At 34.7% G+C, this 72,089-nt stretch overlaps 2 protein-coding genes, 1 long non-coding RNA gene and 1 other non-coding gene across 13 annotated transcripts; 1 reads left to right on the top strand and 3 right to left on the bottom strand.

Annotated features, from left to right (window-relative positions):
- Positions 1-41,266: 41,266 nt before the first annotated feature.
- LOC140007721 (uncharacterized) lies at positions 41,267-48,641 on the bottom strand. Of its 9 annotated transcripts, XR_011815087.1 has the most exons (8): positions 46,953-48,641; positions 46,200-46,644; positions 44,887-45,418; positions 44,714-44,731; positions 44,557-44,574; positions 44,186-44,261; positions 42,616-42,716; positions 41,267-42,195 (listed from the first exon to the last, which is right to left on the bottom strand). It is a non-coding gene; the product is annotated as an uncharacterized lncRNA (long non-coding RNA). The 9 variants fall into 9 exon arrangements; XR_011815083.1 differs by lacking the exon at positions 41,267-42,195 and having other exon boundaries at positions 42,212-42,716; XR_011815089.1 differs by lacking the exons at positions 41,267-42,195; positions 42,616-42,716 and adding an exon at positions 42,897-43,231.
- Positions 48,642-49,848: 1,207 nt separating this feature from the next.
- Positions 49,849-49,951, bottom strand: LOC140007913 (small nucleolar RNA snoR103). The gene has a single exon (XR_011815358.1). It is a non-coding gene; the product is annotated as a small nucleolar RNA snoR103 (small nucleolar RNA).
- Positions 49,952-51,513: 1,562 nt separating this feature from the next.
- On the bottom strand, positions 51,514-58,163 carry LOC113687292 (uncharacterized). 2 transcript variants are annotated; one of them, XM_072050828.1, is made up of 5 exons: positions 57,749-57,817; positions 56,997-57,060; positions 56,578-56,689; positions 54,723-54,830; positions 51,514-54,013 (listed from the first exon to the last, which is right to left on the bottom strand). In XM_072050828.1, the coding sequence occupies exons 3-5, from the start codon at positions 56,629-56,631 to the stop codon at positions 51,752-51,754; spliced, it is 2,424 nt and encodes an 807-aa protein (XP_071906929.1). In that variant the 5' UTR covers positions 56,632-56,689; positions 56,997-57,060; positions 57,749-57,817; the 3' UTR covers positions 51,514-51,751. The 2 variants fall into 2 exon arrangements, with proteins under 2 accessions (XP_071906929.1, XP_071906928.1); XM_072050827.1 differs by lacking the exon at positions 56,997-57,060 and having other exon boundaries at positions 57,749-58,163.
- A 914-nt stretch (positions 58,164-59,077) lies between these two features.
- On the top strand, positions 59,078-59,826 carry LOC113689328 (3'-N-debenzoyl-2'-deoxytaxol N-benzoyltransferase-like). Its single transcript, XM_072050004.1, has 2 exons — positions 59,078-59,217; positions 59,313-59,826. Exons 1-2 carry the CDS (start codon positions 59,078-59,080, stop codon positions 59,824-59,826), a joined length of 654 nt encoding a protein of 217 aa, XP_071906105.1.
- Positions 59,827-72,089: the final 12,263 nt, after the last annotated feature.

Below are 72,089 nucleotides of genomic sequence, written 5' to 3'. Positions count from 1 at the left end.
TGGTGGAGAAAGGTTGCCATAGCTCTTGGTGGTTGCTGGGTAAGAAAATCAAGAAGTTTTAAGGGGCAAAAATGCATCAAAAGTGCAGCAGCAACCTATGCAAAAAAAATTGCAGCAGGTTGCTACAGTAGTCGAGAACCATTGCTGCCCGCAACCACCTGGGAGCTACTGTTGGGAGCCGCTGCCACTGGTGGTCAGTGAAGAACCCAATAGTGGTGGCTGGAGCGTTGGTGTTTTGTGGTGGTTGCCGGTGTTGCTAGAAAATGATTGCAAGAGTAGTTTAGGAAATTAATGTTTTTGAAAATTCAAAGTTTTGAACTTTTGGCAATTTTTGAATTTGATTCCAATTTTAATTGTTAAAATATGTTATGGAATTTAATATTTAATGTTTTATTAGGTTGGGAATTAATTCAAAATTGATTTGATTAATTGGAATTATTTCCCCAATTATTTTCTTAATTTAGTTAGGAATAATGATGACCTAATAAGAGTATTTTTCACCAAAAATTCGAACCATGTATTTAGTCTCCAAATTTGTTTGGGAGCTTGACAAATTAAATCCAAACAATCCATGAATGAATGATTACTATATTTACATGCTTTCTTTAAAGTTGTTTAAATTGCAAGAATGCATGGTGGATGGTTTTGGATATAAACCCAATTTGATTATGGGTTTATGATTGAATGGTTGTATTTATTTTAAATAGGGCTTGCGTACCCTGCCTCTCTTAATTTCTAGTTATAATTTCTTTTCTCATATAAGTCTCCCTAATGTAACTTGGGGTTTCTTCTATACTATTTGTAATATATATTACATAGAAAATAGATGACAAGAAATTGTATAATTTGCATAGATATTGTAACTTGAAGATGAAGAAAAGGAGCCATGCAACAAAGAGGGAATTTTCTCGTGGTTTTCGATTAAACCCTAATCAACTACTAATTTCCCCTGCCATTAGGGAAATTAGTTTAGAAGTATCCACAACCATCCACACTTTAATTTCATGCTTATATATATATATATATATATATATATTTGAAATGGTTATATGCATGTCTATTAATGAGACCAACAAGCAAATTTTTCAAAACTTTAATTACAAAATATTTTGGAGAAGGAGACAAATCCCTCAAATGCAATATTAAATCAATAATAAAAGTTGCCTTCCATCATTATAGTATAAAACTAGAGTAGTTATTAAGTACTAGCTTGTTGGGATTACCCAAGGCAACCTTACTTACTACATGTTTTTACTATGAGAAATATTCTCAAGAATGATGGGTACGATTTAAATAAAATTATGGTTTGTTGGGATTCACTCAAGATCATTAATTTTAGAGGCAATGGTTGGGTTAATACATAAAGATGTAAAATCAAGAGTTGATACCTGACATATCTAGAAATTACAAATAATTTGTAATTGGTAAATTACCTACCATTCAAAATTAATTTTGATTTGTTGGGATTCACCCAAGGTCGAAAAAAATTGAGATGGGATTCTAGCCACTATGGATTTTAAGAAAATCCTGAGTCAATTTAAGAGGGTAATTGATTCGAAAAAAATAGTGGAAATAAAATCATAATTTCGAACTTTTTATGATTTTATTAAACAAAATTTTTCTCTCTAACAAACTCTATTTCTGTTGTAGAATGAGTAACAATTTGAGCCTTCGTACCATTCTCACTGATTGCAAATTTAACGACACAAACTTTCTCGATTGGCATCGCAATGTCCTACTTATTCTCACTCATGAAAAAATTGAATATGTGCTTGATGGGCCCATGCCCCAGGAACCTGAACCAAATGCTCCTGCTGCTGCTCGAAATGCTTACAAGAAACATAAGGATGACAATAGGGAAGCTTCATATATCATGGTAGCCTCCATGACTCCTCAGCTTCAACAGCAGCACATGAACATGGGGGCATATGATATTGTACAACACCTGAGAGAGTTGTTTGAACAACAATCAAGGACAGTGAGATATGATACCTCCAAAGAATTGTTTAGGTGCAAGATGGCAGATGGAGCACCTGTTGCTCCACATGTCTTAAAAATAATTGGCTAATTGAAAAATTGGCCGAATTAGGCTTTAAGATGGACCAGGAACTGAATGTTGATTTAATGCTCCAATCTTTGCCAGATTCTTTCTCATAGTTTGTTATAAACTATCAGATGAATAATTTGCAATACACTTTGCCTCAATTGTTGAATGTGCTAAAAACTGCTGAGAAAGAAATAAAGAAAGGGAAGGGTCCCACTAATGTGCTTGTTGTTTCCACCTCTAAGAAGAGGAAGAAGCAAGGAAAAGGGTTTAAGAAGCCCATAAACAAGCCTGTCAAGAAGCCCAAGAAGGCCAAGACAGACTAGTCTAAAGCAACCTACTTCCATTGTGGACAAAATGGACATTGGAAGAGGAATTGCAAGGCATATCTGGAGAGCCTAAAGCAGAAGAAGCTTGCTGAAGCTTCATCACCTGGTACATATATGATTGAGATTAATGTATCTACTTCCGAATCAGACTATTGGGTATTAGATACCGGATATGATTCTCATATTTACATATCTTTGTAGGGTCTAAAGGACAATAGACAATTGGAGAAAGGTGAAGTCACTCTACGTGTTAGCAATGGAGCAAAAGTTGCTGCTCTAGCTGTAGGGACTTATTATATTGCTTTACCCAGTGGATTGATTTTAGAATTATCAAATTGTTATTATGTTCTAGCACTCACTACGCACATCATTTCTATTTCCTGTTTGGATTTAAATGGGTTTAGGATAACCCAGGAGAATAAATGTTGTTCTTTCTTTAAAAATGATGTGTTTTATGGTTCTAGAAATTGGAATAATGGTTTATATATTCTAAATCTGGATAACCAAATTCTCAATGTGAATAAAAAGAGAATAAGATTAGATAAACTAAACAAAACCTACCACTGGCACTGTAGATATGATCATGTAAATGAGAAATGCAATTCTGTGTCACACAAAAGTGGATACTTGGACTCATTTGATTATGAATCATATGATATATGTGAAGCTTGTTTACTTGAAAAAATGACAAAAATGCCCTTTACTGGAAAAGGAGAACGGGCTAGTGATTTACTTGGGCTAGTACATACTGATGTATGTGGTCCAATGTCAATTACAGTTAGAGTTGGATTTTCATACTTCATTACCTTCACAGATGATCATTCTAGATATGGTTATGTGTATTTAATGAAATACAAATCTGAATCTTTTGAAAAGTTTAAACAATTCAGAAATGAAGTAGAGAAACAAACAAGTAAAAGTATTATGACACTACGATCTAATCGTGGTGGAGAATACTTAAGTGATGAGTTTCGAGTTTATTTGAAGGATAATGGAATAGTTCCACAATGGACTCCTCTAGGTACACCACAACTAAATGGTGTGTCTGAAAGGAGAAACCAAACCCTATTAGATATGGTACGGTCCATGATGAGCCACTCGAGTGCCCCAAAATTGTTTTGGGGATATGCATTGGATACTGCCTCCCATACTCTTAATCGAGTACCCACCAAGGTTGTTGACTCAACTCCATATTAAGGGAAGACACCAAATCTATCGTATATGAAGGTTTGGGGCTGCCTAACTTATGTGAAGAGGGCAGAATCGGATAAGGTTGATGCTAGATTTGATAAGTGTTTGTTTGTAAGGTATCCATGAGAGTCTATAGGATACTATTTCTACAACCCAATTGAGCAAAAGATGTTTGTCTCAAAACATGCTATTTTTCTAGAAAGAGAGTTTATTCTAGAAAGAGATAGTGGGAGTAGAATAGATCTTAAAGAAATTCAAGATCATCAAACAAACATTGAGCAATCTGTTGAAGAACAACTTCACCCACATAATGATGGTGCGCATACAGAAGCTATGGATATACAAGGGCCTCGTAGGTCAATAAGGGTATGCTCAGCTCCCAAGAGATATGAATTTCTTATGACCCAAAACAATGATATACTAGTTATTCAAGATGACGAACCTACTACCTACCAAGAAGTGTTGGATAGTCTAGACTCCTCCGAATGGTTGGAAGCCATGAATTCCGAAATGAATTCCATGTATGACAACAGGATATAGACCTTGGTTGATTCACCTGAAGGGATAAAACCTGTAGGGTGTAAATGGGTCTTCAAAAAGAAGACAGACATGGAAGGAAATGTGATTACTTATAAAGCTAGACTGGTAGCCAAAGGCTACAAGCAGAAAGAGGGAATTGATTATGATGAAACCTTCTCACCAGTAGCAATGCTTAAGTCCATTCAGTTATTACTTGCAATAGCAGCATATCATGACTATGAGATTTGGCAGATGGATGTAAAGACTGCATTTCTTAATGGAAATTTGCAAGAAGATGTGTACATGACGCAACCTGAAGGTTTTACATCTTCAAATCCTAGTCAAATATGTAAGCTGCAGAGGTCCATTTATGGACTTAAGCAAGCATCTAGGAGTTGGAACATCCGATTTGATGAGACAATCAAAGAGTTTGGGTTTTTCAAGAATCCGGATGAGCCTTGTGTATACAAGAAGGTTAGTGGGAGTTCAATCATTTTCCTTATAATATATGTGGATGACATATTAATAATGGGAAACGATATACCAATGTTACAATCGGTAAAGGGTTGGTTGTCAAAGTGCTTTTCCATGAAAGATTTAGGAGAAGCAACCTATATATTAGGCATTAAGATCTATAGAGATAGATCTAAAAGGCTGCTTGGTCTTTTACAATCTATATACATAGATAAAGTGCTAAAGAGGTTTAGTATGGATTAGTCCAAGAAGGGATTTGTACCTATGACTCATGATATAAGCCTTTCTAAGAGCATGTGTCCTAAGACACAAGTTAAGACTAATAAAATGAGTACTATTCCATATGCTTCGACAATTGGATCAATTATATATGCTATGTTGTGCACAAAACCTGATGTCTCCTATGCTTTGAATGTTACGAGTAGATACTAGGCTAATCCAGATGAGGGTCACTAGACAGCCGTTAAGAACATTTTTAAGTACTTGAGAAGGACTAAAGATTTGTTCTAGTATATGGAAAATGTGAGTTGGAACTTAAGGGCTATACTGATGCGAGTTTTCAGTCGGATAAAGATGACTACAAGTCGCAATCAGGTTTCATTTTTACTCTTAATGGAGGTGCTGTATGTTGGAAAAGTTCCAAACAGGACACCACAACGGATTCTACAACAGAGGCTGAATACATTGCAGCCTCGGAAGCAGCTAAGGAAGCCGTTTGGATTAAAAAGTTCATGACAGAACTTGGTGTGGTTCGAACCATTATTGATCCAGTTACTCTGTACTATGATAACAATGGAACTATTGCTCAAGCAAAGGAACCTGGGTCTCATCAGCGATCCAAATATGTACTTAGAAGATTTCATTTAATTAGAGAAATCATTGCCAGAAATGACATAAAGATAGAAAGAGTCCCCACAGAGGATAACATAGCTGATCCTCTCACTAAAGTTCTTTCTCAAAAGAAACATAAAAGTCATGTATTATCATTTGGACTGAATGTCGTGAATGAAGTGTTTTAGTGCAAGTGAGAGATTGTTGGAATGTATGCCTTAAAACAATGATTTTGTTTAATACATTCCTTATTATGTTTTGTATTTTAATAACTTTTTCTTTATCTGTTAAATGCTAGATATAACTGATAAAGTCCTTAGAATACTTACTAATGTGATGGTGGTCACAAGTATTGATGACTATGAGATATTAATCACATTTATAGTAATATTCTTAAATTTTCATAGTCATAGTACTAATGAGATAGGACATCATTAGTACGGAAGATTAGTACATAATTAGTTTCTACTTAATATAAGTAGTAGTTGTTCTCATCAACCATGGTATATAGATACCTAGATTAATGTGTAGATGATTTGTAAAGTACAAATACATTGGAATGATCCGCTTAGAGATCCCATTAGGATATCTATCTAGTGCCAATAGTTGTATCTTTTGTGATAAGTTATGTAAATGATCCTACAACTTGAGATCAATATAGCATCTTGAGTGTGAATCACTACATTTTGACTTTATTGCTTGTTACTCATTGAGAGTGACTTAGAGAACAGAGATTGGGTGTAGTGTGAAGCACGGAAGATAATGAGTGATCAAGATAGGATTCACCACTCTGATAGTAGGAGTGGATATCCGGATGGCCACTAGTGGGAAATTAACCCTAAAAGGTCGAGTACATTAGATTAATTGAAGAATATTTTCAAGTTAATCTAATCTAGAGTTAATTCTGGAAAGTAATAAATTTAACTAGCCATTAAGGAATTGGCACTTATTCCTTATTCCTTGACTAATTGGATATCGGTGGTGAAAAGATAATAATTACGTGGTAACTTCTCATGAAAAGGTTAGATCAAAATTCTCTTGACTAATTCCGGGTACTTGGGTGGTCATGATGTGTTGTTAGACACTGTTCATGATTTATAATTATGAATTAATTAATTGTTGTAATTAATGATAAAATAAAGTTGTCTATTTTATCTAATTCCTTTTGGGAATTATAAGTCATAATTATTGCCAATGTATTTGGAACCTATTGGATCACACGCATTAGAGTTTTGATTCTGGATTCAAATTATGTGTCTGAGTGAAGACTTGGAAATAAAGTATAAGATACTTTTGGGATTTAATTCCAAAGAAAAAAATTCCAAACCTATTTGAGCAGATAGGAGAAAATAGTTATCTCCTATCTATGAGAAAGCTGAAGGATAGAGCTTGTTATTGGATAAAAAACCTATCTCTTCCTTTTTTCTTTCTACGAATCCTATCTCTATTAGAACAATGAAAAAACCTATGACTCTCTCAAGGGAAAAATAGGGTTTTGGCATATATAGAGAGTGGAGGAAAAAATGGTGTGTGAGACATACATAGAGAGAAAAATATAGAAAAGGAAAAGTGAAAAGAAAGGCTGGCAACTTTTATCACTTTCACACATAAATCGTAGAGACGATCTAGATATCACTCTCGCGTGGATTTCGGTAGAGGCAGAACATCTGGACTGTTCAAGGGGTTGTTCGTCTTCTCCAATTCGGCAGAGGAATGTCATACGGATTAAGGTAATCCATTTTTCCCTCTCTTCTTGAACCATACGCAAAATCTAGGGTGATCCTTGAGTGGGTTTTTGGGAAAAATTTTTAATTTCCCCTGCCTTTCTGCCCCAAAAACCTATCAGGTACAATATGGAATTGATTGTTAAGTTATAGTGTTTGGTTGTAACTTTTGTATTATTTTCATAATTAATCTTCTCACAATACATTAGAGGGTAAAATACATAAAACTCCATTAATTAAATAACCTCTTCCCCTCCTAAAAGAGCCCACTATAGTTTGAATTAGTATGGAATTTGAATGGAAGACATGTGAATTAATGGCAGATTTAAAATGTCAATGTTACTCTTTTTAATTTTTAATTTTATTTTATTTCTTCTTTTTGGAACGAAAAATGTTGTAGGTCTATCAAAATTTTAGTTAGCGAAAATGAGATTTCTAAAATGAATTTGTGGATCGACAAAAACTTTATGGGTCAAAGTGATATTTATCAAAATTTTCTTTTTTTGCAAACAATTATCCCTAGCAGAATCGGTGCAGGCCACACCATTGGCGGCAGCCCTAAAAGCACGTTGGAGACTTAGGACCAAATATTACGACCACCAAATCAAGAAAACATGCCCCTTTTGTGTTGCAACCTGTTATACTGTTTGAGCATCTCAAAACATTAAATTTGGTGTTCTATGTGTCTTAGCCCTTGGTAACATTAAATTTGATGCTCAAAAGAAACTTCGAATTTGACCTTCTATGCATCCTTGGCTGTTAGTAACATTAAACTTGACGTTACAAGTTCAACAGTGCTGAGTAAATTAAAAGATGGTTGACAAAGTATAAGCCAAATCTCCAATCGTATAGGAAATGAAAAACCTTCAAAAATGGGCTGAAGCCAATAGAGAATTCTTGAAGAAGCGAAAAGCAAATGGTACAAAAGGCCTTCAAGCCGTAGAAAAATATTGGTAATGATTATGGGTCGAATAATAGTAGCCCTCTTTTGTGGTGTTTATTTATTTTGTGGCTAAGGCACAAATTTCATTTGTTGAGCTGCATAATAGGTAAAGAAATACATGAAAAAGATCAAGAGGTTGTATTTTCTTTTCAATTAGTAGTCAAGTATCCAGTCATAGTTGAAAATCATTTTGTTTTCTGTTTTAAGTACCAAATTAAATATTATAGGTGCCCTAGCTATTCTTTTCTTCCAAAAACAGAATTCCGAATATTTTTTTCTCTCTTAACTTTTCCATAATTATTTCTAGTTCGTAAATGATAAACAATGCAACTGTTTTTCCTGAACATGAGACCAATTGTTCCTTTTCTGTTGAGAAATGCACTTCCTCTCTTCTTTTTTTTTTTTCTTTTTTCTTTTTGGGTGGAGGAGATTAGAGAAATTTAGCTATGGCGCGGCTGTTGTTGGGTTGGTGCTATTCCTATTGCACTATCTTTTTCTGGGAACTCTCTAGCCAAAAAATTTTACAACCATAATAAAAATGGTGGTTTTAAAGTAATTAATACTTATACCTAGCTCATCTGCTACTATTAATTCTTCTTGAATTACTTTTACTTTTTGTGATGTACATTGAATGCTTGTCTTAAAGTCCGAGGGGGTGATCTAAATTAGGTTATAATAACAATTTTATACATAAGTAGCAAAGAACACGCAAATTAGCAGGCAACAGCCATAACAATAGATAGGATCTTATAAAAACATAAAAACACAATCTACAACTATTTTAAATAATTAGTTTCTCCCCCCCCCCTCATTTCCCACCCCAAATCAATCCATTTAAATAATTTCATCTTTTTGCTTTCATATTTCCCCTTCAAAATCCCATATAAGCAAACAAACATCATGATTGCTCGTATTACAGAAAATTTAAAATCTATGGATCATTACATCTTTAAGCACATTATAAAATTTGTTAGGATCCATGCGCAGAAGACACGATTATTGACATATCAAAGGCACAATAATTTAATGACAAACAAGTCACAAATATGAAAAATAAATGATACAAAATATTTAATGTGGTTCGACTTCATCACTGAGCGTACGTCTACAGAGAGAAATCCGTTTTTTATTATGAGAGAAAAATCCTATACAAGATTGTTGAGTTGTCTTTTGCTTAATTATATCAGGGCATTTTTATCATTTCGTTCATTTTCGTTAAATTTAATGAATTCCGCTACCTTTACAATTTAGTTCAAAACATGAGTTCTTGTATTGTACGTTTTGAAATCATAGGAAACTTTTTTATATATTAAATTTATCATGGGACTTTTTTGTTTTTTACCTAAAAGAGAGAGAGAGAGAGAGAGAGAAAGAGATTGCATTTTTCGCATGTTCTCCCGTGATAAAGGAATTGCTGACGCATTTTTGCTGAATCAGCGTGGTGACGTCCTTGTCTTGATCACTTCAGCTAATCTTTAATCATTTCTTTCACTTTAAAAAATATTTCTATTATGGTCTGACAGAACATTCACTGTATCTCCGTTGTCGCCCGATGAGCCAATGATTCTACAATTTCAGATCGACGTCATGCAACAATTCGGAAACTCTAGCTCCATGGTTGCCTCATTGTGCGATATGATAAGCGAAGAATAATCTTCTTTGCTTTACGGGTAAATTACACATTACCCAACCCTCATGGTATAGTTGATTTTTATATAATTCTCTTGTGGTTTTAAAAATTACACATAACATTCTCATAGTTGGATTGAAGTACTAAAGTGACGGAAATAATCATTCGTAACGAAACTTATGAAAATATCAAAATTATCGTAATTTAAAAACTAAAATGATTGAAATAATCAAAATATATAAATATAATATGTATGACACTTTGATCTTATATGATTTTATATTTTACCATATAATCTCATTTGGTTTAAAATCAAAGTCATACTTGACTGAGATGACAGAAACGCATTCTTGAGGGGCTTATTTTCTAAACTCTATGATGAATTTTCGGCTTATGGTAAATAGTTAAACTTCGTGATACTTGTTTAGTCAAGGAAAGGTTTATGGTGGGTACCTTATAGCCCATTCTCCGTACTAGTCTGCAACTGTGTTATGCACGTATTTGGCAGTGTCTCATTTACTATTTCACTATTCAATTCGTTGCAATAAAATCTACTGAGCCAATACTTGATGGCTGAGAATCCCATATTCTATGATGTCAATGGGTTTATGCATTTCATGCATTATTGGATGTTTTGCAAGTCACACGTATTTGTATCATTCTGTTCAACTAGACATCCATTACTTCCTAAAAAGCAAGTTGTAAGTTTATAAGACCGAGCGAAACAAGAAATTGGTCTTTCTTTGGTGACATAGCATAGAATTGTCTAAAAACTAAAAGTTGTGGACAGCTTCTTTTTCTTCTTCTTCATTTTTTTTTTCTTTCTTGGTGGGAAACTTTTCTTCTTCAATAATTTTATTTTTGCAATAACAATCTGATGAATAGTTTACTCCCAATGATGCAAAGAGCAAACTTAATTCTCGCCGTGCCTAATAAGCAAAAGTTATATATGTTTTAAAGACTCAGTCCCATATGATGTCAGTAATCACCCGCGAAAGTTTAATGCTGCTTATATACATCATGTGGAACGGCTGCCACATAAAATAAATCCTTATTATCTCTCCCCGACTCTTTCTCCTATCTTTTTTCTCCTGTATCTCATAATTTACTATTTTTCCACAACTGTCATCTACACAACTATCTAATACATCTCGAATCCTCATTATTATAGAAATAGATTCTCTCTCTTTTCTTGTTTTCCTTTTTTTTATGAGTATTATTGAATTGAAATTGCCAAATGACAAGTTACTATATCGGATTTGTTGTCAAACTAAATAAAGGTGCAAAAGATGGCGGTGATATAGAGTACATACAAGAAAATAAAAGTGATAGTTAAAAAGGGAGCATGGATTGAGAAAGGTTACATTATTATACCAATTGTGTAAAAAAGAATTTTGGGATAAAAACTGCAATCCGATTTACCTAGAGACATGGGATGTGGTCTCTAGTGTTGCTTTTGGTTGCTCCGTATTAGTATTCTTAGTGGGTTAGATAATTTTAGCATCAGCAAGGTTATAGCCATTTGGATTGAATTTGGACAGCAATGGTAGGCTGTGAAATTTGTGAGAATATGGGGATTGAACTGAAGTGGTTTGTTGAATTCATTAAGGTAGTGATTATATCGCTTACAATAGTTGTAGCGTGGAAGAAATTTATTAGTGAGTTTTCCCCCTTCTAGGTAACAAAGGGGCATTTTAGGATTTTTGAAAACAAATTTAGTTTATTGGGTCTATATTGTTACTGAAATGCTAATTATAAGAGAGATAAGTATAATTTTTTAAACCAGAGGAGAGCTTCCTGCAATAGTCAAAAGCCTCAAAGGAGGTTTCTAAAATTATTCCAAAATGAAGGCTTCCGATGAAGACATGTTGGCAATATTTTATCCAATCCGTTTATTAGTGCACTGAAATGGTGAATAAACGAACCAAACTACCCATTTATATTTTCTGTTCATACGGCCTAAAAACCAATGTAGTAGGTACAATGATTTTTGTGCACCTAAGTCCATTGACGCTTTTACACATTCAATATTAATAATAGAGGAGACATTAGCGGTAGCTTGGCCTGTTACTACTACTACTACTAGTATCCTTGCAAATAAAGAGGTAACCCATATTGCTAGTTATAATGATGGACTCATTAGCAACAAAATATCTTGTTGGTCCTCAATATATTATTATGTTTATATACTTTTACTAGTTAATATTTTTCTTTTTTTGGCCCTCTAACTTCTAACAGCACATATTTCTTACCCTCTGTTTGTCTGGGCTGTTAAGGCCAACAAAAAATGCATCACACTCACTCCATATGTAAAAACCGAAGGTATGATAAGTTAAAATAGGAAAAGAGACAGTCCTTAGAAAAAGGGCTTTTATTCGATGCAAATATGACCAAATAAATCAAAATAAGGAATTCAGTGGAATAAAATATTAGAGAATTTAACACAAAATGGGCCTTGAAGTGACATGGAAATAATCACAAGAGTGAAAAGTTATGTTGTGAAAATTTAGATAATTTCGTACCAAATTCCTTGCTGCTTTGAACTTTCTTATTCCAATGAATATTTGATATATGATTCCAAAGATATTATAAAGGATTGTAAAATGGTGGTAAAACTATCTTCTTCCTTTTTTTTTAAATCTACTCACATCTAGCAAGATTCATAGAAAATCAAGCATAAATTTGGAATCTACACAAAAACATAAAGTCTAGGTGTATAATTTCATTTCATCTAAATCTTGTCGTTCTTGTATAGTTGTCAATCATTATAGTCAATGGCATTGACCGCTAGGTCTAACCGTTAAAATTGATGGAAAAATTAAAAGTGCGTGGTTTTAGAAGTTGGATGCAATTAGTAGTTAAGATTGCTAAAAATGTTCAAACTTAATATTTCAAGGACCAACCAACTTTTTTGCTGGCTACCATTTCTTCTTCTTAATCTATTGTGCATCGAAAAGCCATAGCTTCAAAAGGATTCCCGGTTTTGAAAAATCGGCAAGCAAGTACTGTGACTTAGCTGCTTAATGAAAATATCGTTCTCGTCAATCATAGTTTTGACAGAAATTGGCAAAATTTTAGGTCTTTAACAAGTGCAAAAGAATCTGAAATAGTAATTGTGTTTTGTTTTTTCTCTTCTGCTGTTTTGCAGCAATTTTGTAAGAATTTTAGTGTATGAATTGTATTTTAGTGTGCAGGAGAGAGAAAGGCAATTTCTGTAAGGTCAGAGGTCATGGGGCCCATTTTCCGACAAGTTCCCGAGGAAGAAGTAGAGCAGCAACAACAGGATCCACACGCCAGCCCTTCTGCATATCTTCTGCAGAAGAAAAAGCCCCTCATTTATTCCCGTACCTTGTGGCTGATGCTATTTTTGCTGACAACGACTAAAGTTGGCGGAACGAATACAAGTATACGAGAGAGGGGCTTAAGTCCCTCCTTGGACTGTAGGTGAGAGTTTAAATCTCATTTATAGCGAAAAAAAATTTAAAAGTTATGTCATAATATTTTCTTGATCTAGTTGGATCTGTATATTCACTAGCCCTCTATCACAGCCTTCTTAGGCTCTCCCTCCCCCCTAGATTAGGATAGAGTAAGTTATACAAATGTATCATTGTTGACAAAAAAAAAATACAAGTATATATAAACCACTGGGCTAATGGCTCAGTGGCCACCAGGGAGGGATTTAAGTCCCTTCTTGGGCTATAGGTGAGGGTTCAAACCTCACCTGCAGCTAGCGAAAAAAATCTAAGAGTTGTGCCATAGTACTCCCTTGATCTAGTTGGGTCTGTATACCCACTAGTCTCCTACCACAGCCTCCTTAGGTAGGCCTGTCAACGGGTCGGGTCTAGACCCGGATTCGGACCGGATCCGTGAAATTATTGCGGGTATGGGTAGGGATTTAATTCCGTTTTCCGGATCCGGATCCGGATCCGTTTTGTCAAACAAAAAAACGGGTCGAATACAGAATATAATATTCCGACCCGTATTAGACCCAGATCCGGATATAAATGAATTAATAATTTAAAATATATATATTTATCAATATAATTTGATTAGGGTGATGTATTTGAGTAAAATCAATTTGATTTCTTTTCTTATTTGGTTTTTTTCTTTGCATTAGTTAGAAATTAGTTTACAAATATATTTTTTTCTCATTTTTATTAGAAATTATAAATTTTGCTAAATTTGTGCGGGTAGACCCGACCCGAATCCGGGGCCCGTCGGATCCGGAACATAGAATAAAAGACCCGTCGGGTAAACGGGTCGGATCCGGTTCCGATATAGTAATTCTAGAAAGGAAGTGACAATAAAGCTTCTAGAGAAAAGTTAGCCAATCGGTGCCTAACTTCAATTGAATGTGTGCCTCAAATGACAAAATGTTACCCTCCACTATGCCCAATTTCACGGTGAAACCGGACTAGAGTTTCACTGTTACATTCAGCTCTTTGAGCATTTAGATACGTTAGACTAGTTAAATTCTACATTAGGTTAATTGTTCGATCTAGTAGGAGAACCTAATCATCCGTTTTATCTTTCCCATAATTATATCCGAGTTTTTGAAGAAGAAAAGGAATCTTTTTAGAAAATGTTCGAAGCTTAAGACCAACTCGTTTGATTCAGTGGGCGAAAACAACTCAGTCCTTGTCTTTTTTATTACTTTTTGCTGGTGATTAGTAATGTTTCTATGAAATGATTGATTATGATGTTTTAAGTTCATTTCTATTTGAGAAAATAAATTTTTCTTTTTTTCATAGTTGTACTTCTTCTCTTTTTTTTTCTGTACTTTTTGTTTTGTTTTTAAATTTAGGAATAATTGAATTTCGTTTGTGTGTGTATGTGTGAATATATATATATATATATATATATATATATATTAATTCCTGTATATAATTTTTGCGGGTGAAATGTTTTCTAAACTTTTATATGAATTGTGTTCTCTCTTCTCCTTTATACAATTTCCTGACTTTGTCCACAACTTCATACAATTTTAAGATTTTTTTTTGTAGTATCTTTATATATACTTTCCTAATATTATTATTTTTAAATAAAAAATAGATATTATTATTCTGAAATAAAGTAACAGAGAATTGGTGACCTGGCTGGTCGAACACCGGGAAAATTGAGGACCAAGAACTGGCAACTCCGCTGGCTTTATTAGCGGTCCAGTTTTAAAAGCACTAGTGATTAGCGGAGATTTTAGTTTTGGCCTAACTCTTGATGGGTTGCTTCCGCCCAAATGGGTGGGTGGTTTTTTTCTTTTTTTTTTTTTCACTAAAGGGTATTTTCACCTTTCGATCAGACTAATCTTTTAAAATTTGTGTAAAGTCCTGCCCTAAGAATACACAACGAAATAATACAGGGGAGTCAATCACGTGACCTGCTGGTAACTACTAACCTCCGGAACCAGTTAGACTACCGGCGGTGGGCAAATGGATGGGTGATTTGAAATTATGAAAATATCCAATGAGTTATTTAACAGCACCAAGAATTTGATTATATAACTCAAAAGCAATTCTATACACCCCAAAAATTTTCATCATTTTAAACCTTTTCATTAATGATATCTGTAATTTTATGAACAAGTAACTTCAATTTATTTGCACAGGTAAAAGTAAAACCATAGCTTTCCTCAAAAAAAAAAAAGAAAAAAAAAAAGGAAACTTGCCGTACATGTTTGACATACTCCCAGGTTCGTCATTCCGCTCACATGATCCTAACATCATTATAATATATATTTTTTTTTTCTAAAAAACCCAAAAAAATAGAACTCTTTTAGTATTCTTAGCAGCTAAGAATAAAAAGGACTGAGAGTCAGTGAGATGGCAACACAAGATGTCAACGTGGGCTCCCACAATTCACGTTGGGGAGCCGACCCTAAGGTCCTATGGATACTTCTTGTGTAAATATGATACCTTAAACTTGATTAATTTGTTTACAATTCTATAAAAAAAAAAAAAAAAGCACTTTAATTTTGAGGATGAAGCCTAGTCTGCATAACCATTAGTACACTTTGAGGCATTTGTTACTAGCAAATAGAATTAATCGGATCAAAGTCATTGAAGCAAGCAAAAGATAGAGTTAAAGTAAAATACTTACCATTAAAGATGCTGCTACTATCAGATTCATCTTAACAAGATCACTCGTCTTAATTTACTTATGGTCGGCTAATGTATGAGTTTTACGTGAAAACAAAATGCACAATTATTCAAAATGTGATCAATTTTAATATATACTTCGTTACTTGAAAGTAAATGAAATATGCCACCACGTACGACTTAATCATTCATTATGCTTGTCTTTTTTTTTTTTTTGTGAAACTACCCTTTTGAATTTTTTGTATAAATAAGAAAATTTTATTAATAAAACTATTGGAAATCATCCAGCACAATTTTCTTATCAAGATTAAAGAGCGAGAATTGCTACAATTGGCGGATTTTGCATAGTTATTTTATTTTTCTTATGCCCATAATGCACAATTTTCAATTTTTGAGATTTTGGGTTGTAATTTCTTTTGTTTTTTGTTTGTCTTTCTTAATAGGGGAGTAACAATTCAGACATAATGCTTACAATTAAAACTTAGACCATAGTACTCAAAAGTACAAAAATAAACTTCCTAACTACACATGAGCAAAAATGCACTATTGTATGTGTAAGTGAGTATCATTATTATTCCTAATAAGGTTATTTGGTATGATAGTTATTAAAGCTTTTAACGATTACGGAAAGGGGTTGGTTCATTGTCGATACAAAAAATTTTAACAATAAATAAAAAAAATTTGCCTAATGGAAAACAATAAAGGGCGATTATCGAGGGTGTTTAATGGGCAAACTATTTGTATCAAGCCACTAATACAAAACAAAAAGTATTTCACCGATAAGGTATTTACGTTTCTTTTTCTTTTTCAATATAAGACTTTACTTCAATAGAGTACTTACATAATTTCTTGTGGCTATATTTGATTAGAGATTTTTCATTTTGTGCAACAAACACATTAAAATTTGCAAGCCAGTCCATTGTCCACTTTGATCAAATATCCATGAATTTTTACCTGCTTTAATTACTTATGATTTTTTTAAGCAAAAATAAAAAAAAATTAGTAGTTACCATTGGACTCAAATAAGGACCAAGAAAATTCAAAATGTGATCGGTCAAAGAAAAGGATAGGTAGAAAAAGTTGAGAATCTAGAAGGGAGCTTTGATAATTTTCTGATTTACAGAAATGTGAAGAATTGAAGAACCAGATATATAATAATTTGGGCCGGATTTGGTATGAGAATCTAGAAGGGACATTTTGAGTTCTAAGTAGATGAGAACTCAATGCAACCATTTAGACTAGGAACCACCTCATGATTTCAACACTGCCAATGGTAGCAGGAAATCGCCCCTGGCTTCTGAATGTCACTTGCAAATCCTAACTGATGTATGATCTCTTAATAGAAAAATTCCTGTATAATTCGTGGATATTTGGTTACAGTCAATAAAATTTATTCCGCTTTTTTGATTGTGAATATAGTATAATGATAAATCAACACATTCATGAGATGAGATGAACCTTAAAAAATAAAAATTTAAATTTAAATTTAAATACAAAAGATTAGATGAATTTTGGGATTTCAAATGGTATATGAGGAAAATAGGATACACGTAATCAAAGAGTTCCTGTGCCTTGAGAACGTCTTTGGCTTACAATGAGAAAGAGAAGGTCTTGGGCTACAGCCAGTCAAATTTATTCGGCTTCTTTGCATGAAAATATAGGATAATGACAAATGAACACATTCATGGGATGAGAAGAACCTTAAAAAAAAAAAAAAAGGGGATGAATGCATTGGTTTTATTGTTTTTGATTTTTTGGAGGCGAGGGCCGTGGAAGAAGGTGACGGAGCGAGAAGATTCGAGTGGCTAGCAGAATTTTGGAGCTAGAGATGCCAAAATTAGAGTTAGACGAGATGGTTAGTCAAAAAACTCGTCCAAAAAGTTGCTCATAAAGCAACTTTTGCAGAGAACAGTGCAATTAATCATTAATCTTCGCCGGCTTGATGTTTTTCCAGTACTCTAATGAGCTGATATCTGGAGCATGATTGGTGGAAAGATAATGCACTATCACTTAAAATTTGCTGTTTTGCCTCCATTTTTTATCGGAAGACTTCAATGCTGCATTTTGTATACTTAGTTTACGAGTTTTGCGATATTCTTCAATCCATCTCAATGCCCTTTTGCATGTCCTCATTTAGGAGTTAATTTGATGCTTATTTAGTGCGCTTTACTAGATTAGACTTCAGGATCTTCAATCCACCATTGTTTTGCTAATATTGTATGCGTTTTTTTTTTTTTTTTTTGGTTTATTTCTAATCTAAGCTAATATAAGTAAGATTTGGGCATCCTCATGCTTAAGCGCATCAGCGCGAGGCTAGAAAAAACTAATGAGGTTGAAGAATGGGATACATATAATCAACGACTTATCATGCTTTGATTTGACTAATACTAGTCAACCTAATGCTAAATGCTAATGCTAATACTAATACGGATAAAATGTTGCCGCAACCTTTGATTCAGGGAACAAAAACTCTATTGACTGTAGCATCAAAGTTAAAAGTTTTCTAAATCGCACCAAACCCATTTTTTGATCTTTTTTTTGTCCGCTATAAAACCCCATTCCGCCCTACCCGAACCCCAAGTGAGCAAAAAGGGAAGCCTTCTTCGTTCTTATCTTACCTAGAAAACTTCCTTTTCTCTTTGTCAATTGAGAGCTTCCAAATGGCAACTGCTGCAAACACAAATTGCTGTACCATTAATCTGCGCATAAACTTCAATACTCTCAGATGCTACCATTTTCCAGAATTGCCTAACTTGGTCTCATCCCAGCAGGTTATTTTTGCCTTCATTATGACAACTTTGCTCAGCTTCCTCCAGATCATGTATCACCACCAACCCGAATCACCTTTCGAAACCCATCAAAAAACGATGCTGTTGGCCATCGGAAGTTTGCTCATGTATTGTTTATTATATGATATCAAACTGAGACTGAAAGTCCGTGAAAATCATCATACGGCGGACTACCTTTTCCATATTTGCATGGCATTCTTTGGTGCCCTATCCGTGGCCTGCTTACTATCAATCCTCTTCCCTGGGTGGCTCTGCACCCTCCTCCTGTTCATTACTCTAGCCATTTTGTACACACTCAGTTACTTGCCTGGATTCCTGATTCAAACCACCTGGAACTGGTGGCAAGCAGTTACCACTCTACTTCGCCGTGAGCAGCAGCAAAGAGCAGTTACCACTCTACTTCGCCGTCAGCAGCAGCAAAGAACATCACCAGGATCTACAAGGTTTGTTTCAGTTCAACTGCCGCGGATCGCAGAAGATGATATTATAGACCAATTCAATCTGCTTCCTGTTTGATCATCTGGTTATATAGACAATCAAGTAAGAATCCTGACTCTCCTATATGTATGGAAATTTAGTAGTTAGAACAATATTCTGGTCATATACCCCATTTGGTCATTTATGTGATTTTGTCATTTATGTATACTTTTTTTTTTTTTTGGGTTTCAACGTACATTTTTCAGGAGACAAGGCCCTAAAAATATCCAGTCCAAGGATTAGTTTGTAGGGGTTTCAAGCCCGCATTTGGTTGCTTGTGAATAGACTAGGCCCTAAAAATATCCAAAAAACGAAAATTTTAGATTTAAAATATGCTAGAAATGTAAAACACAATAAAAATAGATTTTATATGTACAGAAACTGGAAACAAGAAGCATCAAAAAGTCAACCGTTCCCGCACAATTCTTGATCAATTTATTAATTTCTATTGTTCTATAATATCTAATATTATTATTGTTTTTAAAATTTCCGTTTCTCATCTTTAAACAGGTCGAAGAAGATGTGGGAAGAGATGGGGCATCAAAAATGGAAAGATTTCACGAGAAGTAGAAACGTGTGGAACAAAAATTATCAAAAGAGGGTCGGTGAGATAGTAGAGGAAGTCAAAAACTCAAAGGCCAAGTTGTACTAAGCTAGTTGAAATCTGAGTCTCCTATATAGGAATTTAGTAGTTAGTAGAACAATATTCTGGCCATATATACCATTTGGTCCAGTCCAATACGGTTGTATCGTTTATGCGTACTTGTATTGTTTTAATGTACACTTTTTGGGGAGACTGCGAAAGGTTGGTTTGGTAGTAAAGTTTTAGTTCTGAAAATATGCAGAGTGTTACCAGGTCGATGTTTAGCCTCCTTGGTGAAGAAGAGTGGATCCAATTGTAGGTGTTGGATCATGCACGGTGTTCTTTTTTTCTTTTTTTTTCGGAACAGTAGTACTCTTGCATTGATCAATAAAAATATTTACATATCGAGCAAAGACCCGAAAAGCTATACACAACGTGTTCAAGGACACGGAGGAACAAGGAATTCCTCATCCAACAAAATGCCTTGGTCATAAGAACTAACACTGTTACAATCTATGATATCATCATCATTGTCTAAACAAAATGCACGGTGTTCCAATAGTTGTGTTTTTAAAATTTCCGTTTCTCATGTTTAAACAGGTGAAGAAGATGGGAAATAGAACGTATGAAATTGTACTAAGCTACTTGAAATTTGAGAATTGATGCATAACTTTTCTTTTTTCTTTTATTATTATTATTTTTTTGCAATAACAATCTGAAGAATTAATAATAGATAATAGAGATGCATAGAACAAAATTAATTCTCGCCATGTCTAGTAAGCAGAAATTACACACTCATTCCATCCCATTGTTACAATTGTTTTTTTTTATTCAAATATTCCACACTTATCTCAGAGGATAACTGTGGCGGTGCGGGGAGTCAACTAGGGCTGCAAACGAGCCGAGTCGAGTCGAGTTTTGAACTAATCGAGGCGAGTCTCGACTAAATTTTACCAAACTCGAACTCGAGCTCGAGCTCGACGAGCCGGCAATTTTTGAGCTCGAGCTCGAAAAAAATAAAAAATAAATATTTTATTTTTAAAAAAATAAATAAAATAATATTTTTTTCTAAATAAATAATAAAATATTAAGAATATATACCTAATTTTACTATGAAAATAAAAAATAAAAAAAAAATATATATAATATACGTAATTTATTATTAAATAAAAATAAAAATAAAAAAATATATATATACTCAAGCTCGCGAGCATATATGTAATTTTATTATTAAATAAAAATATATATATATACTCAAACTCGCGAGCCGGCTCGCGAGCTAACGAATTTAATATTCTTAGCTCGAGTTCGAGTTCGAGTCGGTTCGAGCTCGACTCGAATTTGACTCGAGTCGCTCGCGAGCAGCTCGATTCGTTTGCAGCCTAGAGTCAACACAAAATTTAAATTTAATGGCGACTGTGACACAACAAAAAAAATACTTCCAAGTTACAACAACATTTAGAAGCATAATGTGAAACGAGAAAGAGGTCGAAAATTCGCCACGTCACCCATGCACATTAGGTACAGACTACAGATTAAACTGGCTGAAAATCGAGGGGAGTGGCAATTCGACTTTCCAAGGTAGGGTTTCTTTGCGTTGTCAAGCCCAAAGTCTATGAACATGAACAACTTAATCCCAATCCCGCCCCTCAAAACCCTCCCCCCAAAATCTCTTTTTCTTTTTTCCGTCTTGTTCTGTTAATTTCTGGTTCGTTTCTTTTGTAAATTTGAGTTTTGTTCAAAAGTTATGAAGCTTTATTCTCCTGTTAAAAAAATAAGAAGGCCTTAGTTAGGATTTGAGAGAGAGAGGGGGGAAGAAGAGACGGAGAACAAGGGTAGCTGCTGCGATAGCTTTGGCAGAGATCCGATCCGATCGACCACCACTTTCATAGGAACAAAAGCTGCTGCCGACGATCTTTTTCCTTTTAACAGAAGAGGGCGATGGCTATACTTGGGAGATTTACCAGTTGTAGAAAGTGAAGCTGCTTGACTGCAATATCCTTGTTCATATGGTATTTGCTTCTTGTCATCACTTGGATTGCTAAAAGGAGTATCATCCTTCATGGTTCTGTTCAAAGACTTTGCACATGATAAAATTAAAAAATTTATTCTTCAAACAAATTTTTTGCAAAATAGATATTTTAATTTTCGCGATAGATCCATTTCCACTGTTACCTCCACTGCATAGAGGTTTTGATGAAAGGATTTCTATCTCTCTGTTGTTAGGAAAGACAATAAATAACTATTATGCACAAAATTTTACATATCCTAGGAAGGAATTGTTCACAGTCTCTCCTTTTGTGCTTTAAAGTGTTGTACGTTGTTTGATTTCACCTGTTTTTGCTTTGACAAGTTGTTGCATTTTGTGGTCAGCAAAAGCCTTATCCTTATCCTTGTTTCATCCGTTCCATCCCACGCTTTGCTTTCAATAGTTGTAATTTGATGCATGTGCTTGTTTTGTGCTTAGTGTGGTTGTACTTATTATGAATTTTCTCTTTTGCCCTTGAAGATGCTTTAATTATGGTTTGTTTTTAGAAAACTTTGGTTTTTTGGTCATTTATTGGTAGGTTTCAATCAAATGCATTATTAATGGAATTTAGTTTTTCTCAAGTATTTGTATGAAATCACTTTTTTTTAATGGGATTTGGTTACGTTGAGAGGTAGAGTTTTTGTCAAGATGGTTTTGGTATAAGGACAACTTCATGCAAAGGTTTACTAAAAGAAGAAAAATTGTTATCTTATATTAATCACTGGAGCGGTGTTCTTATGTTTTTTCGTTTATGCTAAATAAAACATAGGCTGTACATAATATTAGGTCCTCCGCCTCGATGATAAGAAAATATTGGGTGAAGACACTTGAGCCATATATATTCCTAGCTGACTTTTACTCCATATCTTTTGCAAGCCATATTCCATATCTTCATTCTGATTCTATATTCTATATGGAATATACAAGTTGCATTAAAGATTCAAAACCTACTTTCGGCTAAAATTGAAAAAATGAAAGAAATAAATGGATTTAGAACATTTATTTCGACTATTATGGAGCTTTTCTATTTTTCTAATAACCACTGTTCACATTGGTCGTGCTTTTGATGCACGTAGAAGAGATGTTTGAAGTGTTTTTGAGTTATCTCGTATGCTGTAGTTAAGTATGAGCACTTCCTTCGAACTCATTTTTGTTAAGCAACTCTTGATTCTTCCTTAATCGTGAGGATCTTCATAATTAACTCTACTACATACATTCGAGCTTTAGAAGAAAAATATTTGTTTCTTTTTTAAGCTAAGCTGATAAAATTGTGCATCATTCATCGAATAGTTTGCTTCTTGCAGGGCATTATTTCCTTTTGCTGGCAAATAGAATTTCTTCTATGACATTAAACCCATCTATTCCTAAGGTCATTATCTATGTTTTCTTGGGTTTTAAATTAATCTCATTTTATCCATGGGTCCTAAGAATTGGTGCAGAAACGATCTCAACATATTAGTTTCTCGATTTATTTGCAGCAACCAAAGAATGTTCAAAGTTTCCAACAAATTATCAAGTACTGTTTTGTAATAATATAGTGTGTGTGTGTATATATTAGGATAAATCAAATCAGAATTCTTACCAAAGAATAGATTTAATCAATCAATCTCACAACCTCAAAATGGTTCCTTTCGAGGTCTCACTTTAGGCACCACATGATAGATTTTCTTTTTTCTATTGATTTCTAGGACACCATCTTGAAATTTTGTTTTCTATCAATTAAGATTCCTCACTTCTAAAAGCGTAAAATTAATGCAACCATAGACAATTATTAAATGGAGAAGACAAGAATTGGTAATGCATCTGTGAGTCTGTTTCTTTATAACGATATATATATATATTTATATATATATATATATATATTGCAACAATTACGCTTCAGAAGTGCATGTACAAATAGGGGCTGAATTTCATAATGTGCAACTGCACTAACCCGTCGTCCATGTCCATAGGATACATAGGATAGTGCCTGTCTACTCTACTTTTAAGGAGGGTTAATTTGTTCTTTACGATCAAAATTCTTCTTCTGTGCTATAATTAGAAGTACAATTAAAGGTCCACCTTAGACCATTTTGATGCTAGTATCAGCCAGATTAGGGTGGAGGGGACTTTGTGGGCATGATTTACTTAGTAGTGTATAGAAGAGTATTAGGGCTGTGGTAGAATACTGCCACTACTTGGTCGTTAATCCATTGGAAGAATTAGATCAAAGTGCAAATTTCAATACTTTCTGTGCCGTTGGATGAGTGGGATGACGCAGCAGATGACGTTATAGGGCTGACCTCATTTTAGTAGTAGTAGTAACTAGTAAGCCACGTACAGGCTGCTGCGTTATCATCAGCAATCATCATGTCATGTGTCAACATGACATTTTGTTCATTATTTTTGGTTGTCCAAGTCAATCCCAAGTTGTAGTACATCAGTAAACTATTCTGCTTCGCCTCTGTTACATTTTCACCATACCAAATCAATACTTAAATAAACTAATGGTACATTAATTTATGGAGTCTTAAGTGCTAGGAATTCATATTGTAATTCACATTTTCAACAAAAAGAAAAACGGGTTACCCTTAGATTCAGTGTCCATAAAAGATCCAATTTTTGTTGATTTTGAGCTGATTAATTAATTTGTACGAGATACTCCCCATGAATTACCTTTTTTTTTTTTTTGGTTAAGATTTTAGGAGGAAGACCTAAGTTTGCAGTCGAAATAAAAAAAGAAATAATAACTCAATAAATTGTTGAAATTATGGCACCATGAAGGAACAACTACTGGTCATCTAACGCATACAAAAGCAAGAAGGGATGGCGAAACTCCTCTATCCAAGAAATTTGATCAACTTTGCCTTTAAAACCAAACCTACTGCAGTACCACGTTTTGGTGCTGCTACTACTAGGAATATGCAGATGATTTTAGAATATGAGGTGGTCAATGTGGCACTTCAAATTCTAGAGAAACGATTGGACCATGCCTTGTGATGCATCTTGATGTGAAGATAAGTGAAATTGGACATTTTTAGTTGCGTGGCTGGTTACGCAGGGTTTGTACATCTGAATTTCTTTAGTAGTGCTCATTGTCTTGGGACTTTGTTCCAATCATGAGATCTGAGCCTTTAGCACCATTCTTATTGTTCATAATATTCTTTAGTATTATGAATTAATTCAATGCTTTTGAGTGCAGCTCTTAAATAACTTAACCAAGTGATTTATTTCTTTAGACAATATATAGTTGCTTAAATAATTCTCAGCCCAGACTATTAGTTTTTGAAGAGGCAACGTGTATTGACAGTATTATCATGTTCATACACTTTGACTAATTATTATTTTTTGTATTTTTGGCCCTCTAACTTTTAAAAGCTCATATTGCCTAGCCTCTGTTTGCTGTTTGCTTGTGAGGTTAAGGCCAACAAAAATTGGATCACACTCAATCCATATGTAAAAATTGAAGATATAGGAAGTTAACAAAGGAAAAGAGATAATCCTAAGAAAAGGGCTTTTATTCAATGCAAATATGACCAAATAAATCACAACACAAGCAATTCAATGGAATAAAGTATTAGAGAGTTTAACACAAAACGGGCCTTGCCTTGAAGTAACGTGGAAATACTCACAAGAGTGCAAACTTATGTTGTGAAAATTTAGACAATCTCATACCAAATTCTTTGTGGCTTTGAACTTCTTTCTTTTTCCAATGAATGTTTTGACATATGATTCGAAATATTTTGTAAAGGATTGCAAAACGGTGGTAAAGCTATCTCTTTTATCTCTTTTTTTTTTTTTCCTTTTTAGATCTACTCAAATCTAGCAAGATTCACAGAAAATCGAACATAGATTTGAAATCCACACGAAAACAAAGTCTAGAGGTGCAAATTCATGCATGCAAATCTTGTCGCAGTACTATATAGTTGTCAATACTTGGTCAATGACGTTGATCGGTAGATGATAATTGTACCACCGATGACTGGATCTGCCGGAGGAAGAAGATGATCAATACTTGGTCATTTTGAAATAAGTTTTATTAGGTCTAACGGTTGAAATTGACGAAAAAAAGTTGAAGGTATTTTCTTTCTAACGGTTGAGATTGCTGTTTGCTTTTGGAAGTTGAAAGACTAAAGTATACAATTAACAGTTAAGACTGCTGACTGAGCAGTTATTATGGATATTCAATGCCCAAAGTCGTCAGTACCTCGGCAGTCATTATGGAGATTCTATGCCGCAAGTCACCAGTCAACAACAGTTAAAAGATTGCTAAAAATGTACAAACTAAATATTTTTTTCTGGCTACTGTTTTCTTCTTCCTGAGCTATTTTAATTGTTTTGTGAACGTGCATTGAAAAGTCATAGCTTCAGAAGAATTCCCGGTCAAAAAAATCAGTAAGTACCGTGACTTGGCTGCTTAACGAAAATATTGGCTTTGTTTGGCAGACAAATTTTTTGCTAAGTTTATCTGCTATAAGTTTTTAAAAAATTTAGCTAGAATAACTTCAAAAAATTTCTCACAAGTTTTAAACTATACACTTCAAAAATAATCAAAAAATTTTTTTAAAAACTTCTACAGTAAGTTACAGTAAAATTTTAGATAAATACCAAAAAAACTCACTTACCAAACGGGGCAAGAATGCAAATCAATCATGCAACCCAAATGTACTAGCCAACCAAATAATGACATGTAGCCACTAAATAGAGAAAACAAAATACTAATGCTTGGTTTATATTTTTCTACAGTTCAGTTGAATACTGTTCAAATTCCACATTGGACTAATTGTTCTAGAAGGAGAATCTAATCATCCTTTTTATCTCTCCCATAATTATCTCTAATTTTAGAGGATGAAAAGGAATTTTTGTTAGAAAATGTTTGAAGCATAAGACCAACTCGATCATTGGTTCAGTGGGCGAATGCAACTCAGTCCTTTGTCTTCTTATTATTTTTAGCGGTGATTATAGGAGATTTTAGCTTTGACCTAACTCTTGATGGGTTGCTTCCGGCGTCTTTTAATTATGAAAATTATCCAATGAGTTCTTATCCAACATCTTTGGTGCATTCGGATGAGTTTTTATTTGCAAATTTGTTTCTCCGTAGACAAATTTATCATATTTTTGAGGAACCTTGGCCGACAAGGTTGACATTCCCGACTCAACTTGCCATCCTCTGATGATGCTCGTGTCCCGTCACTCCCCTTACATCATCATTTGATAAAACTCTAACCTCAATAATCTATATACTCTTTTGACCATCAAGCTAGCTGAAGTTTGTGACTGACAATTTTAAAACTTTCTTCTGGAAGCTGTTGATGGCCAATTATAGGTTGCTGTTTTCTATTTCAGATTATCATTGGCTTCGTATGAATTTGTATATTCATAGAAGCGTAAAAGGTTTTTTTGAGAAAAAATGACCATTCAAACTAAACATTTCGCTGAATTCTCGGATTGGTGCCTTTATATCAATAGTTGTAGAACATTAGTGTGAAGTGAAACCCAACATGGTTCCACTTTTACCTTTGTTTCCGTGTGAAATTTCAAAATGCAGCAGTGGCTCGGATACTAGAAGTGGGAACAAGTGGCGGACCCACAATTAAGTTCTAACCCAAAAGTTAGGCGTGCAGGACACGGCTTGGTGGGGTTGCAATTCAATCAAGCAGCTTGACTCGCACTCGCAAATAACTCGATTAATATTGAGTTGAGTTTGAGCTATTCAATTGAGGTTTCGAGTTAAGTTCAAATATATATATTATATATTCGAAAGTTCTTCGAGTTCTATCCATTACTCGGTGTAATATTTAATTATTATATTATAAATAATAAAATTACTTTTTTTAGCTTGATTATATGCAATATTTACGATCCTAACCGTTTGTCGTTCAAGCTCGATATCAAGTTCACCAAGTTCTCGAACTCTATCAAGTCGAGTTCGAGCCTTCCTAATATTACGTTGAGTCGAATTCGTGCTTTGTTCAAACAACTCGCTCGAGTTTAAATTCAAATTCGAGTAGTACCACTAGGTATAGAGTTCGATCTCGAGTACGGTAATACTCGAGTTTGACTCGACTCGATAATACCTTCACGACTTGGTATCTGCTATTTTGATGATGTAATTAGCAAGTGACAGTTGATTTAAATGTCATTTATTGGTCACCAGTCCTCACAACTTTCATTCTTAAAACAGAAAATTTAAACTTGTCTCTTGAGGTGTAAAATAAAAAAATCAAAACAAACCACCTTGCATTGAATAAAAAAACTTCCACTTTGGGACTATCTTTTTTTAATATGTTAGGGTGATGCGATTTTTGGTTAGCCTTGGCTGTTCAAACAAACGGAATGATAAAAAAAAATGCTTTTAAAAGTTGGAGGATTACAAATACACAAATAATAGTTGTTAAAAATACGTAAACATAATAGTTTGAGGGTCAACAAGATATTTTGCTTTGATTAACGCATCATTACTAGTCAATATAGGTTTACCTCTTTTATTTATGGATGTAATAAAATGCAAGGAGATTGGTAACCAGTAAGTGGTAACACGCCAGGCCACCGCTAGTGTTTCCGCTAATATCATATCACATCATCGTATCTGATCTATCTAAGCCATCTATATTTGCAATCAAAGAAGCCGAATGAATTCGATTGATTGTAGCCAAAGACCTACTCAAGGCACGAGAACTCGTTGATTATATGTATCCTATTTCCTTCCTTGTATGCCATATGAAATTTCAAGGTTCCTCCTTATCCACTTAGCTATCACCAATAAGAAGCCAGAAAGTTTGGATTGCTATTTTTTGGAGTTTTTGTGAAAAAAATGTACTATAGCGATTTGATATATATGAGATAAAAAAATGATTGTAAAATATGTTTGTAAAAAAAAATAAAAATTTTTTAGAGAAAATAACTTTCCAAACAAGGTTGATCTCGCATTCTAGAATGAAGTAGGTAGGATTACAGTCCCCATGAAAATATCAAAGGTTTCTATGTTATAATCAACAAGTAAAATAGGATTTTTTTTGTACTATAATAAGATATCCATAATCAACGAGTTATCATGCCTATAATCAACGAGTAAAATAGGATAAACGAGTTATCATGCCTTCGAGATTTTGACTAATGGGGCATCATTACTGGGCAGCTTGTTATACCCTGAAATGGGATAGATATTATTATTATCTACTTAGGGTCAACAACGAACCTTTGTTCTCCCGGGCATCCGACGTCATAAACAAAATCAGATAGGGTAATCTTGGCTTTGGCAGCACAACTAAAAAAGAAAAAAAAAAAGTGAATCGTGTTATAAAGTCTCGTGCTGATAACGTGTTATAAAACTAATGAAATAACAAGATGTGGGATAAAACAAAATAGAGAGAAGCCAATAAAGTATAGAACTATTATTTCTTCTATTCACTCAAAAACGATCGACAATGCACCTCTATTTATAGATATACTGAGGGGTTACAAATTAATTGTATAGGGAGATCAAACCGTCATTCATATTCTTTTATCTTTGGACGGATTCAATAGAAATAAATAAACTTAATAAACATAGAAGAGTGTAATGGACATTCACTCCCATTTAATTGTTTCAAAACACAATCAACAATGTAAGGAACGGTGATCAATTATTCGCTTGACCATTTTTGTCGAGAAGAATCTGTTTCCGGGTATTTGATTTTTGTCATGACTTGGACCGCGAACATCCTTTATGATTCTGTTCAAAGACCTCACACATGATAGCATAAAAAAAAATTATTCTTCAAACAAATTTTGGCAAAATAGAGATTTTAATTTTCTCAATAGATCCATTTCCACTGTCACCTCCATTGCATCGAGATTTTGATGAAAGGACTTCAATTTCTCTGCTGTTAGGAAAGACAATAAATAACTATGTAAAACTATGCATAAAACTTTACATATCCTAGGAAGGAGTTGTTCACACCTTTTCGGTCTCTCCTTTTGTGCTTTAAAGTGTTGTACGCTGTTTGATTTCACCTCTTTTTGCTTTGACGGGTTGTTGCCTTTTGTGGTCAGCAAAACCCTTATCCTTATCCTTGTTTCATCCGTTCCATTCCATGCTTTGCTTTGAACAGTTGTACTTTGATGCATGTGCTTCTTTTGTGCTTAGGGTGGTTGTTGTACTTAATATGATTTTACTCTTTTGCCCTTGAAAATGCTTTATTTATGGTTTGTTTTTAGAAAACTTTGTTTTTTGGTCATCTCTTGGTAGGTTTAATCAAATACAGTATAAATGGAATTTTTTTTTTTGGTCAAGTATTTGTAAGAGATCACTTTTTGAATGGAATTTGGTTATGTCCGAAGGTAGAGTCTATGTCAAGATGGACAGTTTGTGCTAAGACAAAAAAGTTTGAGTTCCAAGCTCTGGGGTGTTTCTTATTATAATAAGAATTTTTTTTTTTTTTTTTAGTGAGTTCATCTTTGCTGCTTTTGGTATAAGGACAACTAAATGCACCATTTTACTAAGAGAAGAAAAATTGTTATCTTATATTAATCACTCGAGATGTGTTCTTATGTTTTCTCATTTATGGTAAATAATCGAGAAGGCAACTACGACTGTTTGCATATAAGGTTTGCATGTTTCAAATACGACCGTTTGGGATTCATTGAACTTGGACTCTAGCTTCTCTGTTTTGCTTCAAAAACTGATTTTTTTTTCCCCAGCAACGATACATTTGTATAACCTACTCTATCCTAATCTATGGGAAAGGAGGAGCCTAAGGAAACTATGGTAGGGGTTAGTGGATATATAGACCCAACTAGATCAAGAAAATGTTATGACACAATTTTTAGTTTTTTTTCGCTGCAGATGAGGTTTGAACCCTCACCTACAACCCAAGATTAAGTCCCTCCCTGGTGACCAATGGTTTGCTTCAAAAACTGTTTGATGCGGTCTTTTTCAAGTTTCTCTTGCCTTGGACTCTTGGAGTAAGACTAGGTGCTACTTTGTTCTATTTCTTCTAGATGCGATTTTTTGTTGGCCTTTGACAGTCCAAACAGACGGAAGGATAAGAAAACATATGCTTTTAAAAATTGAAGGATTAAAAATATACAAATAATAGTTGTTGAAAGTATACACACAAATTAATTTGTGGGCCAACAAAATATTTTGCCTTGATTAGCCCATCATTGCTAGTCAATATACCTCTCTAAATTTATTTAGAGTAAATCTCATATATACTAACTGTGTATATATTATTACCGTTGGATCCATGATATAAATGCAAAAATTGAATTTTAAAATCAAATTTTACATAATTATCATTCATTCAACGCTGGTAGTATATATACTATCAATATATAAAGGATTAATCCCTTTATTTATGGATGCAATATATTGCAAGGGCAGTGGTAACTAGTAAGTAGTAACATGCCAGGCCACCGCTAGTGTTTGCTTTATTAATATCATATATCACATCATCATATCTGATCTATCTACTCTATCTAGAAGAGCAAAAAGCTGAAATAACAGGTGTGAAACTGGGAATAATGGAGAATAATATTATCACTTGATGCACACGTTCAAGGCTAACTTTTGTCTGGAGCCTTTTTTCCCCTTTTTATTTTAAGGTCCATCCCATCTCATGAATGTGTTCATTTTTCATTATAGGGTTTGTTTGGATTGCTGTTTATTTGTCAAAATATATTTGCTTGCATCATCATTACAATTTCCAACACACATTTTTATCTTCCCTATTAACTTTTTATCTCACATACATCACATCACAAAAAGTGCTACAGTAAAAATATCTCTAATAATTCACAATCCAAACAAACCAATATACTAATGTTTGCAAGCAATGAAGCGGAATAAATTTGATTGATTGTAGCCAAATACCTTCGCTTTATCGTTGTATTTTGTATTTACCACATCTAGTTAACCCAAAGAAACAAAAAATTGATAGTTAGTTGAGTGCCATTGCTTCCGTCCATCACCTTTCTATCTCAACTAGTCAAATTAATGACCAATTTTTGGTTAATTTGTTGCGTCTGCCAGGATTAATCCAAGTATTGTACAGCAATTTTTTTTTAATTAAAAGACTAGACATGAGGCGATTTTCTGCTACCAATGGCCGTGATGAAATCATGAGGTGGTTCCAAGTCAAACTGATTGCATTGGCTCGAGTTCTCTGCCACTTGCAACTCAGAAAAAATCCCTTCTAGAGATTCTCATACCAAATCCAACCCAAATTATTATATGGGTAAATTACATATAACAACCCTGTGATTTTATATATTGTCACATGACCTTCTTAACATTTCAAAATAAAGTGAAAATTTGACGGAAAATAGCTTATAGAGCGTTGTCAATTGAAATATCAGTAGTGTCCCTATTAAAATGTTAAATTAATCGATGGCTTAACTACCTTGTATAAAAGTATAGGGAGATTACATGAATAAATGTAAAAATCATAGAAGAATAAAAGTGAATATTTATACAAATTATAAGGAGGTTACATGAAAATTAAAATTTTATCACACACTTGTTTGAGCGCGTTTGGTATAGACGCTGTAACTGATTATGCATTCCGCTTATTTTTCACTTTACGTAAAACTATAGGAATGTTATGTGGCTATTTTGAAATCTTAGGGGATCATCCAACAGTATGTAAAAGTACAGCGGGTTATAAGTAATTTACACTTATTATATCCTGTTCTCCGAAGTTAGAACTCAAAACAATCCCTTCTAGATTCTCATACCAAATCCAGCCCAATTTATTGTATCTGGTTCTCTGATTTCTTCAATTTTTCGCATTTCCGTGAACCAGAAAATTACGAAAACTTGTATTGGTGTCGGAGCTTTTGTACTAAATTCGTCATCTAATAAGCTGTTGTCTTGTACGTATCATTGGTGTTTTGTGACTAAAATGGAACCAGTGAGGTAAGCCGTCCAGTTTTAAAAACACCGGTGATCAGAGGAGATTCTGGCATTAGCCTGGCTCTTGATGGGTTGCTTCCGCCCAAACGGGTTGGTGAGTTGAAATTATGAAACTATCCAATGAATTCTCTAACAGCACCAAGAATTTGATTATATAGCTCAAAAGCAAGTCTATACGCCAGAAAATTTTAGTCATTTTTCACCTCTTCAGTAATGATATCTACAATTTTATGAACAAGTAACTTAAATTTATTTGCACAGGTAAAAGTAAAACCATAGCTTTCCTTAAAAAAAAAAAAAAACATAGCAAGGAAACTTGCCGTACATGTTTGACATGTTCAACCACCAGTGCTCCTATGTTCGTCATTCCGCTTACATCATGCTAACATCATTATAATATATTTTTTTAATAAAAACCCAAAAAATAGGACTCTTTTATTGCTAGTTTGGGAGGAAGGAAACGAAAAGAAAAGAAAATTTTTGAAAGGATAATAAACTTTTTTCCAATGTTTGGAAGCAAAAATATTGAGAAGGAAAAGAAAAAATTTGGAAAGATTTCACTCCCCTCCATGTTTTTGAAAACTTTTCGCCCAAAGTTGGGCAGGAAAGGAAGGAACACATCTAAGTTTTAAGTAAATTTTCATATATGACAATATTACCCTTAAAATCCTGATTCAAAAAATTTTAATTTCCAATGAGTCCCTCTATTACAAAACCCTCATCAAAAGACATTAATCTTTCGATAAGAAAACACATAAAAAGCTGGTAATTTTTATTTGACAAAGAAAACACTTAAAGAGATGGTAGTTTATGCCTCCCAGTATTCTATAGTTTTCATTAGATCGCAGCAAACGACCGAATTTTCATCAACTTTCACATTTGTTTATAGAACAGAATGGGCACATATATAAAGTAACTTATTTGACAATCTTTTCTTTTTGTTTTTCTTCAACTCTCAAATAAAAGAAAATCACTTACCTTCTTTTTTTTTTCTTAAAACTGCCAAACAACTTTGACAGAAACTTGGATCCTTTCCCATCATCTCTTTTCTTTTCTAACTTACCCTTTCTTTTCTATTCTAAACTCCCAAACTAGCTATTAGTATGCTTAGTTGCTAAGAATAAAAAGGACTGAGCGTCACTGAGATGGCAACACAACAGAAGATGTCAACGTGGGCTCCCACAATTCACGTGGGGAACCCGAAAGTCGTAGGTATAAAAATTGTGCCGGCGATGCTTCGGTCCTTTGGAAGCTTCTTGTGCAAATATGATACCTTAAACTTGATTAATTTGTTTACAATTCTATAAAAAGCACTTTAATTTGAGGATGAAGCCTAGTCTGCATAACAATCAGAATACTTTGTGGCATTTAATACTAGCAAATAGAATTTTTTTTTTTTGTCTTTCTTAATAGGAGTGTAACAATTCAGACATAATGCTTACAATTAAAACTTAGACCATAGTACTCAAAAGTACCAAAATAAACTAGAGTTTCCTAACTACGCATGAGCAAAAAAGCACTATTATATGTGTAAGTGAGTATATTATTCTTAATAAGGTTATTGGGTATGATAGTTATTAAAGCTTTTAACAATTAGGGAGAAAGGTTGGTTCATTGTCTATACAATTAATCAACAAATCTGGCAATTAGATGTATGCACAAATGCTCGTAAAGTTATAATTAGTTTATCTCATATTTTTTAAAAATATTTTTTGGAACTTTACAATGAAATTTTTATATGTTTTTCAGATCTTCAGTATCCATTTTTTATATCTATTCTTTAATATCTGTATATATTTGATGATGTAACTTCTGTCATTAGTGCAAATTTTAATGAAATTATGATGTTTTATCAAAAAAAATTAATGATATGTGTGAGACAACAGCTTATTAGATAACGAATTAATACAAAAGTTCTTACTCTAATACAAGTATTGGTAATTTTCTGATTTACAGAAATGCGAAGAATTGAAGAAATCTGGAGAACCAGATATATAATAATTTGGGCTGGATTTGGTATGAGAATCTAGAAGGGACCCTTTTGAGTTCTAAGTGTATGAGAACTCAAGACAATGCATCCATTTAGACCCGGAACCACCTCATGATTTCAACACAGCCATTGGTAGCAGGAAAGCGTCCCTAGCTGCTGAATGTCGCTTGCAAATCCTAACTGATGTATAATCTCTTGATAAAAAAAAAAAATTTCCTGTATAATTCGTGGATATTTGGCTACAATCAAGAAAATTTAATGATGAATGCATTGGTTTTGTTTTTTTTTTTTTTTGGAGGGGTGGGGGAAGAAGGTGGCGGAGCGAGATGACTCGAGTGGCTAGCAGAATTCTAGACTTAGAGATGTCAAAATTAGAGTTAGACGAGATATATGGTTGGTCAAAAAACTCTAATGAGAACAGTGCAATCTCATTAGAGTATTTCCAATACTCTAATGAGATGATGTCTGGAGCATGATTGGTAGAAAGATATTGCACTGTTACCACTATCAAGTAAAATTTGCTGTATTTCCTACAGCACAGTTTTTATAGGAAGACTTTAATGCTACATTGTGTAAAAACTTGGCGTTGGATTTCTGTGTTACTGCAAAATATTCAACTATGTTGGATCAAGTATTGTCGTATTATATTTACTTAACACCATGGTCCCACTGATTTTGTAGGCCTTGAAATGTATGCTTTTGGTGTAATCCGTTGTCTAAGATTTTTTAAAATTAGGTTTATATATATATATATATATAGTTTTTAAATTTTAAGTGGGGTCATTTGAGCAGAATTGGAGCTCATTCCACACAAGAGTAACGCAACGGATCTTCTGTCTCATATCCTGTGGCACTCCCTATCCTTCTTTTTATTATATTGCTATTTCTCCTACATAAACATCATGTTTTAGTTCTTTTTTGTTTTCTTAAGATCCAATAACTATTAACTGAGCAAAAAATAAATACAGCAGTTTCAAAAAAGCAATATATAATAGAAAATTAAAAAATATAGCAGAAAATTCATAAAAAATCTCATTGTTTATGCATTTTGATTTTTTGAGTTTGTTAAATTTTGTGTATTACTCAATTAATAGTTATTGGATTTTAAGAAAATAAAAAAGAACTAAAATATGATATTTATGTAGAAGAAATAACAACATAATAAAAAATGGGACAGGAAGTGGCAGTGGGACGCCCTTTTGAACGCAAAAGTAATTGTACTGAACCCCATCTAGAAGCTCGATCATTTGTGGTCCACCAAAATCCACAAGCGTACCATTTTCATTTTTTCTAATCTTTTTGCTTCACAATAAAACCCGAAGTGAGCCAAAACCAAAAGGGCGTTCTTCTTTCTTTCTATCTTTGTTTAGCTGCAGAGTTTCCTTTTCTCTAAGTGACTTGAGTGCTAGCAAATGGCGCTGGCTGCAGACACAAACTTCCTCCAGCAGGTTATTAGTTTCCACGATTGCACCATTTGGTCTCTCAGATGCTATTATTTTCCAGAATCGCCTGACTTGGTCTCTTCCCAGCAGGTTATTTTTGCCTTCATCATCGCAACTTTGCTCAACTTCCTCCAGATCATGTTTCACAAAAAACCTGACTCGCCTTTCGAAACCCATCCGAAAACAACCTTGTTGGCCATCGGAAGTTTGCTCATGTATTGTTTATCATATGATGTCAAGCTGAGACTGAGAGTCTCTGAAAATCATCACACGGCCAACTACTTTTTCCGTATTACCATGGCATTCTTTAGTGCCCTATCCGTGGCCTGCTTATTATCAATCCTGTTCCCTGAGTGGCTCAGCTTCCTGCTGTTTACCCTAGCCGTTTTATACACACTCAGTTACTTGCCTGGATTCCTAATTGGAACGATCTGGAACTGGTGGCAAGCAGTTACTCCTCTACTTCGCCGTCAGCAGCAACCAGGAAATCTGCTCCCTGTTTGATCATCTGGTTAAATAGACAACCAAGTAAGAATCTTGACTCTCCTATGTGTATAGGAATTTAGCAGTTACAATAATATTCTGGCCATATTTGCTGCTACATTTTACCATATTTGGAGAAAAACTATGAGTCAGTTTCAAGGAAAGCTACTGTCACAGGAGACTGTTTGCAATCTGATCTTGCAAGACTTGAGGAGTTTCATTGCTAGGTGGAAGAATGTTGCTGATCGAGCCTCAAAGCAACAGAGATCTTTGTGCTGAACTTGATCTGCGAGGGGCCCTTTCGTCTGCATAGTAGTCTATTGACTTGTGTATATATATATTATCCTGTTTTAGCCAAAGTTATATTTCTCTGTAATTTTATTAATTTCTATTTTTCTATTATATTATCTAATATTTGTGTTTTTATAATTTCCGTTTTGTTAAAATAAGTGCAACATTGACTTTATCTTGATCATTTATGATGAGATGTGATTGTTGAATTCACTTCATTGACAAAAGAATGTTTGCATGAACGTGGACAATTTTGACCGGTAATCCTTGCATTCATTCAGTTCAATAGATATGCATTAATTCATAATAAACAAGTAGTTAGTTGTGACTAAGATAGGATTGAAAAAAAAAACTAGAAATTGTGGATATATAGCTTTTCTTTTTTGTTTTATTTTTATTTTTGCAATAACTATCTGAAGAATAAAAACTCTCAGAGATTCATAGAACAAAATTAACCCAATCCCATATGATATTAATAATCACATACGACAAAAACTTCAATACTTCCAACTTGGCGAAAACCCAAGAAATTATATGCCAGCACAGGTTAGCTTGTTATTTTTTTTTTTTTTTTTTTTTTTTTACAATTTGCACATGGCAAAACATGACTATTTTTAGTAGAAATTTTAAAAAATCCGTCAAGTGTATCAAATGTATTTAAATATTTTAATATCAAATTTATTTTCGTTCAAAATTTGAATATCAAAATTTACACGAGGGCAAAAAATTTTCAGCATCCCGTGATTCCCCTTGCATCATGCAGCATGATGCAGCTCGATAAAAAGTCTATTTTCTTGGCCAGCCAAATTCCTTGGTGGGCGGCATCGGGTTGGGTGCGCCAACTTTATTGCTTTCCACGCTCACTCCCCAAGTTCTACCCGCTGTCCCCCGGCAACCCGCACGCACGTTTTCAATCATTAGCAAATGATAGAAAAAATTAAAAATGATTATGACTAATTATCGTATAAAAAAAAGATTATGACCAACTTACCGATCTTGACTATCTTGTTTGGAAAACTATTTTTTTATACAAAGTTTTGACGTTGTTCTTCGTGAAAATATATTTTAATTTTTTTTGTTCCACATATATGAAATTACTATAATATATATTTCTATAAAAATTTCAGAAAATAGTGATTCGAATGGCCTGACGTGGCCATAAAGCCCACCAAGCAAATCACATCCTTGACCAATTGGTTATGATGAGAAAGAGTAGTTGATTTGTGTTTGGTGTTATCGCATTTATTTTAAAATAATTTATTTATATTTATAAACACAGTCACAATAAATTCACTCTCTGTATTTAGGTTTTTTTATTCAAATTAATTACACTTTTCTCCAAAGACAAATATTTGAAACTCCTCTTAACGAGTATTCAATGAATCCTGATACTCAAACTGATTATTTGTACGAACGTGCCATTTTCCAATTTTAATACCGCACGCCATAACAAGTCCCAGGTGGGCGGAGTTTGAGGTAGATAATTTCCATTCTGCACAATCTTCAATCCTCTCAGTTGCTATTATTTTCTTCTCTAATATTTTCAGCTTTACTATGTAAAAAAATAGTGAGAAAATTAAGTATAGACCACAAAATTTATGAGAAGAATTTTGAGTAGTAATGGTTTGTGAAAATCCTAGTTGCAACGCTAAATGAAACGCATATTAAATCAAAAGCCATTACCCAAAATTGTAGGGTCAATGTAAGGGCAAACCAATGTGACTGAGAGATGAAGTCATTATGGTAGCATAATACCTTGAGGTGACAAAAAAGCTTCTAGAGATTGGATTTCAAGGGATAATTTCAGAAAATACTTGTGATTAAAGATGAGGCCATTATGGGATTCATCTTAACAGTACCACTTGTCTTCACATTAAATCTGTCAGCAAGCGCTATGGCCTTGTGTGCTTAAGGGTTTATTTCATCCTCGTATTTTGTCCAAGAAATTGGCAAATTCTTAAGAAGTGTTTAATGAATCTGGACTTCTAACTCGAAAGTTATTGACAATGAGTGGAGAATCGTCACATTTCTAATACTTAGATAAGAAGGTTTTGGTTAACATCTAAGGAATAATTTTGTTCAACGCCCAATCTCCAACGTAATTTGGATTGAAGAAACCAAATGAACTAGATTGACCCGGCAGAGATTAAAATTCTGAATCCAAGAACCTCAATTACACAACAAATCAACAACTCATGTTATGTTGACTGTGCATATGAAACATGAGCAATCAAATTCAATACTAGCTCCACGTAACCCCATTATCCCTAACAAAATTGGAACCCCACCCCACCACCCATTTTGTCCAGAGGAGACAATTCCTTGAACATGACCTTATCCAGTTGCTTGCATATGACAAGAAAATCAACCATGGTAGTGTACAAAAGCGAAGAAATCTGAGACCTCTAAAGTTTTTGTTTGATCTGTGCCAGGGACTGATGGAGAGGATTGTAACATTAGATTTTGAAGCATCAAGGACCGAGGAGAGGAACCAGCTGCAATGGTTTTTTTTTTTTTAGTGACGCAGGGGATGAAGTAGTAGAAATTCTAGAATAGATGGCAAAAAAGCCTCTAGAGAAAAGTTAGTCAAGCGATGCCCAACACGTTAAAATCTGCAAACCAGTCAGTAGTCCACTTGAATCAAATATCCATGAATTTTTGCCTGTTTTAATTACTTTTGATTTTTTAAAAATAAAAACGAAAAATTAGTAGTTGCTGTTGGACTGAAACTGAGAGGTAAATTTTAATGTTCGAAATAGAATAGAAGGGAGAAGAAGATGTGGTCAACCGGAAGAAAAAATCATCCGATCAGGCTTATTGGTACAAAATAAGTGGAAAACGAAGAATCTTCCGATCAAACTTACTATTTTAGTAAACAAAACTTCCACAAAATTAAATTTGAAAATCACAGCCACCATACTTTTTTTTCCTTTTCTCTTTTGATATCAACAACCTTGACTTTTGATCGGAGTTGTACGAATTCCATGGCCGGGTTGTAGGGAGTGAGGAAGAAGAGGTGGGAGGCGTAGAGAAAAAAACAACCTAGTCGTACTTCCTCTTTGGCTTGAAAAGGGTAATAATTAGGGATTAAGAAATATGGAAACAGCCGGCCATACCAATATGTTATCTATTTGATCAACTAAATTTTGAGGTGTAGAGCACGTACCCATGTTAAACTAGGGAAGTTTTTGGTTCAAAAATATTCCATTCCAACAGAAATGTAACGAATAAAATGCAACACTTAATTTTTCGATCTAAGATAATGCTAGTAAAACTCTTATCAGTAGTACAAAACAGTCTGTCTTGAAGTTCGTGATAGGACCTCAATAGAACGCAAAAAATAAAATTCGAAACTCTTATCAGTAGTACAAAATAGTTCTTTTCTTGTTTCTTTTTTTGATTCTGAAGTTGGTGCAATTTCTTGACAGTTTGATCTTTTTTGTTTTGTGCCCTGAACTGCTAATTATTTGCTTAAATCTGCCCTTGTATACGAGCTATATTCAATACCAATAACAGATGGAAGATTTTTAATTCTTCCATTAGCATTGACGATAAAATGGACCAAAATATTGTCTCTTGATTCTTTTGACTTGAATGGTTATATTAGTTTGGTCCCCACGTACTCAAGGATTCACTGACTGCTAATATGGAAAATAATACGTAGAATATCTGTCTTGCAGTTATGGATAGACTTAATCCCAATATGGCAAGTAATAAGTATTGTATCTTTCTTGTAGATTTCCTAATTGCTACTGTGATTGATAAGGATTTCTTGTAGTTTTTGAACAACTTGACGAAGCCTTAACTCTGTTTCACGAATTAAAGATCAAGTCAAGGGTAGGGACGGAATCAATTTTTGTGAAAATACATTTACATGGTCATGTAATCACGAAAATCATCCTAACATAACAAAAATTTGTAGCTTTTTGATATAACCTCCAACATCACGTGTGCTTCCAAAATCATCCTAACATTTGGATGGAAATCTCAATCTTCTAGACAATATGATGGCCTTAACAAGATTAGATAACTGAAAGAAAACAGCCTGATATGAGTTTTACAGGTATCCCAGCACTACTAAAGGAGGTTCATTTGTTTACCAGAAACAGAGAATCTTAATCAACAAGCATGCAGGAAAATTCATTGCGATAAACAAATAGTATAAAGGAAAGCAAACTTAGTAATACGAAATCACGATGTACATAGCTGCACAAAATATCATAAGCAAACCTTAACTGTTGTTACATTGAAGTTAATTCTAGAGATACACTTTAGTGAAGTTAACGGGAATTTACTTCCTGCCAAGAACTTGACCGATTCGAGCTTCCAATTGGACAGATTTGGGTAGTGCGATAGCCTTGTTTTTTAAACAAGGCTCAACAAAAGCCAATGCTTCAATGAAGAAGTATTTGCACAAACTCATCCAATGTTAAAATTTCGTCTATACATATCAAAGAACTAAGATAAGCAATTTAATATTTATTTAAACGAAAAAAAAAAAGTTCAAACTGTTGCAGGCCAGTAACACCAAAAACCACTTAAGATATTCCCACGTATCCGTGGCATTAAAACAAATACAAATGTCAAGTTACTCTATAGAAGTAAAATTACATGCCTTAGAAACTAAATAAAGTTCTAAACTAACTCAGAGAACAGGGAAAAGCCTTAAGAGTAAGTCCAGAGTATAATCCTAATTGACGCTAAATTCTTCTTATGAATCCTGCATACTTGCAAAGTTAATGTTCTAGTAAATGAAATCAAGTAAAAGCGGATTCACAAGGAAGGACTATAAATGATTTACAACTAAATATCAAGTTCAAATCAGTAAACCAATAGAGTAACATGAAATAATATATCCAAGAAAAGGAAGTAACAATAAATGAGATGTTGCAATAGTTTACTTTTCACATAAACTTCTTGCGTGCTTGACTAACTCCAGTGTTGCTAGAAATATTTATCTCATTAAAGGACTAAGCAAAATCAAGTTAAAATGAACAGGAAGGCGATGCACAAAATTACCTCAAGCTAAACTATCAAAATTAGTGCAAAAGGACATTAATGGCTGAATCGAGTGAGAAAAACAGGATTCGTAAAGTCTATTAGGACAAAAAATTATTACTAATGATACTAAGAACATGAAAGCGACACAAAGATTTCGATTTAATCATCCTTGCACCAATAGCATTCTTTACTGGACCTAATACACAATCAAATGAATATTACCAAAAGCCGATTTAACTGAGTAACTGAAGCTACTGAATACATAGAGAAAATACAATGACTGAAATAGATCAAAAACCTAAATGGTTTGCTGTATTCCAGCATATTCAAGAGGGATGAGAGAGGAATGTAGATATTCACCGATATCTCAGAGAGGAGATTGCAGCAGAGGGTGGTAAACTTCTCAATTCCCAATAATAATCTTTTCTCTAGATATCTAAGTTGTCTTTTTCTTTTGCTGCAGGAAAGAGAGTTTAGAGTTGCAAGTTTTCTTGGAAAGAAATACATCGGTAGTCTCCTCAAAGAAACAAGATAGAAGGCTGTAGAAGATGGAAAACAGAGGCACTAAAATAAGTAAGGAATTGCTATAAGCAGGAGAGCTTGATGCTCTGTTTTAAGTTTTAACGGACTTAACAAACAAAATCAATGTCCAACATTGAAAGGCAAGGATATCCAATAGCTCCTACCAACTCAAGACTAACTCCACTATCTCATTGAAATGGTAATAAAACAGCCCCAAAATGGCTCTCATTTACACTATAACTGGACTATGTTGACTCAATTTTAAAACAAAATAGAATTGCAGGTTGGGCCATAATAAAATGAGATCAAGAGCACAAAACTGCATATGGGACATGAAAAGCGTTCTTAGGAGTACCTAGATACCGTAATGCTGCATATCAATATGTTTCCATAACTCGTGGAGAAATGGCTTTTATCAACTGTCCATTCATCCTTGCCCAATCCAAAGTGGAATAGCTGGGTAATGCAGCTCTCCCATATTATAAATGAAGTATACATCAAAGCAAGTTGAACAATAAGCATGGAATGTATAGTTAAATTCCCTCAAATTGAACTCATATGAAAAGGGTTAAATTCCTGGATAATCCCGACCCCAAAATATTTTAGGTTGTAGCAAAGATCATTTCAAAGTTTCCATTTTGAACAAAATAAAGCATAAATACCAAAACATTACCTAAAAAACACAGTTCAAATTGAAATCAATGACCAAAACCAAAAGAGAGAAGATTCAATAGCATTAGCTTCACAAGGAGGAAGGCCATGGAGGTTCAGTGACACCAACATAATCAACTCGAGCCTGGGGCTGCCACATGGCACTTACAATCTACAAATTGGGTGGAATATTCAATAGAGCTTCCTCTTTCCAACCTCTCCCTCAGTACCTCTCGTCAGTTACGTCTTTCCATTGTCAAGAGTTTATTGGTATTTGTATGTATTTTAATCATGCAGAAAGAGACCTTGTAGTCAACCACCTGATTTATTAAAGGATTGAATCCAAAAAATATTGTCACAAAAGGCAATTCACTGCAATAAATAACCACTTAACTTGGGATGTAAATAAATTATGAGAAAATCATCTGTCCATGAAAAGAATTAAGAAGCAAAGTGCCTGGTTTGTACTTGAAAGACCAAAAAAGAACTGTGAGTTTTAAGTATATGAGAGCAGGCGAGAAGAAGGGTAAGTCAAAGAAAGAAGAAGAGCTGCGAATGAGAGGAGAGAATTCTGGAACATAAGTAGAAAACCGAAAATAGACCTTCAAAGTGATGTTTATAATTGCACGTGGGATACAGGTGGAGGAAAGAAATCGATGCCTATTTAACTCAAGCCCACGTCAGTGCAATCTCTATTGACCAAAAGCCCAAGAAATCAAGATTAACTTTTATGCTCAAACTTCAAGAAAATATTCTTCACATACATCAACAATGATCAGGTACTAACAATCGTAAATTTTATAGTACATCAGAGTATATGTTTGAAAATTTTGAAAACTAAATATTTGCAGCCTTTGGGTGTAGAAGATATAAACATCCAGCAACGATTTAATCTTAAATTAAGAAATTTAATTGGACCATTAAACTCATGATGCAACATCCACTTCAACTTTAGACCCTAATAAAGCAAAGCAGCCACTGAAGCTTTATACAATACCTATACAATATACAAATGAAGCAACTTAGAGCCGTTTGACCCCAAAAAAAAAAAATTTGAAGCTACTCATCAAGTATATTAATTGAGGCGAGTACAATGTTTGAAAGCAGTTAAATTGTTTGGCTTAAACTGCAGTTTGCCCTACCCACTTTTATGGTTTTATCAACAGCCCCATATATAACTACGTCATCATATATCATTGTACTCGTAACTGCAATATAAGAAACTAAATTCCTTTAACCTTGGACAATTGTAAGGCAAAGTGATTGATATAAACCTGTTCAGAGATACCAAAGTGAGTCCCTTCCTTCCATTTGCCTTTCTTCCGCAAGTTTCAATTTTTCAAGAATTAACTGTTGGCAAAAAAGAAAAAAGTACAAATTGATTTATGGAAACCTACTGAAATAAAATCCACAAGAAAAAAAAGCATAAACGATTTCATTGTAGTAGAGAGAGAGAGAGAGAATTTTATGTAAGCAAAGAAGAGGAAGAGGAATGAGAGGGGATTAAGCTCCAAAAACCAAGTCCAACCGAATCTCACGAAACAAAAGCTGGTAACAAACATAGCAAGGGGCGGCAAGGGTGGTGGGCTGGAGTCTGGAGGAAGGAGGAAGGAGGGATGGTGACTAGGAGAAGAGAGAGATTTACCTTGATTCCTGAGTTGTGCTGCAAGGTGTAAGCAAGCGAAGGGGAGAAATTGGTCCGGTAATTAGAAGAGCAGGAAAGAAAGTGGTAATTAGAAGAGAGCAAGGATTGAAATTAAGAGCAAGGAAGAGAGAGAGAAGGCAAAGGAAGGAGTGTGCACCCGATTCAATGAGGCTGTCTGCGCCCACATGTCCCCAAGCCGCCCAAAAATCATGCAACCAACAAACACCCCCAGAGTTCATGAAAATTACGGAGTAACCAGACCATTTCAGTGTTCATCCGAGCTTACACACTTTTAGTGTGGCTATGATATGATATCTAGTCAGAATTTACCCTTTTTTGGGATGGGTGGGAAGAGGAGGTGGACTCTCTCCCTGTTTGCGTGCAAGGTTCTACATTTCTATGCTACTCTCCGAACAGATCATGACAAAGACGTTGATAGCATAAATTATGCTGCACCTTCAGATGCCCTCCAAAACAGTATCAAAACCATGGACAACACCACGAAGAAATGGAAAGTACTAAAGCAACTATAAGAAACTTCCAGTAAAGTGAAACTTTAAGTCTGTTTATAACATATTATGGCAAAAAACCACATCAATTTCTTTTTCTCAAGTTATATGTAAAAACATAATCATACGACTGAGATCAACACTGTGAGGAAACGTGCTTCATCCTCTTTAAGATTTCAGTCCATTTGATCCATAGCTCCAGAAACTAAAGAATATATGTGAAGTTTGTAAAAGATATTAGCACTGAAATGGAATAGAATATGAACCAGTGTTTGGATCTTTCACAGCTTTGAAATTGTCAGCGCTCATTCCAAATTGACCAGAATTGCAATTTCCAATTTCCCTCAGCTTACCTGATCAAAAGGTAAACAATTCAACTTCGTGAGAGATATCATCATATGCAATTGAACACACATATAAACTGGAAATAATTGATACCCTAAAATACTTTCACCATCAACCGTATCCAAGTAAAGCAGACAAAGTTAAGCAGATTTTGCTGCAATTGTCCAGGGTTCAACAAAATGAACTCTCCTTGCTTGAGGTGCCAAATAGGGAAAAAGGAATAGGAGAAGCAGATATAACCCATAGAATGTAAGAATAAAGTCACAAACAATAATGTTGGCTGCCAATGAACTCAGAAAAAGTGACTCAACTGCACAAGGCGTGTTGAAAATATGCAGACAAACCAAGATCAGAAGTTCAATAAAAACATAAACAAAAGGATTGGAGTTGTTCTATCAGCATAGTATGGTTTCCAAAATCTACACCTTGGGTTCAGGAAAGTACAAGAATCTATTCTCATTTAATCATGATCTCCAAATGCAGCAAAGATAAACCATGAACAGCTTGAACAAATTCGCCCTCTACAACTTCAAGCACTGCCAGGCTATTAATAATTTGCAAATACTTCACTACAAAATGAGTCCATCACTTCAACACGCATCACAGGATATGATGACAGAAACAAATGTAGTTCATTCTTGAACTACCTCAGCTTAACTAAATGCAATTTGTTCAGGCACTAAATGTTATGAAGGAAAAGCAGACAAAAGCACGCTCAATTGCACAAGCACAGTAACACATACCATAAGAAATACCTTCACTCTAGTTCACATATATGGAAGTGCTTACATTTCCCTTAAACCATCCTTTTGCTAATCTCAGTAATCGTTTGTCCACTTCCACAAGCATCTATTCTTTAGCAGCACCTGAAGCAAAGCTTTATCTGCTCACATTAACCTTCCCCTTCCTCCAGAATCTTCCGAATGCACTAGCCACCTCAGCTCACACTAGCTCCTTTTACTTTTGCAAAAATTCCAGATCCTCTCCTCCTCCTCCACTCTTCTCCCCTAGAACACATTTTCTTTTGCAAAAATGAAGCATTCCTATATTTACACGTGAAGAGCAAAAAAGAATCATTTAACAGCAACTACCCAAAGAAGTTCATACCACCAATGGTCAACAATCATTTCTTCCTTCATCTTTTGACGTTTTTCATCTGCTAATGGCTTCAAGCGAACAATCTGTCTTCTAGCTTGATCATATGATGGGTCAACTTCCAAAACCTTTGTCATATCTGCATATTGTAATGAACACCAGCATAGGAAACAATAAATTGTGAAAAGCCATATGGACTATATGAGAAGATTAATGAATGCCATTGGCTTTGCGTGTGTGTGTGCTTTTGTGTGTGTGAGAAAGAGAGAGAGACAGAGAGAGAGAGAGAGAGAGAGAGAGAGAGAACAAGCAAGATTGCAGCCATTACACATATAATAAAGCCACCACAAATCATAGATTAGTCTTCTTATAAGCACAAGTTTGTGCTAGAAGTTGCCAGCAGCTGCTCAATGACAGTAAAATATTCAAATTCTTACACCGACATACCTGCTATAGTCTCTTCAAATTGTTACAACTTTTCATACACCTCTGCTCTTCTTAGCAAAACACTTATGTAGTTAAGGTTTAGCTCCAATGCTTTTGTGCATTCTTTAATACCATCATCATATTTTTTTTCTGTAAAACAAACCACCAAAAAGAACTTCATCAAAATCCAGTCAAAAACTTACCAATGCATGACATATGTATAACAATGCATATAAATAATGATATCACATTAGGAGTTATTTGCCAATCAGCCAACAGGTATTAGCAACAGATAATGGAGGCTGCTGTAACGGCAACCACCACCAAGATGCTTAGTGAGGAGGCTAAGTGTATGGGTCCTCTCCAACACAGGGAAAAGAATGGGAAAAGAATACTTTAATGGACAACAAATTATAGCTTTAGGAAAAATTCTAAATACTAAGATAAGTACCTTCTCTTCTCCAAAGATAAAGGATAAGTACATCTTGTTAATGGACAACAAATTATAGTTTTAGGAAAAATTCTAAATACTAAGATAAGTACCTTCGCTTCTCCAAAGATTAAGGATAAGCACATCTTGTCTGCCCCTATGAGCTGAAGAGAATTGATATCCAAATTTGATAGTTCAAATCAAATTGAAAGGGATACAGCTCAGATTGATGAAAACAGATCTTCGAGGAACCTTATTTGGACATAGCTAACAGACTTTCTTCCATGTTCACCATTGACACATTAAGGAGATTACATACAGATTAAGGCATAGCACGTTGCCATGGCCAACTTTCCTACTCGTCAAGATTCAAATCTATCAGCTGTCCAATGTAATTGGAACAATAATAAAAGCGAGGTCTATTTAGATCTGGCAAGAAGAGGTGTAGACAAAATGAGTATTAGCTGTTTATCACTATCAGAGCCAATATATCTTCTTTATAATAACTCAAATTCAGCCTTCATGTGACCATATCTAGATAACAATGTCACCAGTCAAGAAACTTCAAGGAAACCTATAATCATGTAAAAAGACTAAATTAAACATTCACAATTTTCACAACAATGCAGTTGCAATAATATCCACTTGTCTCTTTAACAAAAAAAAAAAAAAAAGTCTTTGTTTCAGACATGAACTATGTACATGTTTTATTACAATATTATTTTTAGAATTTGCCTCAAGTTCCATCAAATGCTCTCGCAGAGAGAGTTTTTTATAACACAATCTTTATGTTTTACTACTCAGCCAAATGATACCCAAGATCAACCCATACTAATCAATTACAACATTCAAAACTGCATTCCAACTCATAGATATAGAGAAAGTTAAAGAGCAACTTTTCAAGAAATACATGCAAAAAGTACAATTTTGCCATGTATCAACTCAGCAAGATGAAAGCTTACCAGTTTATTTAACATGCAGCATGATTTGTATGGCATACTGACCGTAATTCAACAGATTTGGATATACTGGACACAGCTGGTAAAGCAATATCATACTTAGACAATGCCTCTTCATCTTGACCATCTTTAAACAATGTATTATCTTCAACTTTTGCATCGTTGGCTTCTGTTAATGCTTTCTGCTCCAAAGAGAGATAGCTTAAGAGATGACAAGAACTTCTAACAAAAATACAGCTACAAGAGTTTATAAAAAGAACCAGGGCAATAACAGGACAAGAGGATTCCCACGTGACTCCAGCTTGGATCTTCACCAAAAAATTCAGCTTCAACTTCTCTTTTGACTTTCAGAATGTTTTCTGCAATGCTGACCACCCCCAAGATAAACAGCCCAATCAGATACATTCAAAGCTTTAACAGAAGTTTCAAAAATCATCCTTTTCTGGTGGCTAACTACACACATTTTCACAGTCCAAGACAGTCCACATGAAGAAGTTCAATAGCAAAAGAAAAGAGTCTTGATTCTTAACCGTGAATCACAATCAAGTAAACAACAGATATGCTAGTCTGGTAGATAATCTGCCAGATAAATAAAAGAACAAATTTCTGAACTATGCTTCTTCCTACCATGAACAGAATAGTTACTATCTAATCTAGCTAAAATAAAAAATCCAATCCTATTCAAGTGTACAACAGACGACATAAATTGTATACCACTTCACCTGAAAGTGACTGAGTTGTATCATACAATTTTCACAAGTATCAAGATTGATACTGGGACAAATGATCAATACTCATCTTAAATACACAAGATGTATTTAATGTAAAACCTATTTCGCCATTGTCAACACTTTGAAATATTTCAAACTCCAACCGAATATTTATTACTGAGAATAAAACAAAGGAACAATGTGGTAAGAATACTTCTCCCAACTGCAGCAGCTGGTCCCTGGTATATTGAATATGTTCCCTACCCCAAAGAGAGTGTCTCCAGTATACAATAGAAAATTAAGAACAGATTGGAAAAATCAGCTAGAGCAAAAATAGCCCAATGGAACAAGTAAGAATATGGACCTAACAAACAAGGGTGACGATTGAGTATTGAGTATTACATGATTATGCAATTAACAAAATGGTTGCTAAGTCCATTACAACCTAAAAACTAGGGCATTAAGTTGGTTTAACATTTCGACCGGAAAAAAATAAACATCACATATCATTATATATTCAACCAATGGTGCAGAAGTTCCATGCAACTGCCCCATTTTAAAATAGAAAATAATTCAAATGCATGCAGAGTCCTTTGCAAACTATCCTTGGATGCAAAAGTAAAAAAGTGAGATCACAGCTGTTCACCACCAAGTCGTAACGAAATCAAGTGCATACAGAGTGGCAGGTGGCGATTAGATAGACAGCACGGCGATCTCAATATTCATCATTATAAGGAAAACGAAAACCACAATTTTGAGGAGGCCAGGCCTCAAAAGGAGCATCATTTTTTACTCCTTAAAACAATCTACTGGAGCTTTCATGTATGTAGGGCAATTTATGGGCTACAAGATACTCGTTAAACACCCACCTGAAGCCTACTCATGTTATCTCCATATTTACAGCAGATACACATCTTAAATGCACTACCAAGAATTAGGAACATTTTAATCAGTTCCCTCACAGGCTCGGCAAGGGTAACTACATACAATGAGATATCAATAGCAATACACGCTGTTGAGAAACAAAAGCTGTGTGGTTTTATCCAGCAAAGAAAGCAGAGGAATTACAGAGGGGCATACCATAATTAGCACCCCAAGAATGTTTTCAGAAAAGAATCGAGTACCCAAACCAAATTGTCTGAGGAGAAAACACTGATTTTGAGGAATGAAAAAAATAAGTTGAGAACTCAACAATTAAATTTTGGCCCGTAAAACTCCAGCTAAGCACATTAATATCAGCTTCATCAAGGAATCAATATCATCTTTCTCAAATCAAGACTATTCTCAAGCAAGAAGAGAAGCCAATAAGCTACATAAATGGCTTGCATCCCAGTGCTGCTGCAAAAATCAAGAATTTTTAATCACCTTAGAACTGTCATTTACGTATAAACACATCTTCAACTGTGCTAAAAGAAAGGTTCCATACACATAAATGAACAAGATTTCCATGATCCAACCACATTATCTGTTTTACTTGATACAGAGGCGAAAACACATGCTTCTTGGAAAACAAATTCCTTGCCGAACATAATGCACAAAACAACATCCTTGGAAAAAAATACCTTGCCTAACATAATGCAGAAAATGAAAAATGACATTCTTAAAAACAAATATCCTGCCAAACATTAAGCAGAAAACAAATTTCCACAAATACATTGTGCACATATCTATGTGATTATACATTTTTTCACACGTACAACTGGCCATGTTAATTTCCAATAACACAACTGCTACCATGTTTCCTGCACTAGTAAGTCCGCCAAACCTCAAAATTCAAAAATTTAACAATCAAAACCAGCAAGAACAAGACTCAAACTTCCATAATCAGCTGCAAAACTTTTTCTTAAAAATGCAAAACCAAAAAATTAGCACTAAACCCAAAACTAAACTAAAATCTACAAAACGAAATACAGAATCAGCACCAAACAGCTTCACTTACACACCAAACCATAAAAATCCCAAAATTTTCTAATCTGTTCACCAAATTATCTAAGAACTAGGCATAAATTCATCAAAAATTTAACATACTAACTAAAACTCGATAAGCCCAGAAAAAACAAACGAAAAAACCAGTACTTTTACATACCAAAAATCCAATCTTGAAGCAATGAACAGCTAGATAATTGAGGTAAACATGGACAGAAACCACAAAACCCAAGACCTGATATGTAATTTTTAAACAGATGACAATTAGACATGAACGAGGAGAGTGGAGCGGGCGCTGCCATGAGGCTGGAAAAAAGGAGATTAGAAGAACTGGCATCGTTGTTATTGATTGAAGAGGGTTCAAAATGAGGACCAATCAGTCTGCTGCCACCTCAGCTTCCACCTCCAGGTCTATAGCTTATCACTGTCTGATCAGCCTGAACATCTCAATCAAAAGCAATCTTCGCCGTCCAAATTTTTTGAATCAAAAAGATTCAAAATTTTAGAAGTAGATGCTGAAGGGAGTTTGCAATTGCAAGGTTTAGATTTTCAGCCGCTTATTTGTGTTGCAAGTAGCCAAAGAACTAACTGAAATTACCTATAACCGTTTTACTTTCCTGCCAAGATTCAAGAATTCAGTGTTTCTCTGCACTTGGACAACAAAAGACATACTTTGCAAACACAGACAATTACCATTTCTAAGGTTAAATGTCTGTGTTGCTAATCAAAGCAAGACATATCAAATGTGGCTTTTCCATAAACAAGAAATTGCATTACAGGGAATACTTTATTCAGTCATATGACACAATGATCTTTCAAGATTTGCCTGGCAAGATCAATTGCTCCACTTTTCTTGTAGATCAGATGCAAGTTGTAAGCTGCTTCCCGACGAAGATCACAGTAGCCTGACTTTGGAGAAGCCAGACCATCTGGTTTCTCATTTGGAAGGTTTGGCATGGGGCAATCACTTTCATGCATTGTAAGAACCTTTTCATAGTTTAAAGCAGCAAGAGAAACAAGACCGACATGATGATATGCTCGAGCTATATTATACAGTGCTTCCTGACTATATCTGCAAAGCTGTAAATTATTGTAAAGAAATGCCAATCCTTGGGCCACAGACTGATGTTTGTTTTGAAGTCTGTGACCTAGGGCCAAGTTTATCAATGCAGTTCCAGCACAAAGATTGACCAAGGGAATATCTGGCATCAGCTTGTAAGCTTCCAAATATTCCCGAACAGCTGCTTGATGCTGGCTGATCATGGTAAACTGGTGCCCGAAAATGAGAGTGAGTGGTACACAACTTTTGTGCTTGGTTCGCATGGTGTGCAAAAACTTGTTATGCTTTGAATATCGACTGTCCAGTTTTGACATTACTTTGTAATAGCAGTTCCATGCAGAAAAGCTATAAGGACGTTGATTAACAATATAGCGTGCATATTCAAAGCCGTGAGCAGGATCAGCAATAGTGTATGCTATTTGGGCTCCCAGAGTTCTAAGCTCTTCGTTCCTTTCAACAGACAAAACATTGGAGGCCAATTTCAGAGTTAAATTGATGATTTCCAATGCTTCCCAATACTTTTTCAAGGATGCTAGTGATTTGCATAATTCTATAATGAGATGATGATGTTCTGCATCTCTTATAAGGTTTGGAAGAGGAAGCTCTCTTGGCGCTTGTTGGGGAGATTCATCCTCTGAATCATCACTTATCCACTCAATTCCAGCAGCCAAAGCAGCAGCTCTTTTTGCTTCCTTCTTTTTTAGTAACTTTTTTGCTCTGGACGCTCTAGACAGATCTGATGCTGAAGCTACAGGTCTAAATCCATGAAACACAGTATCAGTCCTAACATGATCAAGTATTTTTATCCGTTCAGAAAGAACACTTTTTGATAGCTTCTTCCTTGGCCTGACCTTTTGTTGTATAGTCTCAAGAAACAATGTCTCGCGAACCACAGGAAAAAAAACATCTACAAATGCCTCTAACAATCCTTTAGCTTTATAGATTTGAGAAAGCTTCAACTTTATCTTCCCATTAAGCCACCATGGTTTTGCTGCATTTAGGTTCAAGTTAAATAGTGATTCTGATTCTTTAGGAGGACATAGAACAGAAATGGCTTCATCATCTTTATTTTCTTCAAGAAGAAGTGATGACAAAGCCAGCCGAGCATCAACACTATTCTCAAGTTTGTCTAAAGCTCTGTAGAAGTAATCAATTGATTGCAATCGTTTCCCCAGACAACAGCAACACTCAGCAATTTTCAGATACAGGCAACCATTGTTCTTAACATCATCTCCTACCAACATCATATAGTATTCTACTGCAGATTCATAATGCCCGTGATTCATTAGTGAATCTCCAATCTGAATAATCAACTGGGGATGATCATGTAAATTCTCATGTCTCAAAACATTGAAAAGAGCTTCTGCTTTTACCAAGTTTCCAAGGTGAATATGACATATTCCAGCTTTTGTGCGTAGACATAATGGCATCTCTTTCCCAGAGCAGTAAACCTGCTGTGCATGCTCAATATGCTCGAGGGCTTTATGATGTGCATTGCCTTCCATGTGTAGTGAAGCCAATATATCAACCACATTTAAATCAGGTTCCTTGCAACAATTTCTGAGATAGCTTTCCAGTACAGTGACTGCACGCTCAGATTGGCCACATTTTTTATACAGCTGGGCCGCAGTCTGTAGTACCTTTACATTGTCGGGACAGAGCTGTGAAATTTGCTCATATGAATCAGCAGCTTTCAAATAATCACCCAACTCAACATAAAGAGATGCACGGTGAAACCGCAAATTGATATCTTCAGGATCTGCTGTTATTGCTTTAGAAAGGCAGTACCTGGCTTGTCCTGTATCACCTTGTTCTACGGACCATGTCACAAGAAGCTTCCACAGAGATGCATCCTTTGGGGTTAAATGGGCAGCAATCATGTAGAAATCCAAGGCTCTCTTCTTATCACCCATCTCATTATAGATGAGCCCAAGCCTATGATATGGATCAGGAAGATTGGGAGAAAGACGAATCACTTCATAAAACATCCCTATGGCCTACAAGCTCAGAAAATCTACAATGAACAAGAAAATTGATAACCAAAAACAACCATTATAGACATTGCCCTTCTAAAGATTCCAAGCACACAACCAGAAAATGCCCAAGTCAAAATGAGATTCCGACCAGTTCTAATTAACATAAAGTGCTATGTGAAGACAAAAAGTGACCATCGTATTGAATTTCTCAAAAAGTGCGAGTAAAACTTCATAAGAAATAACTCGGCTTTTACTGAGCTTGTACAGTTACTTCACTGTGCCTAAAAGAAAACTAAATATGCTATTTTTTATAACCATTATAACTAGATCCTCAATACAAAAGGTCTGACTTAGCACAAGACTTAATTCTCATATATCCAGAACAAAGTCAATGCATTCAAACTGCAAGAAACTTATTCACTCAAAGGAGAGGACCAACACTTTGCAAAGCAGGCTAACAAAGTGAATAGATCTGTAATTTTGCATTCCTTATGAAGAAATAGTTCTTCAGCCAACATCATTGTAGATGCCCATGAATAACAAAATGCAAGATATCCAGTCAAAGCAAATGGTAAACAAACTGAAATTTACCCAAAAAGAGAGACAATTAAGGAATGGTCACCACCATGCCTTCCATAGCAGTAATTTGCATGGATATAGTTAAAACCAAATGGTAAATCAAGTAAAGATTGCCCTACAGAATGACAAATAAGGCAAGCTAAGGCCATACCTCTCCATAGCGGCCATGGGCATAATGAAGAGTAGCATCACCAAGTTTTCGAGTCACTTCAGGACTGACTTTATTCCTTGATCCCTTTCGTCGACCTCTTCTCTTGGACTGCACAAGGTAAAAAACAAGCAGTTTGCAAAATGTCCCAAAACCAAAAAAAAATAGGGTAGCATAAAACTTCAGAAGATAATGCAACAAAAAAAACCTTAAAAAACTTAAATATGAATCCAACCAATTTTATTTGTCCGCAAAGCCAAAAAAAAATGTCATGAACAGAGAAAAAAAAGATCAGGAATGTGAATGTGGCTCTCAAATTTCTTTTCCTCAGTCTTTGCCTCAAGCTGGGTATCTCGCTAAGGTGTTGGGCTGCTTGGCAGGAAAAACAAGAGAAAGATAGCTTCTTAGAAAGGTCTCCTACAGATTAAAATGGTTTTTGCAACCATCTCCATCTTGAAACACTGTCAAATTACTCAAATAAAGATGGATAAAAAAGTTACTTACACTAGTCTGAGTTGTGACTTTCAATTTGGTAGAGACAAGGTCCAGTGATATTTTTGTTTTAGGTGTTGATAATGAATTAGAGTGAGTCCCAAAAGACTTGGTACTAGCTAGTGTGCTCTTACCCAGGTTTTCATGGATTAATTCCTATATATGCATTATGAAAAGACTTACATATGTCCACTCAAGACATGAGTTAAAATAAATAAATGAAGCATATGAAGACCAATGGTTTGAGGTGGCACCAGAAACAGAATATGCTCCCCTGAAACACCCAGAATATAAACGTTAAGGTACTAACTATTCTAAGAAATCTTTATCAATAGAAGTTTCCTTTCACGATGGCAGCAATGCTTATAACTAAAATACTTGACGGAGAACATGAGAGCCAAGCTGCTGGCCTTGTTCCTGCTGCTTTTGATATAATGGTGACAGATATCAGACTGCATATGTAGGGAAGCTGCTTGGCCGCATTCTTGCTGGTTTCTCAAAATCTTAAGCATTACCAAAATCGGACTAGATTATGTTTGGGCCACGGGTGAGCAAAATGAGCAAAAAATTAAAAAAACAAGTCCACAGGTCCACGGCAAAAGTCACTCAACAGTTAAAGGAATATCTATGGCTCAGATTCCATTCGTCTACAATCTGATCAAAGAAACCCAAAAAAAAGGAAGCATTATCAACTATGGTAAAATTGAACTCAATCTATTAAAACAGCTGTTCTCCAATTATCATATACTTGTAAAAGCTCTTTAATATAAGTCCAAAAGAACAAAGAAACAGCCAAAAAGGAGGGGGTCATTTCACAGGATTGCCAATCACTTTGTCACCAAAGAGGTTGCAAGGTCAAGAAAAATCTTACTCAAAATGAAAACTGGAAAAGGAACCAACAAGAGTAATTTTTTCCCCAAAAAAATGAAAAAAAGGAACTATATTAAAGAGAATTACGTGGGTGAATCCAAAACATGGTTGCATAGATATGGCGTTGTACTTTATTGAACACATTACAAGAGTGAAACAACATGAAAAGACACGTCCTTTTCATCAACTGAAAGGTCATACCTACCACATTGAAGCATGAAAACTAAGCCTTTAGGTTTCACAGTGCATCTTGGCTAGTGCAAAAAGTTAATCATAAGTTGTATTTTCAATGCGAAATTATTTTTTTTTAGTCAATGCATTCATAATAAAGCAGATGCATGAATGCAGCACAATGTTACAAGAAAAAGACATGATTTTGAAATTGTCTAGACTAGTTAAGCTCGAAATCCTCCAACTTAGCCACAAGTGCAAGAGCAAAAATTGGTGAAAGCACAAAGCTATGGTGGAAAAAAGTGAACATGCATGAATACCATACCTTCCTGGATCTTCTTCTAGAGCCATAATTCATGAGTTCCATTATTTCTTCCATGGTTGCACCAGAAACATCCTCTTGTCGTTGCCGTGGTTTTTTAGCTGCAGGTACTTCCCTGCCACACCACCAATGAAAGAAACGAAAAGAACATAATATCAGCAGAGCATTGAGCAAAAAAGTTGGAAACTTGAGAAAAAGAAAAAACTTTTAAGGGGATTCCAATGGGAAGTATTAAATCACATGCCAAAAAATTCATTTTTCTTTCCTTCTTTAGGTACATAAGAAAACATTAATTCCTTTATGTGCAAAAAATTACAATGAGAACAGACAGTTTCACAATGGTTCAATTGTTTTCAGTGAGTAGATGCCACCTTACTGATACCAAAAATTGACATAGGAGACTCAAACAAAGCCACACTTACTCTCTACCTCCCTAGGTAGGCCATCTAAGAGACCCAGCAATGCCATGGCAATATCAGGTTTTAGCTGGAGACAAAAGAAAGCTAAATCACCATTACCACCCACTCAAAATTGGAAACTCGCCAAGATTCCAAAAAATAAAGCAATGAAGAAAAAGGCTAGATCATCTGATCAAAGACAGCTAAATGAAGCTGTTAAGAAGTAACCAGGTAGCACATTCAAAAGAAACGAGATACAGAAACAACAAAGTCAAACTGCAAATATATATATATGCCAGTGTGTGTAAACTTCTATAACCTCAGCAAAATCTTCAATAAAACCAGAGGAAAAAGATAGCTCCTCTATTAGCGCGACCAATTCTTTCAAATTTTTACAATGTAGGTCGCCCTTATTTAGTTCCATCAACAACAACAACAAGAGAAGCAATCTTCTATAACCTCAGCAAAATCAACAGCCGGATGACTTGATTGTTTCCAAAATTTATTAAACATGTCTTATTGAAGCAAACAGAACACAATTTGCATGAAGCTCTTGATAGGAAACAAACGATGAATTTTCAATCAAAATCACAATAACAAGAAGACGGAACTAAATAAGAGCGACCTACGTTGTAAAAATTTGAAGAATTGGTCGCGCTAATAGAGGAGCTATCTTTTTCCTCTGGTATTATTAGCAATACTCATTCAAAGGACTTGAAGAAATAGTGCAAGTTGCTTTTGATTAGCAAATAGTCAGAAGGAGAGAGAGAGGGTACCCTTGGGGTATGGCTTGGAGACGGGCCTTGCGCTTTTTGGCAGCCAAAGCTTCATAGTCGTGCTCCAGGCGCTGGAATTGTTCGTAAGGCTGGAGCCCAGATGCGTCCTCTTTGGTAAAAGCCAGAGGATCCATGTCATCACTGAACCTGAATTTATACCCTTCTTCCTCTTCATCCTCATCATCATCATCTTCTTCTTCTCCTTCAATATTAGCCATAGTGTTAGCAGTAGTGCCTTCTCCTTCATCATCGACTTCATGTTCTTCTTCCAATTGTGATTCCAATTCCATAGGATGCTCATCTGCATGGAACTCACTGCTGCTACCTACAACCCCAGCACCCTCGCCCTCCTCCATTCTGCTCTCCACCCAAGCGCTAATTGAACTCTGCAAAGGAAAAGCCAAAAGCCTTAGGGTCCGTTTGGTTGGACTGAAAATATCTTTCATATCGAAGTCATTTTCCTGGAAAATCACTTCCTTCTCCATAATATTCTGGTGTTTGGTTACTTAGTGAAAATATTTTCCAAATTCCTTTTTTTCATAATTTTCTGGTATTTGGTTTGTCAGTGAAAATATTTTCTGACTTCCTTTTTTAGTATTTGTTGATATGTTGCAATATTTCCTATTCTCAAAACATTCCTCTCATTACAAGTTGTTTTTAGTTTCTATCCGCTATAATCATATTATCATTTTTAGTACGAATCAATTGAACTTGTAAATAATCACAATAAATTAGCTCATAATTTGAATCGTATAATGATTCATTATTCAACAGTTATTCTTTTAAGCTAAGAACCTCAGTGCTAATGAACTCCTATAACTACCAGAAAGCAGCTTAAAATTTCAATAAATAAAGATATTTCAACCAAATGTTTTAGCCAAATGGAAACTGCAGGTCATATTATCCAAAAGAAACGTATATCAGAATATTAAAGAAAAATGACATAAACCACCAACAGATCAGTGCACAGGCTAAGTATCAACAAAAAGACACCCTGCAGCACTGCAAAGGGATGAAATAAGTCAAAAAGTAAAACAAAAGAGACAACACTCAAGATTTTAACAACAACACAATAGCACATAACAGAAATCAGATAAGCATCAACAATCTATCTCACATCATAGCTCTCCCTTCTTCTCCCTAGTTCCTTCACACCCCCTCAACATCCCTCTAATGTAGTCATCATCTCTAAACTTGCTCTCTCAAATAAATTCATGGCAATAAACGATGCTTGCTGCCATCACATGGTAGAGAAATTGTATCATTTGTCTTCTGCTTGAGACCTGATCAAGTACTCCTTGACTCTTTTTCCAAAAAAAGAAGACATTAATGGAGCAACAGACACGTGTCCAGAGAGCAATGGATCCAAATTCAAATCAGATTTGTCAACCTGAAAGTATGTGCAACTTCATACAACCTGTAGAACCTAGCTATAAGTTGACCAACAGAATTACTACTCGCGCAATGAAGTGTAGATTTTCATGATTACATGACCATATAAATGTATTTTCACAAAAATTGATTCCGTCCCTACCCTTGACTTGATCTTTAATTCGTGAAACAGAGTTAAGGCTTCTGGGATCCCTTCTGATGAGAAAGTGAAGTTTGCATATGCAATCAACATAAGAAAGCTAGTCAAGCCATCACTACCAGCAGGATACTGGGGAATTCTGACCAAGGCTGAAGACCATGTCGATCAACCGATATATAAAACAGCAGAATTGATCAACAAGAGCAAATACAATGTATCTGATGAATATGTTCGATCATTTATCGATTTTCAGGAGCTAAATTATCATGAAGGGACCACAGTAGGAGCAAAGGTGAGTGGAATTACTGATTGGAGACACTTAGGCCATTCCACAGTGGACTTTGGTTGGGGAGGTCCTGTTACAGTTTTTCCTCTGTCAAGAAACCTACTTGGAAGCGTTGAGCCCCGTTTCTTTTTGCCCTATTCTTCAGCAAATGAAGGGGAAAAGGATGGTTGTAAACTTTCTGTGTGTTTGCAAGAACATGCTGTTTCAGGTTTCAAAGAAGACATGAATAAGTTGAAGAATTTAGAGCCTGGATTCCTTTGAATGAAGGGTTTCTTGTTATCTTTGTCTATGTTCCCGTCAAATTGAAGAGGTTTCAACTTGGTGAAATTGGCAAACCTTATAAGGGTCTTTGGACAAATGACCTTTTGCCTCAACATTTTCATTTGGTCCCGCAAATAAATGGGGAGTTGAAGGCGAACAATTTTTAGTGTATGTCTAGTTATAAAATCAAAGTCAACAGGCTAAATACTCTCTCTGCAATTAGACATTAGATCAACATAATGCAAATTTTACAAGTAAAAGCTACTCGCATGTATGGCTACGGGACTGAAATCCTGATATCATACCAATTAAGAAACGTGTTGATGACACAGGATTTGGGTCAGTAAAGTATTGAGAGAAGCAATCAAACAACCAGAAAGACAGTCAGAATTGCAAGTTCAAGTTCCCAATAGGCAAAAGCCACAGAAATTAGTAATCAGATTCCAAGAATCATAAAACCCCCAAAACTCAGCAGCCAAATTAATTCATTGGCATCAATCAAATCAAATGTAACCCTAATCAGGTAAGAACAAACTAAAACAAAAGCAACCCACAAAAATTCATTCAAATCCAACTTCAAGAATCTACACCAGTAACTCTAGACAATTTTTCAAAGGAAAAGGGAGGGAAAAAAACTAATAAGAGACTATCATACCTCTGGAAATACTTAAGGAGTCTTCACCCTTGTTGGAGATGCTGTTGCAGGAACGGGGATGAGATGTCGCTGGAGATGGTTTGCCGAAGAAGGGATTGGTTTGCCTATGAGATGTCGCTGGAGATCGTCTTTTATCGCTGCCGCAGAAGGGATCGTCTTTTATCGATGGTTTTCCGTTGAAGGCTGTGAAAGAAGTCTGATTTTACTAAAGGAATCGGTGTAACTTATTTTTCATCAGAAATCATTTTCCCAAATTAAATTGCGTCCAAACAGTGGAATGTTTGGAAAAAATGTTTTCCGTCCAATTAAACGGACCTTACTCCTGTATATTCGAGCCGGAATTGATTAAAAGCTATTATCACTTTACTTTACCGTACCATTAAATCAATTTAACGAGTTAAAGACCTTTAATCATGTATATTTTCCCGCAACTGGAGCTAGGATTGATTAAAGGTTATTATCATTTTATTTCTCTTTAATGTTTGGTACCACTATCAATTTCTCTCGTAACATTATTATCTTTTAGTCGTTTTACTCCAAAATTAACGATCAAACTTAACGAAATTTGTTAATTGAAGTGAAAGACATATTTAGCTCTTAAAATTACTATCTCTTTACTCTCATAAACTATAGCCTCGTTATCAATTTACCCCCTGGAGTTATGTATTAGGCAATTTACCTCGCCATTAAACCAACTTAGCGAGTTAAAGAACTTTAGAAAAATAATAAAAAAATTTAGAGTGACTCTTCTCCTTTTATTATCAAGAAAAAAGTCAAAGTGTTAATCTCTTTTTTCTTGACAATCTTATTAATATTAAAAAAATAGAAAGATGGGGAGAGGGAGGGTGAGGTGGGAGAGAGAGATAGAGAGAGAGAGAGAGAGAAGAACTCAATTCTTTTTAAAAAAAATAAAAATAAGAAAGAATTAAATACTTTTATTATTTTAAAATTATTTCACTTTTCTATTTACCATCAAATTCCAATCATAATCCCAACAATCTTAAAATAATACGATAATGTTAGACTCTGTTTTGTTTTCTTTCCTTCCAAAATATAATTTTCTGTCTCCTTCTTTCCTATCTCCTTTTCTTTTTCTAGTATTAATAAGTGTGAAAATAATTTTTGAGAAAAAGATCTCTTAAAGTGAAAAATAAGGAAGAATAATCATTCCAACTTTTTATTTTTAATTACATATAAAAAAGAAAAATATATTTAAAATTTTTTTACCATACTAGTTAAATTATCGATGAGATAAAATATTTAGAAAATAATGTTAGGAATTAAAGCGATTGTATCACTATAATTTCAAGAGAAAAAGTGATAATAACAATGTGATAATGCTATAGAATAAAGGGGTATTTCTGTCCAAAAATTCTTAACATGTTGAGATGAATTATTTATGGGGATGAAGTGGCTAAAAGATAACGTTAAGAAGTAAATTGACAGTAGTTATATAGTTTAAGGGGGTAAAGTGATAATAACCCATGATTAAATAGTCTAATGGCTATTTACTTAAACCCAACCGTTAAATCCATCCCACCCAAGCTCACCCAACCCAACATCACTGTCATTTGTCATATGTTTTCACTTTTATTTCATCCATAGAATTAGGGTAAATTTCACAAACCTCCCCTAAAGCTTTACACAATTACAGGTAGCTCTTCTCAAATTTAAAAAATTATATTTATCTCCCTTACTTTTACTTTTTAGGTAACAAAACCTCAAATGAGATAAGCAAAAAAAATGGTGTGAATATCCTAAACCATCCTCCTGGATTATTTTTTAAGTTCAAAATTACCTCTACCATCTCCATTCCTTTATCACTACCGGTCACTCCACACTACCATCTCTCTAGCTCCTCTTCCACTAGAAAAAAAAAAAAAAAAGACTGCAATATATGTTGAACATTAAGCCCATGTTCCATCCACTAAGCCTCCTATAAGTTCTCTCTCTCCCTCCAATAGTCAATCTATCAAGACATCAGGCTACCTATTTGATTCAATGTTGCCAAATTGTAAGGAAACTTACTAGCGTTGTTTCTTTCTGGAACTCCTTCATGTTTTTATACTTTTTAACGAAATATAACAATCTAACTTAAGACTCCTAATGGTTTCTTTCAAACTTGAAGTTGAATTAGCTAAGTAGTTTCTTCAGTTAATGATGACAATAACCAACTTGTACAAGTGAAAGCTCATTCCATTACCCTAAAAATCATTAGTTAATCCAAAGAGTTTTACAACTCTCATAACTAACCACCAACTAACTACAAATTGAAAATTCATCCAATTAATTGAGAACTACTTTATAAGTGAGGGTCACCTTCATAAGGGTTTTACTTCTCCTCTTTGAAAAAACTTATAAACTCAAATTTTTCCATACCTATACAATAATCAAAGTATATTTCTATATAAATATCACACTTGAAAGCTTGTATTTTGTGTAGGCAAAATTCCCTCTTCTTCTCATATTTGAGGGTATTTGTAGGTGGTGAAATTTTGCCCTAAAAGCCTTTCCAACAATCAAAAAATTAGTTGTTGATAAACTAGTCGTTGGAACTATCGGACGCCTAATATGAATTCTTTGTGTCCAACACTCGATCAGATGTTCGATCCAAATCTTCTGCATCTAACAAATGCATCCGAAAGGAAGTTAGAATGTATCGATCTTTACTCTCAATGGTGCATCCACTAACATTCGTTGTTCCTTTTGCATTTAAATACTCTTCATATATAATTTCAATTTTTCAAAACGGGTCTGTCTAATGGGCACCTATTAGGATGTACTTCAGTTATTAGAATTTTAAAAAAGTGGCATTAACTAGAAAAAGTGCATAAATGTAAGAAAGGATACTAATTATTAATATATGAATATATGTAATAAGTTAGGTGAAATTTTAATGTGTTAATGAGTGCCTAATGGCATCCGTTAGAAAAATTATTTCAAAAATTAATATATGAGATCTATCTTCATAGGCAAACATTAATAAATGTGTCTACTATTAAGTTAAACATCTTTTTTTTTAAACAAACGATACCAATTATATATATATTAACACTTGAAATTACAAGAATTAATTACAAAACGGGGTAACTACCCCCAATATCTTTCCTAGCTAGTTCTGATAACCAAGATGGGAATGATCCCTCCCATTCAATTATCCTAACTGACTTAACTGCAAATTGAGCCAAAGCATGGCTACAAGTATTAAGTTAAACATCTGCCAACCTCAATTGTCCATTTATCTCATGAGATTATTATGTTAGGGAAAGAGAGCATGTCCATGTTCAGTTTTCCACTTCTCGAGCATCCTATGATTATTATAAAAACCTTGCAAAGAATTTGTACTTCATAATTTGACAAAGTATATAAGGAGACTTTGTTGATGGTTTCCCGAGTAACTTCATTTTGCTGGCCTTTATGTAGCTTGGAATATGTTGATGAGACATCGGTTTAATGATTAAAGTTAAGGTTTTAGAAATTAATGATCTTTTATTCTAAGTATATGTTAGTCTTTATCATACTATTTGTGGGTTATCACGTGTAATATTGTTTCACTTGATTGTTTAGTTGTAATTCAGGTGCATTAATCCCACCAACATGGGTTTTTAGTAAGCATGCCAAAAATAAAATACTTCAAACAATAGTTTTGGAATGTGGGTTACATATAATCATATAAACGTACGTCATTGGAAAAGAAACTAGTAGTTCCGAATTTGAGATCAGTACTTACGCCTATCATATATAGCATCAACTCATGCTAAGTCCAAGCCAAACTTCACTACCTAACTTTGTCAAAAAAATATATATATATTCACCACCTAAGATTTCATAATCTACAATTGGATTATCTCATATGGAAAAAACTGCACAAAACAACCCTCATATTTTGTGTTTTAACTTTTTATTTTATCCTTTGCTTTTAAATTAGGCATGCATTTATATCCCTCACAAAAGTGAAACACACTGATTTGTCCCAAAATCTGATTTTGCTCACTTTTTAACTTGAAATCATGATGGAATCAACGCGGTAACGAATTTTATAGGATGAAAAGGACGAATCAGGGATTTTGACCTACCCATGACTCTAATTTTACTTTTTTCTAATTTTAGTTTATCCTAAACTTCTAATCACTCGAGTCATATCAGATCAAGTATAAAGTTAGAGTCATGGATCGGTCAAAATCTGTGATTTGCCATTTTACTCTAAAATTCATTAGGTGTCGATCTGGTGATGGATTGCAATGAAAAAAGTGATGGGAATTGGATTTTGGACCCAGATTGGCGTATTTCACTTTTAGGAGGGATGCAAATACATCGTTTTAAATGTAATAGATAAATAAAGTAGAACTGCAAAATGCGAAGGACATCCCGTGCATTTTTCCCACATCATATTCCATGAGTTTCATGCATAACAAATTCTGAAGTGATTGAATAAGAATGTGTATCATATCCAAAAAGTGTCATAACATAATCCTTTCAAATTCTCTATCTTTACATAGGTTTGATAAATTTAATACTAGTTTCAGGTCTTTCAACAAATATGGTCATTACGAAGGTGGTAGTAAATCAACTTGGAGATGTGCATAATTCAGTTTGTACAATAAGTTATTGATAAGTGTAAATTGCTTAACTGTTTGTGTAAGTTGATCCAATGTCCACATATCAAATGTTAACCAAAAATGTTAAAAGAAAATTGACCATGTGTAAGAACTTCAGAAAATTCCGGATGCTAAAGTCATCAAATATACTACTATAAAATCCCAGACTTTGAGTTTTAAATTGCTACATCAAAAAGTTCAATCCAAGTTATTACTTATTAGTAGACAAATTGTTAGTAGCCCTAACCAAGATGTTATGTACCAATCTATATCCTTTCTCCAAACCTATGTGGTGCATTGGGTGTCAGAGTTAACCTTTTAGAATCTTGCATGGCATGATGCTTGTTGATCCATCACAGCCTTTGAGAGCTGACCTATATGAACAAAACAGGCAATTTGCATTCTTGAGTGTTGAGACCCTTCACAGTGTTGATGCAACTAATTGAATGGATCGCGGGGCGGTATACAATGTGATTTTCCTGGATACTATATACCATTAGGTGCAACCACATTCAGGGTAAGAAATTTTGTTGAGGGTCAGCAGCCTGTGAAGATGTTCTATTGGGGCCAGTAATCAGCTCAATCCAACCCCTTTTCCCGTAAGATTAATCAACACAACCAAGAAGGTGAGGATGAATAGTTGCACCAAGAAATGTTTAAACCCCATATCCTTGATTTGGTGTATATATTAGGTTGGTGCAAATTGCGATTGCTCCTTACCAAAAGGATCTGACTGTCAAAACCAAATAGTTCACTTGACTACAGAACTAATAGAAAATCTGATTCAGCTTCTAAGATTTCATCCCAGTGTTGCCTAGCTATTCAATTGGCCTTACCCTGGAATGCACTTATGGGTTCTCATTTGCTCTTTTGACTTCCTGGATCATGCTGGTAAGTCGTAACATGTTGATTGAGTAAATGCGACTCTAGACTGAAGATGAAGTTTTACTTGGTGAGATGACTCGGCAAATTAGCATTGCAGATTTCATATATAGTTACGATGTTAACTAGTAAATTTTCATTCATAATTCAATAACCAACTGCATTGCATTATTAAGTTAAATAAAAGATTTTTAGGCAATTTTGTTTTCCTACTTTCTTATTCTCGAGTGCGTGTGATTGAACAAATTAAGCTACATGGTTGAATATTACTGTGGGAATTTCATGATGGACTAGAATGAAAATATCAGGAAAATCCACCAATTTGAAGTAACAGCACCTAAATTTTAGTTGTAGATGGCACCATGACATAGCTACGTCATTGGCATAGATAACTGTTCCCTTCTAATTATCTTCTGCAGAAATTTTTACGTGAATTATTGGTTTAAGTATGGTTTAAACCCCACTGCCAAAATGGCACCTACTTCTCCTCCCGTTTCATGTACTAGGAATTATTACCAGTACCTCGATCTGGCTTGATATCTTGATTACCAATTCAAGGTGACACCTACACAAACCGATTCTTGATGCCCTACACATTCAAGTTAAGAAAATCTTTTGAAAGCTCAGTCATTGATTTACAACTTGAAGTACTGCTTCTCAGCTGCCACTTAGGATGGAATTCTAAATTAAATTGACAGAGGGAACTAAAACAAGAAGGTTAAAATTGATCCTCTATCAACAGTAAAATAAGATCATAGACTCGGTCCTTGGGTACAGAAAGTAGCTGCTATCCGCAGAACTTGACTTCTTGTTTAAGTATTGGCTTTTTATGATTTTACTCAACAAATTAAAGAAACCTAAAGATGAATTTCCTGCAAAGTTATTCAATCGTTCATCTTTTAAGCTATCAATGTTCCCGCCTTTCTCTAGCACTAAAGAAATAGCAAATGCTGAAGTCACAATATCAATCAATGTTGAGCTAAACTAGATCTACAACTATCCAGGACAATGAAGGTGTGCTTTTTAGTGGGAAGATTAATTACCTTCCTGTTAAGTGGTATGCTGCAGCCAATCTGATAATTGGGTGGCAGCCTGTGTTTGATATCATGAATGCTCTCAGGAATCAGAATATTCAAACAAATCCAGTGACCTACAATTGAAAGATGATTTCTTGAATATTAGATTTACCTTCACTACTCTAAATTCAGAAGAGTTCATTTGTCAAATAACTTCACAAATTTTACAAGATATGCTATACTTCACAGTTCAAAAATACCTCTGTTAAAGTAATTTCAGCCTCCTACGCTACATAGTTTTAGCTGTATTTTAAAAGGCCTGGATCTTTTCCTTCTTTTGAGAGAAGGACTAGACCTAGGGCCTTCCTTCCTTAGTTTCGTTTCCTCTTTTTTTTACTGGGCTTCTTCTTCCTGCTTCGTGTATAATCTCTTCACAACACACTTTGCCCCACAATCTGGAAAATTTGTGAGATCATAATAACGTGGTGCAATTTCAATCAGCCACTGTCCATCAATAGCAGTTACCATGCGGATAAAATTCCTTCCAGTTACCATCCGTTCGTTATACATAAGCCATTCTAAGGGTCCAAGTGAACCTTTTGATTGTCTTTCACAGTCAAGTAATCCCCACTGCACTCGAGGTGACCACCAACATGGAAAAAGCCAGCCAACATGGCTTTCGGATGCTAACATAATAGTCATGGCTGCTGTTAAACAGATACAGCGGAACGGAAGAACAAACAAGAACAAGCAAGAACAAATTTGGGAGAAATCAGATTTTTCTATTAGGGTTCGGAATGTATCAGATATTTTGTACAGAATGGATATAAGGTATATATATACAACCAAATAACCAAAACGGACTGGATCCAAAAATTAGGCCCAAAAACCGAGACCCAAACTAAAACGGATACAATATCTAATATATACTGTAAGCTCAGCGGAGGTCGAAGATCTGATTCAAGGTATTTCAACAAGTCTCTACCTTGACTTGAATCTTCTCGGAAACAGATGTAGCAGACGCACTGATGAAGTGCCAGACGTACTCAGAGTCTTCTTTTACCATCAGAATTGTCTCTAAGTACCATCAGAATGCCCATAAGGGCTATCAGAAACTTAGGACATTTAGCAAGTCCAAACAGTGTTTGAACTTACTATGAGGAACCGGCTTGGTGAACATGTTAGCAGGATTATCAGCAGTGCCAATTTTCTTCACCTTGATCCTTGTCTCAAATCTCAAGAAGTGATATCGGACATCAATGTGTTTAGTCCTCTCATGATGAACTTGATCCTTGGCTAGACATATTGCACTGAGACTATCACAATATATATTAGCCTGATCCTGATGTAGGCCAAGATCTCCAACCAGCCCCTTTAACCAAATTCCCTCTTTAGCAGCCTCCGTCAGTGCCATATACTCTGCCTCAGTAGTGGACAGAGTCACTGTAGGTTGTAGAGTTGGTTGTATTAGAATGACAAGACTTATGTATTGAGCTAGTATTAGTTAAGTTTGTGATTTTGTTCATTTTACTCACAAAAGTTATGTGTTCTTATAGGGTGAAATGATCAAACCTCAATTAGGAGTGAAATGGTGGATTAACCAAGTGATATTAGGAAGATTGAGAAGTCACTACAATGACTAAATGAAGCGAAGCAACCCAAACACTTGAAAGGATGAAGAACGGAAAGTGAGAAAAAATAGGGGAAGAGAAACTGCAGCCGAATGCTGAGGATTCAGCCGGTTTCTATCTACAGTTTGCAGGCAGCAAGTTACCTTCAATGATCAAAAATAGGGCACTACAAACTCTAGCAAAAAATCATGCATGGATTGGCAATCCAGGCACGGTTTATATACAATCCATGCATGGATTCTTTGCAGTTGCAACTTGGCAATTTGCATGACTTGCTTGTTCACTATCTATCCTTGATGTGACATATAGGGTTGTATTGCATCAGTATTTGAGGCTCAAGGAGCTTCTTTTGTTGACTCTTCTACAAGAAGAAAAACAAGAATCAAGAGAAGACATAACTTTAGTTTAGTTTTAGCTTCAAGAACAACTTTTTCTCTAGTTTTTTCTAGCTTGGCTTAGTTTTACATTTTCTTGAGAAAACTTAAAGAACTCCTGATGCAATTCAATAATTTGATGGCAATGAAGATGATGAAGCTTGGAGAATCCTATCTAATTTTAGCTTCAAGAACAACTTTTTCTCTAGTTTTTTCTAGCTTGGCTTAGTTTTACATTTTCTTGAGAAAACTTAAAGAACTCCTGATGCAATTCAATAATTTGATGGCAATGAAGATGATGAAACTTGGAGAATCCTATCTCTTCACTTGAATTAGCATTTTCTTCGTCCCCAGTCTCTTTATTGTTAGAGTTTTTGTTTAGTTACATTAAAGGCTTGAACTTGGTTCTTGCATCTACTGCGTCTAGCTAGATTTTTTTGTTCTATAAATAGATGAAGCTATGTGTGCTTGATTATTGCTATGTCTTATACTTGTTAGTTCACCTATTCTATCTTTAGTATTGTGAATGCTTGATCAACATTTGCAAATCATTTTAGTTGTTGTTAATCTATGAAAATAATTAGCAATGATAAAAACGGAATAGATGAAACTTAATGAATAAACATATAAAAGTAGTGGTACACTTAATTAGAGAAACTAGATCTTAAGTAGTGGTACACTTAAATAGGTGGATGTTCTTGGCATTTTTAGATCTAGATTAAATCTTCAATTGTGATTTTACCATGAAAGCAGAGAAACTATAGTCATGACTAAATTCGGTTCATTAGCAAAAGTGAGTCCCGAATGCTTGAGTGAAATGCATCCTATGTAAGACAGGTGCAATAGTAATAAATGACCATTTCATCCATAGGTGCATTAATGGATTCTATTCCCTAGGACATTTGTGTTTAATTGAGCTTTTTCAAGTAATTTTCCATTACATTGTTATAATATCATTGTTGTTTTACTTTTGTTAACTTGCAAGTTAGTCTAAATAATAGAGTGAGTTAAAAGTTTCAGTAATTGGTAGTGATCCTTACGGGATCAATCCTAACTCCTCTTATACTACAACAATAACCTGTATATTTGCAATGAACGAGGAATTAAGTATAAAATTTAATGCGTAGGTTCAAATCTCATCAAATTTGGCTCTATTGTCGAGGATCAAGGCAAAATTGAGGCTAAGCAAATTTTATTAATCTAGACATTGTATTTTATGTTATGGATATATTTTGACTTCGTAGATAGTATAGTTTGATAATTTTATCATTTGGCTTTGGTTCTTATTAATCTTTTGATTTTTGGGTTGATTATAGTGTTTCCATGGAGCTTTACGAGTCATTGTTCTATTGGATCCTGAAATTGAACGGACTCTAAGAAGGCAACAAAGGAGTGCACTACAAGAGATAGTAGAGGCTCAAGGTGAAAGGGAAATAATAATTGAACTCCCACTAATTGAACTGATGGCTGAGGAGGCAAATAGAGCATTAAGGGATTTTCCGTTACCTGGAACTGGAACTGGCTTACAAACAAGCATTGCAAGACCTACAACAAATGTTAACAATTTTGAAATTAAACCTACATTAATTCAAATTGTGCAGCAATTTCAATTTCGAAGTTAATGCAACTGAAAACCCTAATTCTCATTTATCAATTTTCTTGGAAATTTGTGACACAATTAAGCTTAACGAAGTAAGTGATGATGCAATTAGGTTTAGATTGTTCCTATTTTCATTGAGAGAAAAATCCAAGGTTTGGTTGCAATCATATACGTTTAACGCATTCACTACTTGGACTGATTTGTCTTAAACTTTCTTAAATAAGTACTTTCCACCTGAAAAATCTGCCAAACTTCACATGCACATAACCAATTTTTGTCAACAAGAATGCGAGACATTGTATGAAGCTCATGAGCAATTTTAGGAGTTGTAACAAAGATGCCCACACCCTAGTTCACCCAATTGACTCATTGTTCAAACATTCTATATAATAGCCTCACATATCCAACAAAAACTCATGTAGATTCTGCAACGGTGGAGCCTTGATTAGCAAATCAGTCAGAAAATCTCAATAGTTAATCGAAGAGATGGCTGCTAACAACTATCAATAGGTTAAAGAGAGAGATAATCCTGAGCAAACTGCAAGTATTTACAAGATAGAGTCTATCAACATGTTGATTGGAAAATTGGATAATATGGTTCAAATGCTTAATAAACATGTTGTTGTTGGTTCTAGTTCTAATTTCAATGTAAGTATGGCATGTTATACAACTTGTGGAGATGAACATGAAGATTCTATTTGTTCAAATATTGTGCAGGTCTAATTTGTGAAAATTACAACTGTCCACCCAACAATATCTATATTCTAACACATATAACCTGGAGCAGAATAATCACCCTAACTTCAGATGGAAGGAACAAGGGAACCAACTTAGACCACCAAATCACCCTGTTTTCAGCCAAGTCCTGCACCTGTGAAGACTAAACTTTCTTGGGAGTTAGCCATCGAAAGACTAGTTAGTAACACAAATGAGAAATTGGAGAAGTTTGCTTGTAAGACAGATAAGAAGATCGAAAAGTTTAATAATACCTCCGTTGAAAGGTTTGAGTGAGTTAAGGGTAGACTAACCAAATGATGAATATGTATGGGAACATAGAAGTCAAAATTGGTCAAATAGCTAATGCATTGAACCTTAGACAACCTAAAAAGCTACCAACTAAGCCTAAGATGAACCGTAGAGAGTGCATGAATGCAATCACTCTTCGTAGTGGTAAACAAGGAGAGGAACCTAATCTTGGTATGCAAATGGAGCAAGAAGAGGAAAAATTAACAAGGAAAAGGTTAAGCTGATGGAACAAGATCATGATATTATTGATATTAATTTACCTTAAGCTAATATTTCTCTCAATAATGGCTCTAATAGTGTTGTTCCATTTCCCAACAGGTTAAAGCAAGATAAGAAAGAGAGGGAGATTGACAAGTTCTTAAAGATTTTCAAGCAATTATACATTAGCATTCCATTTATTGATGTTATTTTGTAGATTCCTTCTTTTGCTAGATTCTTGAAAAAGTTGACGTCAAATAAAATAAAACTTATGGATAACGAG

This window comes from Coffea arabica, chromosome 5c, assembly GCF_036785885.1.
Source record: "Coffea arabica cultivar ET-39 chromosome 5c, Coffea Arabica ET-39 HiFi, whole genome shotgun sequence".
In the NCBI taxonomy this organism is placed as follows: domain Eukaryota; kingdom Viridiplantae; phylum Streptophyta; class Magnoliopsida; order Gentianales; family Rubiaceae; genus Coffea; species Coffea arabica.
This window is presented reverse-complemented; position numbering and strand designations above follow the sequence as displayed.

What these genes read in the sequence shown, in the direction of transcription:
- LOC113689328 (XM_072050004.1), top strand. Translation starts at nt 59,078, where the DNA reads ATGGAGCAACAGACACGTGTCCAGAGAGCAATGGATCCAAATTCAAAT. An exon ending in ATTACTACTCGCGCAATGAA is followed by an intron (nt 59,218 to 59,312) that starts GTGTAGATTTTC and finishes TTCGTGAAACAG; the next exon opens with AGTTAAGGCTTCTGGGATCC.
- LOC113687292 (XM_072050827.1), bottom strand. Translation starts at nt 58,104, where the DNA reads ATGGAGGAGGGCGAGGGTGCTGGGGTTGTAGGTAGCAGCAGTGAGTTC. An exon ending in CTCCAAGCCATACCCCAAGG is followed by an intron (nt 56,690 to 57,748) that starts GTACCCTCTCTC and finishes GTGGTGTGGCAG; the next exon opens with GGAAGTACCTGCAGCTAAAA. An exon ending in CCCATGGCCGCTATGGAGAG is followed by an intron (nt 54,014 to 54,722) that starts GTATGGCCTTAG and finishes CTGAGCTTGTAG; the next exon opens with GCCATAGGGATGTTTTATGA.